Source organism: Vicia villosa, unplaced genomic scaffold (assembly GCF_029867415.1).
Source record: "Vicia villosa cultivar HV-30 ecotype Madison, WI unplaced genomic scaffold, Vvil1.0 ctg.000098F_1_1, whole genome shotgun sequence".
NCBI lineage: Eukaryota > Viridiplantae > Streptophyta > Magnoliopsida > Fabales > Fabaceae > Vicia > Vicia villosa.
Genome location: NW_026705010.1, coordinates 1,211,873 through 1,283,961, shown reverse-complemented (window position 1 = coordinate 1,283,961; position 72,089 = coordinate 1,211,873). Strand labels below are relative to the sequence as shown.

Below are 72,089 nucleotides of genomic sequence, written 5' to 3'. Positions count from 1 at the left end.
TTTTCTTTTGGGTTTCCTTTGGCTCTTGTTGTGACATGGGTATGTTTTGGGTTCTAGGATCTATGGGTCCATCGTAATTAGTTCCACTTCGTAGTGTTATCGCGTTCGCATGTCCTTTAGGATTAGGTTGTGGTTGAGCAGGAAACGTGCCAGCAGGGGCAGCAGTAGGTGCTTGTTGTTGAGCTACTTGTGAGATTTGAGTTTCTAACATTTTGTTATGCGTAGCTAAAGCATCTAACATTTTGATTCAGGAAGTCTTTATTGGTTTGTTGTTGGGAAGCTATAAAGTTCTCCATCATGATTTCTAGGTTTGACTTCCTAGGGGTGTTTTGAGCAGCTACAGGCGCTTTTTGGTAGCCAGGTGGTACAGCAGGTGCTTGTCCAGGCGCGTACAACGCATTGTTGTTCTTATAAGAAAAGTTCGGGTGGTTTTTCCATCCAGGGTTGTACGTGTTAGAATAAGGGTTTCCTTGAGCGTAATTTACTTGATCAGATGGGACTCCAGTCAAGAGTTGGCATTCAGCAACTACATGCCCAGTCAATCCACAAATCTCGCAGTTAGGTGCTACAGCGGCAGCGGTGGCTGAAGGAGTGTTGGTCAAATTTTCGATCTTTTGAGTTAAAGCGTCTACTTTAGCGTTAACGCGGTCTATACCACTAATTTCGTACATTCCTCCTTTGGTTTGGGCTTTCTCTAGAGCGGCGCGTTCTCCTCCCCATTGGTAATGGTTTTGTGCCATGTTCTCTATGAGTTTGTATGCTTCATCATGGGGTTTGTCCATTAATGCTCCGCCAGCAGCGGCATCTATAGTCATTTTAGTGTTATATAAGAGACCACCATAAAAGGTATGGATGATCAGCCATGGTTCGAGTCCATGATGAGGGCATATTCTAAGCACGTCCTTGTAACGTTCCCAAGCTTCGAAGAGCGATTCGTTATCTTTCTGGGTAAATCCGTTGATTTGACCTCTAAGCATAGCAGTTTTGCTAGGCGGAAAGTATCTTGCTAAGAATACTCTCTTCAATTCGTCCCACGTAGTTATGGAATTGGAAGGCAGGGATTGAAGCCACGCTCTCGCTCTATCTCTCAAAGAGAAAGGGAAAAGGCGTAATCGAATAGCTTCGGAACTAACGTTGTTGGCTTTGATAGTGTCGGCGTATTGCACGAACACGGATAAATGGAGATTGGGGTCGTCTACAGGGCTTCCAGAGAATTGATTCTGTTGAACAGCTTGGACCAGTGAAGGTTTCAGTTCGAAATTGTTCGCTTCAATCGCAGGTGGTGCGATACTTGAATGCGGTTCAGCGCGTGAAGGAGCGGCATAGTCTCTAAGTGGACGAATAGCAGCCATCTCTAACTTCGGGGTGATTTGATTGATTTGATCAGTAAAAATCAATTCCTGATTAATCGGAATTTCTGCTACTTCGGGAAGGTTGCGAGCTCGACGTTTAACGTTAATGAAACGTTCGATCTCGTTAATTCGTTGTATTAAGTCTCCTCCTTGTGAACGAGTATTTGGCATACAATCGTTCAAAAAGAAAGGGAAGAATTATCCTAGTCTCTACGGTGTAACAGTGAGTTACGATATCGACTTAAATAGTCCCCGGCAACGGCGCCAAAAACTTGATCGCGACTTTACGTGTCTATAAATCTGATAACTGCAAGTGCACAGTCGTGTCGTGTAGTTTTAAAAGATATCGAATCCACAGGGACTATGAATCGATCTACCGTTATCTAAGGTTACTATGTAAAGCTAGGAGTACTAAAATTTCGATTGTTCCTAAGGGAAAGTGATTGTGAGAAAATAAAGAATAATAATAAAAGACAGGTATCAGTATGTATTTCGTTTAACTAAAGGTAATCCGAAGGTTCATTGGCTTTTGCATAATTAAATTAAAAATCTTTACTAATTCCAATTGATTAAAAATCCTCGTCTCAAACTTTCGCTCTGTTGATTCAGACTACTATCCTAATCCTAATGTACGCTTTCGCCATCCCATTAGATTTTAGAAGAGCTTTTTGGAAACAATGTAATTAATAAAATGCCTATTTTACGAGGTTGTTATCTATTTAAATCTCCTAATCTCAAACTTTCGCTCTGTTGACTCGGAGCAAGCTAATACCCCTAACGTACGCTTTCGCCATCCCGCTCGAGTGTAAAAACAATTTTTGAAAATAAATAAGTTCCAATTAGTTTTAATACGCTTTCGCCATCCTTAAAACTAATGTCCTATGTCTACTATCCAGTTAAAGATCTCAAACTTTCGCTCTATTGATTTTAACCTTTGACCGTCCTAATCCCTCAAACTTTCGCTCTATTGGTTTTAAGACTTACTAATTAAACTAGACATATAAACCAAAAATAAGTGATAGTTAATAAAACATAATTTAAGCCAATTTATTTCGGATCCCTACGGTTAACTTACTTTACATACCGACACCTTTAGTATTTTAGCCAGACATATTAATACGATTAAACATACATATATCGGTTCGGTTCATAATAATAAGCATATTAAATGGCATATAATATATCATGCAAATAAATAATATAAATAAGGCGGTAAATAAAAACCTGAATTAAAATAAATCTGAATTGAATTGAATCTTGAAGTACTCGAACTTCCACCACAGGTTGGCTGGATCGTTCTTCGGAATTTAAATGGCAGAAAATAAAAACAAGGAAATAAAGCGATAAATCTAACGTAAGGCTAGATCTATGAAAAGTTCACAACAATTTCCAGTGTAGAAATCGTTGTGAGAAAATAGACGGTAAAATGAAAACAGAATAAGGAAAAGCAGTTCGCGGTACAATTTCGGCAGCACTTCGTTGGCAGGAAATCGGACTCTTTGGAAGTGGGATAGCAGGTCCTATTTATAGGAGGAGGTTTGCAGTTGGAATCCGTGAATTGAGGAACTTTCTGCAGACTGGGCGTGGAGACGTGGGTCTCCGTTTCTTCAGGAAGACTTGAGACGTGCGTCTCAAGTGGAGAAAATCTAGGGCAGTTGGAGACGGGCGTCTCCTCTTGGTGACGTGGCTGAAGAGAACGTGGAGACGTGCGTCTCCACTTGCTTGCAGGTCTGGGCCACGCGCCTTTTGATTCATGGTGGGCTGAATATCTCTTTTGGGCCTTTTGGGTCCTAATTGCACCCTTCTTTCACTTCAGCACTCCCTTTTCATCTTTTAGGCATAAATATAGGTCATTTAAGCTCAATTTTCTTTCCTTTTCGCAAATAGTCGTAATTGAAGTGTAAAACCTGAAATAAGGCAAATACACGCGTAATATCATAATAAATTAACATAATAAACGGAAAATGCTATAAATATCTATGGATTTTAGGCTAAATATACGATATAAAATCGTGTTATCATGTGAAAGATCCTACACCCGGATCTAGTGTACCTTAGGTATGTGGCATGAGACCAGGGAGGCTGTACGACATGTATCGTTATGGTTGAACTGGTGGCCACCGTTAGTGTGACACTTTGGTTTGTCCTGATGGCCCTTGAATCTGATCGAGGAGACATTTGGCTACCGTGTGGTGTCATGAGCACTAGTTCGCCTTTAGAACCTTAGTTGAACTTGACTTTGACTTATAAGAAGTAGCGAGATGGCTGGCTTTGGATTCCTGACTGAAGCCGGTTGATACTCGATGCTACACTCATTGAGATTAGACTCTAGGGATGCTTTTGGCTGGCCGATTTAGCGCTATGTTGAGACAATGCCCGCGAGAAAGATCAGGGATATGAGCACCATAGAACCTGGTTACTTTTTAGGACAGGTTGAACCAACTAAACGAAAGGAAGGAGGGTATATACCTATGGACTTCATGCAAGCCTACCCTTAAGGCAATTGTGTGACTTGTTTGTGTTTATTATCTACTTGGCATCATGACATCATGACATCATGGCATATCATATCTACTAACGATTTCAAGGACCAAGAAATTTATCTTTGTACTGTTTTGTAGGACATGGCTTTTGTTACTAGGGATTATGTACGACTCAACTTCGTGGGGATACCTTTTGAGCTTAAGGAGCTTGTTTTAGAAGTTCCTGGAGATTCTAAGTTTGCTGAAAGACATGGTTATCTACTCCGAATGGTCACCTCTCGATTTGAAGAAGATATGATGAGAGTCTTATGCCAATTCTTTGATCCCGAGCATCATTGTTTCACGTTCCCAGATTACCAGTTGGTACCTACCTTGGAGGAGTTCTCGGATTTACTTGGTATACCCATCTCTGATCAGTTGTCCTTCACTAGTTTGGAGGATACTCCAAAACCCGAGACTATTGCTGCTGCGCTACAACTAAGGAGATCAGACATTGCTTCCAACTGGGACACCAAGAATGGGGTCGAAGGTCTCTCGGCCAAATTCTTATTTGGGAAAGCTCGACAATTCCTGAAAGCCATGAGTTACCATGCATTTGAAGATATTTTGGCTTTATTGATATATAGTTTGGTGTTGTTTCCTAATCCTAATCAGTTTATTGATGTGCATGCAATTAAGATCTTCTTGACTCACAATCCGGTACCTACATTACTTGGAGATATTCTACACTCTCTTCACCCCCGTATCATGAAGAAGCGAGGAACCCTTATGTGTTGCACGCCTCTCCTAGCTAGGTGGTTTATTTCGCACCTTCCTCGTTCAGTGTTAAGAAATTATCAAAAGATGCAATGGTCCCAAAGGATTATGTCACTTTCTCATTCAGATATCCGTTGGCACGTCATATCTCAGGAGTACGTCACTATTATTGATCATTGGGGGAAATTCCCTAATGTGCCACTCCTTGGCATTAGAGGGGGAATCACCTACAACCCTTCCTTAGCCCTACGACAGTTTTGTTATGCTCGCAGAGATGGTCCTCACCACATGATTATTGAAGGGGTTGTTTTCAGCTATGAAGAAGATGTTCAAAACCAACGCCGAGAGTTCATACGCGCTTGGAACAAAGTGTACAAGGTTGATAGCAAGAGTTGGGGTCAAAAGAACTCCCTTCCTTCAGAGCCTTATCTCAGATGGGTACGCACTCGCGCTCAGCGTTTTGTCATGCCATATCCCTATGTTAGACCTGTGATTGTTGAACCTGAGTGTGAAGAAAAGGTTCCTTTGGTTATTCTCCATCCGGACATGCCTACTGATTTAAAAGAGCTACAAAGGTCATGGGTTCAGTTGAAAGAAGAAAGAGATACTTTTGAAGCTCAATTCCGTGCGAAAGAAATGCAAGTGTTAGAGCTCACGAAACTACTTCATGCGGAGCAAGACATCAACAACTTCATCGGATCAAAGAGAAAGCGTCCATGGGAGACTTGAAGAAGTTTTACTTTTATTTTATTATTATTGTTTATTATTTAGTTGTTTTTTTTGTAAGCCTAAAAATGGCAAAGAACCATAATTACAATTTAATTATTACTAATAAAATTTGTTTCTTTTCTTTTGTTTAAACAAATTTAAATTTCAAGGTCCTTGAAAACATTGCATATGCATAATCATACCATTCATAAACATTACATCACATGTTTTATAAAATAAACACCTCATCTTTCCGCTGTTTATTTCAGTGAGAAAATGGATCTTGAACAATCTGTGAAAAATCTCCAAGCTCAGAATGCTGAATTTCAAGCTTTGATCCTGAACTTGTCCAAAGGGAAAGATGAGTTGAAATCCCTTTTGACTAAGAAGGAAAAGAAGACCAAGAAACCCAAAGGTGTTCTCAATCTGGGAAGAGGATTCAAAGGCCCTCTCAAAAAGCCTGAAGAAGCTGAAATTCCCAAGGAAGAAGAGGATGATGATGCTAGTATCAAGACCAATGCTGGGAGCAATGTAGGTTCCGCTAATCAAGATGATGATGAGGGAGACTATTTCCATGAAGAAGACTATGCTGATGAGAAGTACAGGCTACTAGAAGAGCGTCTGAGAAACATGGAAATTCATAAGGTACCTGGGTTGGATTTTGAGGAACTAGGACTCATTCCTGGAGTCGTTATTCCTCCAAAGTTCAAGACTCCAGTTTTTGCTAAATATGATGGAGTCGTTTCACTGATCTCATACTAACGGGAGAACGTGTGGAGAGTGGTATTCGAAGTGGGAAGATTCAAGTAGGCACATCTTCTGGTACTACAAAAAAGTCCCATCATGGAAGAAATGAGTCTAATGTTGTTCATAGTTTAAGTGCCTTCAGAACCAATCTATTGGAGTTGTTCTCATCTCTACACCAACACCTCAACAAGCTCCTAGACAAGGGTATCAGCGTAGGCCAGACAAACCTAAAAGGAAATTCACTAAAATCAACATGCCTTTATCTCAAGCTCTGCAACATCTGTTGAAGGCCAATCTGATCACCATAAGAGATCCTCCAAAGAACGTCACTACTACGTCTCCAAACTATGATCCTAATGCAAAATGCGTGTACCACTCTAATTGCCCTGGACACACTGCTGATAACTGCTGGGCGTTGAAAAATAAGATCCAAGACATGATAGATGATGGAGAAATCGAGTTTGATCCGCTAGAGACTCCTAATGTCATCACTGCTCCTATGCCAAAACACGACAAGACTGTTAATGCTATCATGGATACAATCCATGTCTATGATGTGAGAGATCTGTCAACTCCTCTCCTTGATATCAAGAGAAAGCTGCTGCAAGCTGGTTTATTTCCAGGTTGCGACCCAGGCTGTTATTACTGTGCATCCTAACCCAATGGTTGTGAGAATCTAAAAAGAGGCATTCAAGGCTGGATGGATTGTGGTACTATCAGATTTGAGAAGATTCCTTCTATCAAGGATTTGTGCGAAGGTTTCTCCCGTGGCTTGAAGATTGAAGACGTATCCGTAATTTCCAAAGCTCCACTGAAGATCCCTACTAAGGCTCCTTTCAAGATTTCTGCTGAGCCCCGCGTGGCTCCTATTATCATCACTAAGCCCGGTCCAGTTCCGTATTCTTCAGACAAGGCTATCCCGTGGAACTATGGTGCCGAGGTCTATATTCAAGGAGTTAAGCAAGAACTCATAACTGACAAAGTTTCCGAGGACGTTAATCCTGATGTGGGGAACATTGCCGGAACTAGTAAAGCGACAAGAAGTGGAAGAGTGTTTTCTCCAGAGATCTCTCCAAACACTGCTTCACCTACTGCTACAAATACTCCTAATGCTGATACTCGAGGTAAAGAACCTGTCCAGACACCAGTTGAGACTATTGCCAAAAATCCATCTCCTGAAGAAACAAATGAGTTCTTGAAGATCATCAGCAAGAGTGATTATGACATTGTTGAACAAATGGGGCATACTCCTTCCAAGATTTCTATGCTGTCACTCCTAAGTTGCTCCAAGACTCACACCAAAGCCATGATGAAGTTTCTAGATGCTGCTCATGTGCCACAAGATATTTCTGTCACTCAACTCGAGAACTGTATTGCAAACCTGACAACAGACAATTACCTTGGGTTTTCTGATGCTGATCTGAGTCCTAGCGGAAAGAATCATAATAAGGCGCTACACATCTCCATTGAATGTGGGGGAACTACTCTGGCCCATGTACTGGTTGACAATGGCTCGTCTCTGAATGTACTACCCAAGTTGGTGTTGGACAAACTCAACCCTGATGGAATTGTGCTGAAATCCAGTGATGTGATAGTAAAGGCTTTCGATGGTACAATGAGTACTGTATATGGCGAAGTGGAGCTCTCGATCAGAGTAGGTTCCCAGACTTTCAATACTGTGTTCTATGTGATGGACATTCATCTTGCCTATTCCTGTCTACTTGGACGTCCTTGGATACATGGGGCAAATGCTGTGACTTCAACTCTCCATAAGAAACTGAAATATCCAGCAAAAGGCAAGATTGTAACTGTGTATGGTGAAGAGGAGTATGTACTGAGCTTCATAGATGAGACCAAGTATGTTGAGTTCACTGGAGAAGCTTTTGAATCTCCCCGTCAAGCGCTTGAATTAGTCCCTCAAGTGGTTCCTGAGACTAAACCCATCAAGGTTGTTCCTAAAGTTTCTAGAGTTCCTCCTACAATGGCTTCTCTGAAAGACGCTGGGGCTGTGGTAAAAGAAGGTGGCTGCACTATCTGGTGGCAATTACCTGACATTCCGTACAAATCCAACAAATGGGGTTTAGGCTGCACTGCTAAAGATCAGAGGGGAGAATATCATCCTCGTCCAGAAGGTTTGAAGTATCATTTCATCAGCAAAGGAGTCAATGCCATTGGAGAAGATGAAGATTATGACAACCTAGACAAGTGGATCTTTCGTACACCTGACAAAGGGCTGGGCAACTGGAAGACCAAAGACATTGTCTCTATCTCCTATAGTCAGGAGTAATTGTCGTTTCTAGTTTTGTTTTCTTTTATGTTTTCAATTTTAAATTTCTGTACTTCAATAAACAATAAACTTTAAAGCCGTGTGTCTTGCCCGGGGCACGACGGTCCATTGTTAGGTCTTGTCATTTCATAAGCATATTTTCATTCAATAAAAAATTGGACGTTTCCTATTCAAAATTATGTGTTCGCTTTTATTTGTCTTTTACTTTTCTATAGCTATGTGTTCTTACACACCCACATAATGCACTGCAGATCCATATCCACTCTAGATCCTATTGATAACGATTTTTTTATTGCTAAATATGATTTTGAAAATATGATCTACCAAGCTGAGGATGAAGGTGAGGAAGACTGTGAAGTGCCTAGAGAACTTGCCATATTACTAGAGCAAGAAGAAAAGACTATACAGCCGCACGAAGAGCCAATTGAGGTCGTGAATATAGGCACTAACGAAGAAAGGAAAGAAATCAAGATAGGGGCCGAATTAGAGGATGTTGTCAAGCAAAGGTTAATTCAGATGTTACGAGACAATGTTGAGATATTTGCCTGGTCCTACGAAGATATGCCTGGGCTCGATTCTGATATTGTGGTTCATCGTCTACCTATCAAAGAAAACAGTCCTCCGGTTAAACAGAAGTTATGAAGAAGCAGACTTGACATGGCTCAGAAAATCAAAGAGGAGGTTGAGAAACAGTTCAATGCCGGTTTCCTGAAAGTTGTGAGTTATCCACCATGGATCGCCAATATAGTGCCGGTACCTAAAAAAGACGGAAAGGTCAGAATGTGTGTAGACTATAGAGATTTGAATCGAGCTAGTCCTAAAGATGATTTTCCCTACCACATATTGATATTCTAGTTAACAGTACTGCGCAATGCAAAGTGTTTTCATTCATGGATGGTTTCTCAGGTTACAATCAGATTAAGATGACATCCAAAGACATGGAAAAGACAACTTTTACTACTCCTTGGGGCACTTTTTGTTACAAATTCATGCCATTTGGGTTGAAGAATGCAGGGGCAACGTATCGGCGTGTGATGGTAGCTCTGTTCCATGATATGATTCACAAAGAGATAGAAGTTTATGTCGATGATATGATTGCAAAATCCAACACTGAAGAAGAACATCTGGTCCACCTGCAGAAATTGTTTGATAGGTTGAAGAAATATAAACTGAGACTGAATCCAAATAAATGTACTTTTGGTGTGAGGTCTGGTAAGTTACTAGGTTTCGTTGTTAGCCGCAAAGGTATTGAAGTTGATCCTGCGAAAGTAAAAGCCATACAAGAAATGCCGGTTCCAAGGAATGAGAAAGAAGTTAGAGGATTCTTAGGACGTTTGAATTACATTGCTAGGTTTATTTCCCATCTGACCGCTACTTGTGAGCCAATCTTCAAACTATTGAGGAAAGATCAAGCAGTAAAATGGAATGACCAATGTCAAGAAGCTTTTGACAAAATCAAGAAGTACCTTCAAGAGCCTCCGATCATGATACCACCAGTTGAAGGAAGACCTCTAATTATGTATTTAACAGTGTTAGAGAACTCAATGGGGTGCGTACTGGGGCAACATGACGAGTCTGGTCGAAAAGAGCATGCAATATACTACCCTAGCAAAAAGTTTACCGACTGTGAAACAAGATACTCACAGCTCGAGAAAACTTGTTGTGCTTTGGCATGGGCTGCTCGCCGACTAAGACAGTATATGTCGAACCATACCACTTTATTGATTTCTAGAATGGATCCTATCAAGTACGTGTTCGAGAAACCCGCTCTCTCGGGACGAATAGCAAGATGGCAGATGATATTAATAGAGTACGACATCCAGTATACAACACAGAAAGCAATCAAAGGAAGTGTGTTAGCAGATCATTTGGCCCAGCAAGCTGTAGACGACTATCAATCTATGAGTTTTGAATTTCTAGATGAAGATGTTATGCTTGTTACTAATTATAAACAACCCCGTCTGGATGAAGGACCTGAGCCAGGATCCCGATGGACCGTGGTTTTTGATGGAGCTTCGAATGCACTTGGTAATAGTATTGGCGCTGTGATTATCTCTCCTGCAGGTGGACACACCCCGTTCACAGCAAGACTCTGTTTCAATTGTACCAATAATATGGCTGAGTATGAAGTGTGTATATTGGGTCTCAGAGCTGCTATCGACCTAAGAATCAAATTCTTGGAAGTATATGGGGATTCAGCCCTAGTAATTAGTCAGATCAAAGGAGAATGGGACACGAAACATCCTAATCTCATGCCTTACAAAGATTTGGTGCTATCCTTGATTCCACACTTCGAAGAGATCACGTTTGAACATATTCCCCGAGAAAAGAATCAACTGGCAGACGCATTAGCTACTATGTCATCCATGTTCAAGGTCATATGGGATAATGAGGCTCCTATAATTATTATCAAAAGACATGACGAACCGGCATACTGCTACGAGATAACTATTGACGAGGTCGAAGAAAAGCCATGGTTTCATGAAGTAAAAAGATACCTCGAAGCTCAGGAATACCCTGAAGGGGCATCTATCAATGATAAGAAGTTCTTAAGGAGGTTTGCTTCCAAGTTCTTCCTAAGCAATGGTACTCTATACAAGCGCAATCATGATTCAACTTTGCTTCGTTGTGTGAACAAGAAGGAAGCAGAAGAGATTATGGAAGACATGCATGACGGTACCTTTGGAACTCATTCCAGAAGACATACTATGGCTAAAAAGATTCTGAGAGCGGGTTACTACTGGTCCACTATGGAAACTGACTGCCATCAACATTCCAGAACTTGTCACAAGTGTCAGATCTATGTCGACAAAGTACACATACCTCCAGTTCCACTGAATGTTCTGACTGCTCCTTGGCCTTTTGCAATGTGGAGCATTGATATGATCGGGGAAATCAAACCTACTGCTTCCAATGGACATCGTTTCATCCTTGTGGCCATTGATTACTTCACCAAATGGGTAGAAGCCGCTTCATTCGCCTCCGTCACTAAGAATGTGGTGGCTCGATTCATTAAGCACAACCTTATTTGTCGATATGGCATCCCCGAAAGGATTATCATAGACAACGGTACCAACCTGAACAACAAGATGATTACTGAGCTCTGCACACAGTTTAAGATCAAACACCACAATTCTTCTCCCTATAGACCAAAGATGAACGGCGCAGTGGAGGCCGCCAACAATAACATAAAGAAGATTGTACAGAAGATGACTGTTACTTACAAAGATTGGCATGAGATGTTACCATTTGTTCTTCATGGTTACCGTACCTCGGCACGTACCTCAAGTGGGGAAACTCCATTCTCACTAGTCTACGGCATGGAAGTTGTGTTACCGATTGAAGTTTAGATTCCGTCTCTGAGGATCATGAAAGATGCAGAGTTAGACGAAGACGAATGGATTCAGACTCGACTAGATTAGATAAACTTGATCGACGAGAAGAGGCTTGCGGCTGTTTTTCATGGACAATTATATCAGAAGCGTATGATCAAGGCGTTCAACAAGAGAGTCTAGCAACAAGCATACCAGACTGGTGACTTGGTTATAAAAAGAATTATTCTACCACAACGTGATCCTAGGGGCAAATGGACTCCCACCTATGAGGGACCATTTGTAATCAAGAAAATCTTCTCTGGAGGAGCAATGATACTCACTACTATGGACGGAGAAGACTTTCCACAACCTGTGAATGCAGACATAGTAAAAAAATACTATGCATAAATACGACCCGCTAGGTCGACGTACCTAGGCAAAAGTAAGGGCATCCCGGCGAACCAAAAGGGTTCGGGCAGAAGTTAGGGATATATATACACCCGGTAAGTTGAAAACCCGAAAGGGCGACTTGGGCAAAAAAGGGTATCCTGGTAGGATGAAAACCTGAAAAGGCGGCCTAGGCAAAAGTTAAGGATTAAAGCGTACGACTATGTCTCGTTCAGATCATCCATCATTCAATTCCATCAACAATATCAAGTTCAAAGGGCACAGACTAGTTCAACCACATTTCTCCAACAAGCAATGGATGATATGCTCGAAGACATATTGTTGCACCCCAAAATTTGCCCATCTATTTTTATTTCTAACTGACTTATTGCTTTATAATCATTCGCATATTAGGTCATCTAACATCATGCATCATCAATTAATGAACACAGCTTGGGATCAAAGATCAACAAAAGTGAGACTTCTACTTCATCCAAGCTTGATTCACTTAGTTCTTCTTTGAGTATTGAACCATGGAAGTAGGGTTTTGAAGTATGGGCACAATCTATTTCTTCTCTACTAAGCTACATGGGTGTTCTTTATCCAAACTCATCAAGAACAAGAATTAGGGTTTATTTCCCTACAAGGTCAAATATTAGGTCCCTTATTATTAAGTCATTACAAGAAAAAGAGGATCCCAAATGTTCATACATTACAACAAGAAGAATTCCAAATAATAAAGAAGCTTCATTCAAGGGTCCATGTCAAAAATCCAATACATATCTATTACAAAAGAATTATTATATCCATACCAATACGGTACAAAATAACTTCATTATTACAAGGGTCCATTACATCATAAAGGTTCAATCTCATGCTATTATAGCTTCATAAAAGAAACAGTGCCTCATTACAATTTCACATTAAAGATCTCCATGAATCCCCTCGAGTTGTTCATCACATCCTCATCACACCATTCCTTCTGCTGTTCAAACCCTGCAAATTAAACCAAAAGGAACAAGATGTTGCATCAGTATGTTTTCAAAACAGTGCTGAATCCTCACCCAAACAGTTCCAAAATTCAACACAAAATCTTGCCCATGGAGCCTAACATGTAATAGCCGGCAGCCATATTTAGTTCAAAACAGAATTGGGCAGCAAGTTATCAACAAGAAATCCGAAGAAAGAAATTCCTTAAGTTCTAGCTGCAGCCCTGTATAAAATTCAGAATGCACAACCGTACACATACGCTAAACCAGTTCCAAAAATATGCCTTCATACAGCCTTGCATACATAAACCTCACCACATCTTAACTCTCAATATCTATACCATTCATAATAACCTCATCAACCTCTAACCAAATAACTCCTAACAGAAAAACTAACTTCAACCGTTATAACAGAATTACTAACTAACTTCATAACAGACTATAACAGAAATAAGAGTGTAACTAACCTCAGATTCAATCACCTCTACTTCTATAAAATCGAAACCTGCTTCATCAGTGAGCTTTCGCCATCATTTTCCTCAACAGAACCATTTTCTCCACGATCTCTCCACTCATCAATCTTCACTTCCATTCTTCACTTCTTCACATCTTCAATACTCTTCAACTCTCTCGCTTTTGAACCCCACGGATCACCTTCCTCATTCATCTTCATCTCTCTTCGCTCATCATCAACAATCACCTTCAATCTTTACAATTCGTCTACATCATCCCTGCAACATTCAGTTCATCCGCAATTCTGCTCAACGACGACAACATTTCTGCTCAGCAAGAATCCAAAGAAAATATCAAAACAAAGAAAAGAGTAGAAGAAGCAGAAGATACGGAAAAGCGAAATCTAAATTACCTGAAGAAAATCCCTGCGTGTTGCGTTTATTTCGCTCAAGCCGACATCACCGTGAAAAGGCCATGGCTTTAATCCATTCATCACCGTTCCCCTTCATTCAATCTCCGATCAGTAGCGCCACCACATCTTGAATCGAGTCGGAAAGCTCCGATTGGAGGAGAGTTGGAATACCGGCACCGTTCGTATTCGTGAGAAGAAGGAGAAGTCCCTCTGAGCCGTTCGCAAGCAAAGGATAAAGAGAACGGGAAGGACCTCGAGACCGGAGAGAAGAGTTTGATAAGAGCGTCGCCGTCGCAATGACCGGAGAAGGATGATCTTCATCTACCGCGCGCCGTTTGCCCGTGAAGAAGAAGAGGAGCCCAAAGGTCACAACTCTCTTGACCTAATCCCTTTTTTATCTCCTGCTTTGATTAATAGGTTAATTGAGATTAATGTGAATTAAGTGTATATTAAATGTGGATTTAATTGGAATTAGCATGTAGTTTAGAGTGAATTTGGTTCTAAATTAGAGTCTGAAAATTCTGAATAATGATAATCTGAACAATCTTGGGCCCTGGTATACGTATTGCTATCACACACCCCACTGAGGCCCATGGCGCCATTTTTGGCCAACAAAAGCTCTGAAACAAAAACGCCCTTTGGGGCCTGCTGAGACTTGGGCCTGCGCCCTATTGCTATTCACCCCATGGTATTCAGCATGCACCCCCTTCAATTCATATCATTTTAGAATTTGAATCTTAATTAGTTTTTTCTATTTTCTTTTTAGTAACTAAACTAATTTTTCCTTGTCATTTTAGACTTTAATCCACAATTTTTGTCACATAAGAAATAATCAATAAAAAATGATAGTTTTTTTAGGCTTTTATTTTAATTCATTTGCTTGACTAATCTCTTGCTTTTTGTCATAAAAAATCAACAAAAATAATAGTATTTTAATTCGATTTTCGTACTATATTTTGTACCATTTGCTTTTATGTCTTGTACCATATTTTCAAGTGTTTATGTTATCCATTTTACATTAATTTGGTATCATTTGTTTACTTGTATTCTTACTTGTAATTTAGATATCCGCTTATGCTCATATTTTCACGCTGCTTTTTGCTCCTAACCATTAGGTAGAAACCATGACAACATTAAGACTTAGAAGTTCCCTTCATCATATTAAGCTAGTTATTCATTTTAGGCTAGTTTTCTTCTTCTTTTTCTTTTCAATTTTTAAAACATCTAATAAAGGAAGAGACGAATCACACTTCATTAAAAGTGGGAGAGAAACGAGTGGGATTTATTCCCTAATCTGTTTCTCAATCACTTAATGTAGAGAAATGAGTGGGATTCATTCCCTAATCTGTTTCTCAATTACTTAGTGACATAGAAATGAGTGGGATTCATTCCCTAATCTGTTTCTCGGTCACTACTTAATGGGAGAGAAATGAGTGGGATTCATTCCCTAATCTGTTTCTCGAACATTACATAATGGGATAGAAGTGAGTGGGATTCATTCCCTAATCTGCTTCTCCATCATTATACATTTTTATGTGATTCGAATCGCAAAGTAAATTCCCTTAAAAAACACTCAACCAAAAACATCTAAAACACTTAATAAAGGCTCGGACCTAAACAAAGTAATGAAGTGGTGCGAAACCTTGTATTGGGTTTTGTTCATCATGAAGTTACATAAAAAACACAAACCAATTTTTCTCTTCTCTTTCTTGCCTCCGAGGCATTCTTTCTCTTGCCTTCAGGGCATTCTTTCTCCTAATCGGACACGTTATTTCCGCTCCATTCCCAGCTTAAGACTCCAGAGGTCGAGCAGCGGAGTGCGAATGTAACTGTTCAACTAAAAAACACAAAAACAAACAAAAAACTAAAACATGTGAGCCGAACTACGGCGCTCTGATTCCTGAAAAGGATACGTAGGCATTAGGTCGCGGGGCCTAAGCGAGCACAACTATTTATAAATCTTATTTTCCCCGTGTTTCTTTTTCTTTCATTTGCATGCATTCCATTAGTAATTAAGCTTTAGATTTATACACCCTTAGAATAGAACAGACATAAGTGGATCCTGTGGAGTACCACAGACGTGAGGGGTGCTAATACCTTCCCCTCGCGTAACCGACTCCCGTACCCTATCTCTGGTCGAAAGACCTCGTTCTTACTCATCTTAGGTTTTCTGATATTCCTTTCCCTCTTTGGGATAAATATATTGGTGGCGACTCTGTTCATCATTTCGCGAGCGTGCGACAGCTGGCGACTCTGCTGGGGAACTAGCTTAGTCGATCCTAGCTTGTGTTTGCTTTCTTTTCTTTGGGTGTTCATTTATTGATTTATTACTTTATTGCTTTATTGCTTTACTGCTTTATTTCTTTATGCCTTGCATATCATGACTATTTATTGCTCGCATATCATGTTTATTTTCTCGCATTCTGGACTATATTATGGGTCCCCGTGGGGGCCACATATTTTCTCTGTTTGCAGGTTGGGTGGGATTTCTATGAGGTAAAAGGCCCAATACCCAGGCCAGAGTGATACTTAGGCTACCTAGGACAGAGTGGGTAGTCATGACGCCAACAGAATGTCAGGTTCTGTTGATTGCGATCATGAGACCCACGACCAGTTGAGGTTCAAATGGGATACCATTGTTGGCATGTATTTGCAACAATGATGGTGTTTCAGGAGAACTGTTAACGCTGGAGACCTTTTGACCTACCTTGTACTAGATCACACCTGTGAGATGGGTTGGGAAACTTTGTTTTGCAGGAAAACATACCTCCATCCCACCCTATGCCCATTCATACTATCTATCATAATCAACGTCGAACCTCTGAATCTGGAAGGTTCGACCTTATTTGACTTATGCAAAGGTTATCTATCCTGAATCAACGTCGAACCTCTGAATCTGGAGGATTCGACCATCTTTGACTTATACAGAAGTTCTACATCAGTTATCTATCAGAATCAATCAACGTCGAACCTCTGAATCTGGAGGGTTCGACCATCTTTGACTTATGCACCGCCTAGTTATCAAGAATGCAACGTCGAACCTCTGAATCTAGAGGATTCGACCATATCTTATTGACCATGAGAAGTTATTATCACAAGAGGCCTTGATCCATGATCCTGATTCCTACTGCATTTGCATCATCATTAACATTTTTGCATTCATGCATATGCATCCATGGTTACCAAGACTCCTACATTCTTCCTCTCCATCAGATCAGACAAGACAATTCCTCCACACCGATATCTGACAAGAGCTCACCGACAAAAAATCATGGGGAATTACAAAAAAATCAAGCTACTATCTAAGGACCCCACGCCTCCTCATGAGGGTACCTTCCACCAAAGGAGCCTAAAGACTTTGTGTTTGTCAGAGAACATTTCATTTGCATCAGAATAAGGCCAAGCTTGCCATTGTATAGATTCTCTAGTATTTTCAATTGTATTACTTTTGTTGTTATCAAGTACTATTCATTGTAAGAAACTCATTCTGTTTGAATAAATAAAAATAATGCAATATACATGTTTTTCTCAAATCATTTCATCTTTGTCGTTATGTTCATTGATATTCAACTCATTTGTCTTAAGCAACTAAAAAAGGAGAATGATGAAAAATCAAAAAACACATGAATCACTAGTTGTATGCTTTTGGAACAAGATCCTGCTGAGGATGTACAGGCATTGTTTCAATTCCCAAACACCGGAGTTATAAGGGAGTGAAACCTTCGTCAACCCCTTTGAGCCTAAGGAGTAGTAGTTTCTTTTCAAAAAATACAACGAAACCCTCAATCTTAACCAGGGGCAGGGTAGTCTTCAGTTAGTGCGACCAAGCGCTCAACTTTCAGGTAACTCCTCAGAGGATCAATCATATCTCATATCTCACAACAAAGAAGAAGAGCACAATCTACAATGGATGTCTCTCATTCACTAAAAAAGGGCAGTCACAACCTTTTCATCAAGTCAATCGCAAAAGTCATGCAACTTGTTCCCAAACGAGACAAAAAAGAATGAAAAGAAAGTTATGATAAAAAAAAGAGAAAGAAACAATAGCCCGCTAAGTCAAAAAGAAAAGCTTTGAAGCAAATGACTTAGGCAAAAATTAGGGCATATCCCACTGGACAACGAAAACCAAAATCAAAAGAAACTTTTGTCCAGGCAAAAGTTAGGGAAAGCAAAAGAAAAGAACAAGAACAAAAATCCTCCAAGGGACAAGTTGTTATAATCATCAATGAAAGCACGAAAGGGTGGCTGCCACCTCCATCAAAGCTATAAAGGATCCTCATCCATCACAACCCTTCCTGAAAGACGAACACTCGTGTCAAACTAAGCTGAACATAGGACTGGAGGACATCACGAAGAAGGGGTGGGTTAAGTAGAACTTGAGCCTTTATCCTTTGTTTCTTAAACCGTGAACCCGGCCACGTTACAACCCTCAAAAGTCCTAATTGAAGCAGGGTTCGTTCTGAAAGCATACAAACTGTGAAATCATGTCAAAACTGACTCCTAATGTTGCTGCGTCACTTGTGTTAGTATCAATACAACATTTTGACAAATAAAACTTTTCTTTGAGATTAACATGTACATTGCATTCTCATTATCCTTTTCAAAACAGAATTGTCTCCAACTTGAAAATAAGTACTTGATACCAAGGAAAGTTCAACATTGAAATTCCATCGAGCAATCTTACAAAGGCAAAGGTTGGTCATCCACAAAGCAAATATCTGAAGAATCCATTGTGTGGAGGAATTCCTTTCAATCTGGGGCAATCATTCCATGATCAACACTGGGACAGACCATTTCAAATCTCCATGATTCAAGCTTCATCAAAGTTCTATCTCAAAAGATCATACAAGCTGGGGCAAGATAGAAACAACTCATTTCTTCATCCTCAGTCAAGTGCCAGATATCGAGACAAGTGTCGAGGAGTCAAGTCAAACACCTCACATTCACAAGTTCTATCCTTCAAGCAACAACCTTTCCACAAGGGCATCCTCCATCCACTCCTTATGCCTTGGAAGCAATCATTCCATTCATAATCATACAATCATCACGCATATCATTGCATCCTCATTATCATTTTTCCCACATGATCCGATCATCAATAAAGCGGGGGCATCCACCCTATCTTGAATCAAGCAAAGTCCATGACTCCACCTGATTTATTCCACATCGAAGCAGAAACCCTGAAAAATCAATCAGTACACTGCATATAGAATTCATTTCATTGCATCTTCAGAAGTGCATAAAATAAATCAAACATTTGCATTTGAAGCATAAGCCAAGTTACTCATCAGATGAGGTCCCTACAAGTACAAATTGATATTCTACTGGATCACTCAGAGTTACCATTGTGGTGTCATCTCCCAAAGTCAATCATGTTCATCTTTCTTCAACCCAGAGTTGATGTTTTTGTGTTCAACCCAGAGTTGACTCTCCTTTCATCTTTTAACCCCGAGTTAATTATCTCTTCCCACTCAACTCAGAGTTGACGGTTATGTCTTATTGATTTCTTTTTCCCACTCAACCCAGAGTTGACGGTTATGCCTTATTGTTTTCTTTTTCCCACTCAACCCAGAGTTGACGGTTGTCCTTTGTTCAATCCAGAATTGATTCTTTTTTCCTCAACCCAGAGTTGATGGTTACCTTTTATTCAATCCAGAATTGATTAGTTCCTTTTTCCCACTCAACCCAGAGTTGACGGTTGTCCTTTGTCCAATCCAGAATTGATTCTTTTTTCCTCAACCCAGAGTTGATGGTTACCTTTTATTCAATCCAGAGTTGATTAGTTCCTTTTTCCCACTCAACCCAGAGTTGACGGTTGTCCTTTGTTCAATCCAGAATTGATTCTTTTTTCCTCAACCCAGAGTTGATGGTTACCTTTTATTCAATCCAGAATTGATTAGTTCCTTTTTGCCATTCAACCCAGAGTTGATGGTTATCCTTTGTTCAATCCAGAATTGATTATCATTTCCAATCAACCCAGAGTTGACGGTTATCTTTTATTCAACCCAGAGTTGACGGTTACCTTTTATTCAATCCAGAATTGATTATTCTCTTTTCCCACTCAACCCAGAGTTGACGGTCACCTTTTGTCTCTTCCCACTTAACCCAGAGTTGACGGTCATCCTTTATCCTTTTCCCACTCAACCCAGAGTTGATCTTCTTTCTTTCTCAACCCAGAGTTGACTTCCCTTTATTCTTCGACCCAGAGTTGGCCCACTTTTCTTTTTCAACCCAGGGTTGATGTTTATTTCTTTTCTAACCCAGAGTTAATTTGTTCAATCCAGAGTCAGTATTCCTCATTGGAGTTGACACCATTTCTTCCCCAGTGGATCTTATCTATCCCTTAGGCAAATTTTCAGGTTCACTTGGTATTTAATCTTCTTCTACCTCGAATGATAGAAAGGCTAGCGCCAATCTTACATTCAAGTTTAAGACGATTAAATAGGGGCAGCTGTTGCACCCCAAAATTTGCCCATCTATTTTTATTTCTAACTGACTTATTGCTTTATAATCATTCGCATATTAGGTCATCTAACATCATGCATCATCAATTAATGAACACAGCTTGGGATCAAAGATCAACAAAAGTGAGACTTCTACTTCATCCAAGCTTGATTCACTTAGTTCTTCTTTGAGTATTGAACCATGGAAGTAGGGTTTTGAAGTATGGGCACGATCTATTTCTTCTCTACTAAGCTACATGGGTGTTCTTTATCCAAACTCATCAAGAACAAGAATTAGGGTTTATTTCCCTACAAGGTCAAATATTAGGTCCCTTATTATTAAGTCATTACAAGAAAAAGAGGATCCCAAATGTTCATACATTACAACAAGAAGAATTCCAAATAATAAAGAAGCTTCATTCAAGGGTCCATGTCAAAAATCCAATACATATCTATTACAAAAGAATTATTATATCCATACCAATACGGTACAAAATAACTTCATTATTACAAGGGTCCATTACATCATAAAGGTTCAATCTCATGCTATTATAGCTTCATAAAAGAAACAGTGCCTCATTACAATTTCACATTAAAGATCTCCATGAATCCCCTCGAGTTGTTCATCACATCCTCATCACACCATTCCTTCTGCTGTTCAAACCCTGCAAATTAAACCAAAAGGAACAAGATGTTGCATCAGTATGTTTTCAAAACAGTGCTGAATCCTCACCCAAACAGTTCCAAAATTCAACACAAAATCTTGCCCATGGAGCCTAACATGTAATAGCCGGCAGCCATATTTAGTTCAAAACAGAATTGGGCAGCAAGTTATCAACAAGAAATCCGAAGAAAGAAATTCCTTAAGTTCTAGCTGCAGCCCTGTATAAAATTCAGAATGCACAACCGTACACATACGCTAAACCAGTTCCACAAATATGCCTTCATACAGCCTTGCATACATAAACCTCACCACATCTTAACTCTCAATATCTATACCATTCATAATAACCTCATCAACCTCTAACCAAATAACTCCTAACAGAAAAACTAACTTCAACCGTTATAACAGAATTACTAACTAACTTCATAACAGACTATAACAGAAATAAGAGTGTAACTAACCTCAGATTCAATCACCTCTACTTCTATAAAATCGAAACCTGCTTCATCAGTGAGCTTTCGCCATCATTTTCCTCAACAGAACCATTTTCTCCACGATCTCTCCACTCATCAATCTTCACTTCCATTCTTCACTTCTTCACATCTTCAATACTCTTCAACTCTCTCGCTTTTGAACCCCACGGATCACCTTCCTCATTCATCTTCATCTCTCTTCGCTCTTCATCAACAATCACCTTCAATCTTTACAATTCGTCTACATCATCCCTGCAACATTCAGTTCATCCGCAATTCTGCTCAACGACGACAACATTTCTGCTCAGCAAGAATCCAAAGAAAATATCAAAACAAAGAAAAGAGTAGAAGAAGCAGAAGATACGGAAAAGCGAAATCTAAATTACCTGAAGAAAATCCCTGCGTGTTGCGTTTATTTCGCTCAAGCCGACATCACCGTGAAAAGGCCATGGCTTTAATCCATTCATCACCGTTCCCCTTCATTCAATCTCCGATCAGTAGCGCCACCACATCTTGAATCGAGTCGGAAAGCTCCGATTGGAGGAGAGTTGGAATACCGGCACCGTTCGTATTCGTGAGAAGAAGGAGAAGTCCCTCTGAGCCGTTCGCAAGCAAAGGATAAAGAGAACGGGAAGGACCTCGAGACCGGAGAGAAGAGTTTGATAAGAGCGTCGCCGTCGCAATGACCGGAGAAGGATGATCTTCATCTACCGCGCGCCGTTTGCCCGTGAAGAAGAAGAGGAGCCCAAAGGTCACAACTCTCTTGACCTAATCCCTTTTTTATCTCCTGCTTTGATTAATAGGTTAATTGAGATTAATGTGAATTAAGTGTATATTAAATGTGGATTTAATTGGAATTAGCATGTAGTTTAGAGTGAATTTGGTTCTAAATTAGAGTCTGAAAATTCTGAATAATGATAATCTGAACAATCTTGGGCCCTGGTATACGTATTGCTATCACACACCCCACTGAGGCCCATGGCGCCATTTTTGGCCAACAAAAGCTCTGAAACAAAAACGCCCTTTGGGGCCTGCTGAGACTTGGGCCTGCGCCCTATTGCTATTCACCCCATGGTATTCAGCATGCACCCCCTTCAATTCATATCATTTTAGAATTTGAATCTTAATTAGTTTTTTCTATTTTCTTTTTAGTAACTAAACTAATTTTTCCTTGTCATTTTAGACTTTAATCCACAATTTTTGTCACATAAGAAATAATCAATAAAAAATGATAGTTTTTTTAGGCTTTTATTTTAATTCATTTGCTTGACTAATCTCTTGCTTTTTGTCATAAAAAATCAACAAAAATAATAGTATTTTAATTCGATTTTCGTACTATATTTTGTACCATTTGCTTTTATGTCTTGTACCATATTTTCAAGTGTTTATGTTATCCATTTTACATTAATTTGGTATCATTTGTTTACTTGTATTCTTACTTGTAATTTAGATATCCGCTTATGCTCATATTTTCACGCTGCTTTTTGCTCCTAACCATTAGGTAGAAACCATGACAACATTAAGACTTAGAAGTTCCCTTCATCATATTAAGCTAGTTATTCATTTTAGGCTAGTTTTCTTCTTCTTTTTCTTTTCAATTTTTAAAACATCTAATAAAGGAAGAGACGAATCACACTTCATTAAAAGTGGGAGAGAAACGAGTGGGATTTATTCCCTAATCTGTTTCTCAATCACTTAATGTAGAGAAATGAGTGGGATTCATTCCCTAATCTGTTTCTCAATCACTTAGTGACATAGAAATGAGTGGGATTCATTCCCTAATCTGTTTCTCGGTCACTACTTAATGGGAGAGAAATGAGTGGGATTCATTCCCTAATCTGTTTCTCGAACATTACATAATGGGATAGAAGTGAGTGGGATTCATTCCCTAATCTGCTTCTCCATCATTATACATTTTTATGTGATTCGAATCGCAAAGTAAATTCCCTTAAAAAACACTCAACCAAAAACATCTAAAACACTTAATAAAGGCTCGGACCTAAACAAAGTAATGAAGTGGTGCGAAACCTTGTATTGGGTTTTGTTCATCATGAAGTTACATAAAAAACACAAACCAATTTTTCTCTTCTCTTTCTTGCCTCCGAGGCATTCTTTCTCTTGCCTTCAGGGCATTCTTTCTCCTAATCGGACACGTTATTTCCGCTCCATTCCCAGCTTAAGACTCCAGAGGTCGAGCAGCGGAGTGCGAATGTAACTGTTCAACTAAAAAACACAAAAACAAACAAAAAACTAAAACATGTGAGCCGAACTACGGCGCTCTGATTCCTGAAAAGGATACGTAGGCATTAGGTCGCGGGGCCTAAGCGAGCACAACTATTTATAAATCTTATTTTCCCCGTGTTTCTTTTTCTTTCATTTGCATGCATTCCATTAGTAATTAAGCTTTAGATTTATACACCCTTAGAATAGAACAGACATAAGTGGATCCTGTGGAGTACCACAGACGTGAGGGGTGCTAATACCTTCCCCTCGCGTAACCGACTCCCGTACCCTATCTCTGGTCGAAAGACCTCGTTCTTACTCATCTTAGGTTTTCTGATATTCCTTTCCCTCTTTGGGATAAATATATTGGTGGCGACTCTGTTCATCATTTCGCGAGCGTGCGACACATATTAGCAATAGCAGAATTGAAACTCAATAGGATTATTTCTACATAGCTATTTTTCTTTTGTTTTACTTTTGTACCTTTCTAAAGACACACAAATGTTCTCTTATTATTTTGCCTATTCACGACTTTTTCTTAATACAAGTTATCTTTCTTTCTATTTTTTTTTCCTGAGTTTTTCTCTTTCTCGAATACGCAGACGTCCAATGATAATTTTGAATGAGCATATTCATATGAACATGATTATCATTTATCTTCCCTTTTGCAAAATATCCTATGATTAGTAAAAAGATAGGACAGGCCAATAGACAATGTCTAAAGTAGTCCAGAAGTCCTCCCTCGGAGTCAATAATTTGGAGGAATCCCCACAGAGTAATCATTAAGAAGATATTTTCAAACACTCCCAACAAAAGACATACCTCCCCAATAGAGTTTACATCTTCAACACTGCCGGTTCTCCGACACCTGGCTCTCCTCCAACACGGTTTATCAATATCTCTCATTCCCAGTCAGATTACATCAAGATCAATCATTCAAATGGTCATCCCCAAGCGGAAATCATAAATCCCCAACTGAATATCTTTTAGACAAGATAAAGACATCAGGGTCCCGATCAGGATACTTCACAAGATATGAATCAAGATCATACATCGCATACATATCCATACATTTGCACATAGTATCTCATGATAAACTCATGCATAACATACAAAGTTTCTCATACATGCATCATGACATTGCATAAAATTGCTATACCTATTGCAGAATACAGGTACATGAATGAAATCTCCAACTTTCCAAGATCTAATTCAGTTACTACGAATGGTACTGACACGGTCAATGCTCGAAGATCTAATTCATCGACCACGAACAGTGATGACACGATCATTATCAAAGATCTAATTCAGTTACTACGAATGGTACTGTCACGGTCGATTCTCTGAGATCTAATTCCATCATCACGAACGGTGTGGACACGATCAATTATCTCATAAAGTCTAATTCCGATACTAGGAATGGTGATGACACGACAAGAGATCTAATTCTATCATCACGAACGATGTGGACACGATCATCTTTCTAAGATCTAATTCAGTTGCTACGAACAGTACTGACACGATCAACCTTTAAAGGTCTAATTCTATCACCACGAACGGTGTAGACACGATCATCTTTCCAAGATCTAATTCAGGTATTTCGAACGGTACTGACACGATCAACTTCCATGATATAACTCCATCATCACGAACGGTGTGGACACGATCAACTATTTCCTACGTCTAATTCAGTCATTACAAACGGTGTTGACACAACCAACTCTCAAAGATATAATTCATCTACTACGAACAATAATGACACGATCAACATACAAACAAACTACTTCTCAAACAGTTCGGACATAGTCTAAGGCATGACTTATCTTAATACTCATCTGGATGGCATCTCTAAGCCCATCCCCCGATGGTACAAACTTTTGGGTACTCTAGTGTTCAATCATCTTCCACCTTCAGATACCGACTAGCATACAAACCACTCTACACCCTCAGGTGTAAGAAGATTGAACAGGGGAAGCTGTCATACCCCAAAATTTTCCCACCTTATTTCTCTTAAAACAAACTCAAATCAAGGTACAAAGCTCAAAGACACCTCTCTTAAACAAAGGCTCAAGAAACTAGGGTTTGTGTTGTTCTGAAGAAAATCAATGGATCAAGAGCTCCAAGGCATCTCATATGGTCTATAATATTTCAAACTACCTCCATGACAAAATTCAGAGCCCAATTCAAAAGATTGATCATCCAATTGCTTAGAAAGTCAACAGTCGACTGATTTGACCTAAGAGTCAACTGTGGTCAAAGTACAGTCAAAACTTCTGATTTTTTGTCATCAAGGAAAGATCAAGAATCAACAATTTCAAAAGTTTCTAAATTAGGGTTTTCATAGGAGAAAGTCAACTGAACTTTGACCAGCCATAACTTCCACATGGAACATCAGAAATTTCCCATCCAAAGCTCATTTTGAAGGAAATTGAGTTCTCTACAACTTTCTCTCTCATATGCCAAGTATAAAAATGCTTCATTTGAGAGATATGGATCAAAACATTATAGGTTCTTTTCAAAAGTCAACCAAAAGACATCTTTTTCAAAAGAGCACACAAGGAGCATGGAAAATTATTTTGACATGGGACCAAAAACATTGATTAGAGGACTCTTAAAGGTTTCTAAAAAGTCCTAGAACTCCTCAATACCTAAGGGAGATATGCCTTGTCAAAGTTGGACGATTTTGAAAGGAAAAATGTGAAGAAAAAGGCTCCAAAATGGATTTCTTTGCAAATAGGCCCAAGCTTTTTTGATCCAATATTGCTACACAGGTCATCTAGAAGCTTCAATCTTAAAGCCACGAAAATATTATGAATATGTGATTTTATTTGATTTTTTTATTCATTTAAATCATATATTTAATCAATATTTGAAGAAAATTGAAAAGATTGGATTTTCCTTTAATTTCAATCATATCCAATCATAAATTAGGCAATATATTTTATTCAATTTCATGGAAAGAAGATTGAAAAAGATTGGATTGAAATTGGCCTATTTTAGAATGTTTTACAAATCAAATTTTTCAAAACCTCAATTAAAGATTTAAAGAGATTCACCTCAAATTTGTTGACCTATTTCACACTAATATAAGTAGTGAGCAAGGGCAGATCACAAGGTGACGCTTTTGCAGCCTCAAGATAACCAAAACCGAGTCCAAAAATCCAAGAAATCTCAAAGTTGAATTCTGAGTTAGAGGCGAATTCGTGGTGTTCCATTGATCCCATCACGTTCCTTAAAGATCACTGAAGTTATCTGGATCATCACCAGGTCTCCAAGCACACAGAATCGCTCGCGATTGCTCACGGTTTGCTCAATTTTCCTTTCCTTCGATTATGACTTTTTATGTATCATACATGCATTTAAATGCCATATTTATGTTTATCATGATGCTATGCGTAATTCTGGAAGTTTAATTGTGTTTACATGCTTGTATGGGGAATCTACCATTATTAGGGTTTGAGGTTTCAATTTAGGGTTTTATGATTGGGTCAAAATTAGGCGAAACCATGGCCATAATCATACTCAGGAACACTGGACGATCTTAATGGCATAGTCGCGCCAAATTTTTGTTGTGGTTTTGGGCCTCTTTCAATTTTGTAGGTGTAATAGAGGGGGACTTTTTATAGCGCATCTGCAACAAGCGCTGTAAAAGGTGTGTTGCAGGATTTGTGAGGAAGATGATTATGTGGAGACATCCCATTGGTTTGTTTGAAATAAAAAAAGCGCGCGTTGGCTTTTTGGGTGTTGAAAGATCCGGTGTTCCAACGGTCCATGCACGTACGATGCAGCCACGCTCCTCTACCTTTAGATCTCATCTGTTTTAGATCTAACGTTCCTGAAGTTTGCGACCATATCATGCGCCCTCAGCCATGCCACATGAGATCACACACTAAGTTTTTATTTTTATTTTTTTATTTTTTTTACATAACTTGTTTTTTGTATATTATTTATCAAAAATTTTTTAGAAAACAAATTTGTTTTTTTTAACTTATTTTTTTTAAATACACAATAAAAGAATATATTTATTTTATTTTTTAAATTTTATTATTATTATTATTATCATTAAATAATTTAATTTTAAGTGTTTAAAATCAATTTAATTTATTTAAATCATTTGTTTAATTTGTTAATTAATTTTTATCAATTGATTAAAATATATATTAGGGTTAGGTAATTTACTCGAAACCTGATTTTCACCGATTTAATTAATTGGGTCGAAAACCAACAATTAATTTGTTTTATTCTATTAATTATGGCTAACTTGTGCCCTAATTACGGTTTACGAAGATCGTGCGTACACTAATAAATTTCGTTTTCTTTGTGCAGTTTCAGGGTTAGCATCAGGATTTTCTCCGACTACGAACCATATCAAATCAAAGCTAAGTCCCTGATCTGAAGGATAGAAAAACACTTAGAAAGGGGGGGTTTGAATAAGTGTAGTCTAAAAACATGGACGATAAAAATAAATTGCACAGTTATTTTTATCCTGGTTCGTTGTTAACTAAACTACTCCAGTCCACCCCTACGGAGTGATTTACCTCACCTGAGGATTTAATCCACTAATCGCAACAGATTACAATGGTTTTCCACTTAGCCCACGACTAAGTCTTCTAGAGTATCCTAATCACAACCTGATCACTCTAGGAACAAATGCTTAGACACAAGCTAAGACTTTCTTAGAGTATCCTGACCACCACGTGATCACTCTAAATACAACTGCTTAGACACAGGCTAAGACTTCCTAGAGTATCCTGATCACACTTGATCACTCTAGTTACTTACAAATTAATGTAATCAATTCTAAGAGTATTACAAATGCTTATGAAAAGCTATAATCACAACAGTGATATTTCTCTTAAAGTTTAAGCTTAATCTCACTAATATATTACAACAGCAATGTAGTGAGCTTTGATGAAGATGAAGTTTCTGAGCTTTGAGTTGAACAGCGTTTCAGCAAGTTAATATTCACAGAATTGGTTCAGAGTTGTTAACCTTGCTTCTTATCAGAACTTCATACTTATAGGCGTTTGAGAAGATGACCGTTGGGAGCATTTAATGCTTTGCGTGTTCCGTACAGCATTGCATTTAATGTTTCACGCTTTTGTCAACCACCTCGAGCCTTGTTCACGCTGTGTCTACTAGCGTTGCCTTTAATAGCTTCCAACGTTCCTTTTGTCAGTCAGCGTAGCCTGCCACCTGTACTTTCTTCTGATCTGATGTTTGAGTATACAACGTTTGAATATCAATCAGAGTCAAACAGCTTGGTGCATAGCATCTTCTTGTCTTCTGACCTTGAAGTGCTTCTGAGCGTGATACCATGAGAACCTCAGTGCTTCTGCTTCTGATCTCAAGTTCTTTTGATGCTTCCATAGACCCATGTTCTGATTCTGCCTTGACCATCTTCTGATGTCTTGCCAGACCATGTTCTGATGTTGCATGCTGAACCTTCTGAGACAAAGCTTCTGAGCGCTGATTTGTGCATACTCTTTATATATTTCCTGAAAAGGAAATTGCAATGTATTAGAGTACCACATTATCTCACACAAAATTCATATCCTTGTTATCATCAAAACTAAGAATATTGATCAGAACAAATCTTGTTCTAACAATCTCCCCCTTTTTGATGATGACAAAAACATATATAAATGATATGAATTTGCGATCAGAAAGAGAAGACAGATAAAGACAATTACACAGCTATAACATAAGCATGTGAATATGTCTCCCCCTGAGATTAACAGTCTCCCCCTGAGATGAATAATCTCCCCCTGAAATTAATACTAGAAGAGTTTTAATAAATAAAAGACTTCCCTGAGTATTTCAGTAGAGACATTCACAGTGCTTGATCTTCAGAACATTCATGACTTCTGATTTCTGCTTCCATAGGACAGCTTCAGAACTTGAATTTCTTTGATCTTCAGAACATTCATAGCTTCTGATTTCTGCTTCCATCGGACAGCTTCAGAACTTGAATTTCTTTGATCCACAGAACATTCACAGCTTCTGACTTCTGCTTCCATCGGACAGCTTCAGAACTTGAATTTCTTTAGATCTTCAGAACATCCATAGCTTCTGATTCTTGCTTCCATCAGGACAGCTTCAGAGCTTGAATTTCTTCTTACATCATTTCATGCTAGATTGTATCAGAACATTGTTGAATGTACCAGAGCATCATCAGAGCATCTCTACATCCTGAAATGTTACAGAACAAAGCTAAACGACAACAGTCAGCATGAATGATTCAGAAAATAGAATATGTTTCAGAACATATAGTATGTATCAGAGCCAAGAACACATAATATGTATCAGAGTCATATGGTATGTGTCAGAGCATATAAACAATGTTTCAGATCATATTCTATCATCAGAATATCTGAACATTCTTCCTTCTGATTCTGAAGCTTCATAACATTCAGCTTGCTTCAAGAATCCAAGAGCTTGATTCATCTTGTTGCTTCTTATGTTGATCTTGCGTTCCTGCAACAACACAACTAAAAACATAGAACTTTGCAAGTTCTGTTAGTAAAGCAACTGATTAAATCAAATCATTTATCACATATTTCTCCCCCTTTTTGTCATAACATCAAAAACATAAAAGATTCAGATGAAAAACAAAAAGAAACACATGGAAGAAAAGGATAATTTTCCTTTAAGCTCAACAAGCCAGAAGTACAGAAGTACAAGGAGAGAAGGAAGGAAAGATGCATAAAAAAAACTGATGCAGCAAAGCAAGAACAAAACAACTAAGACTCAATCTAAGATGGCCCTAGTCTTGACAAGATCTTGGCCAGCATCTCTTGAACCCCATTGTTGTATCCATCTTGCCTCTCCATGAAAGCTCTAAACTCAGCATTGACTGAGCTTTGCTCATCCTGTTTCTTCTGAATATCTTCCAGAGTCCTTGCAAGACGGGAAGGTTCATCAGAAGAAGCTTCACAGCTTCTGTCCACAGGGATGGCATTGTGATCCGCAGCTTCCATTGATAAGTCATTTGCCAGATTTTCCTCAACAGGAACTGTTTCAGCAACATGATCTTCTGCATCTACTTCTTGCATAGAAGCATCTCCATAATCTGCAGCCGGAATCTCAGAGTCTCCATTCTCAAGTGCCTGAAGAATGGCAGCTAGATTCCTAGGGGCAGAAGGACCTTCAACTTCTGGTGGGTCAACAACTTCTGGAATGACCAAGCTTGGGTCTTCCTTAGAAGGGTTTTCCCTCAGAAAGTTAAAGAGGGTCTTGAAATCCCCGAGCAGAACTGAATATTGAGGTCTCCAGACCACAATCTCCCTACAAGGATTGGCTTCTAATGCAGCAGCCAATCTTGCTTCTTCCAATTCATCCACAAAGGGCTTCTCCTCAACAGCAACACAGTTTCTGAGAGAATGGTAGTATATACCATTATCATCCTCCAGAAGGTATCCAGGGGAACCAGGGGCAGCAGCCACTAATCTCTTCTGTACTCCCATTGCTTCTACTTGAAAATCCTTGCGAAATCTTTTCCAAAGATTTCTTGTAGAAACATCATCCAGACCATTCAGAAAAGCATCATTCAGAAGGTCTAGACTATTAATCACCTCATGTCTGAACAGTTCCAAGCAGGCATAGGGTTCAGGTTCAGGCGGATTGAAGGTGAATTTGTAGTCAGGGTAGAGAAGACAGTAGGGTTTGGATTTTCTGGTAGGTAAGGGATGGTCTATAGAAGATGGAGGTGCGGTGGATAAGGAAGAAGGGATATCTGAGAGAGTGATTGATGAGGATGGAGTATTTGTAAAGGGAATAGGTGAGAAAGGTTTATCAGAAGGAGTTGGGGGAAGAATACTTAGAGGTGTGGGGTTTAGAATGGGAGAGGAAAGGGATGATGGAGAAGGATTTGGTAAAGTGAAGTTTACTTTTGGTTCAGAAGGAGGTGATTGGGGAGAAGGTTTAGGGACAGAAGGAGGTGGAGTAAAAACTTGCCTGGAGGAGTGTTCAGAAGAAGCATGTGAAGATCTGGTTTTGTGAAAGGAGTCCCTGATCCTTTTCATCCTTCGTTCAGAAGAGCCCACCTTATCAGGATCATAGGTGACCCTCAACTTCTTGGCTCTCTCAGCCTCATCTTCTTGGGCCTTTCTTTTTAGCCTAGTCCGTCGTTCCTTCTTATCTTTCTTCAGAATATCAGCTTTGGACGGGAGTACTCTGCCACGGATCCAAGCAGGATCAACATCTGATTGCTTCCTAACACAATCTTCCAGGTAAAGCTTGACAACTTGATCAAGTTCTTTATGAAAAAGAGAGACAAATCCTTCAACAGCAACTCTTCTTGACAGAATGTCAGGAAAACTTGTGCACACAAAAGGTACATTCTTAATGAGTTCCAGTCTGAACAAATCAACACCATTGAAGATGGGACCTTGAACTTGTAACACCCCATATTTTTCTAATTTTAATTTAATCGGAAATTAAATTATTATTTAGAATTATTGGTGGTTTGTGGAAAATAAATTGGAAAAGAATGGTTTGTGGTACTGGGCCAGGTGTGATGTTAGTAAGAAGGAGGTGTTAAGTTAGTAAAGCCCATTACTAAATTAATGTTATTTTTATAAAATAATAAGGAAATTGGGAAAAGAGAAAGTTAGAGGAAAAAGAGTCAGAACGTGAAAATGAGAAGTTGAAGAGAAGAGCTGAGGAACGTAAAGAGGAACCAAAGAGGAAGAGGACCAAGATGAAGAATTTGACTAAGGTAAGGGGTGATTACTCTAATTATATGGTATTATGATTTTGATGATGATAGGATTGAATTAAGGAATTAGAATCTCTATTTGGGATGTTAGGTTTTGTGAAATACCAACACTGACATGTATGATTTGATGAATTGACTGCAATTGATGATGAAGTAATGTTACATGGTGTTATGGTATGTTGTTTGTGCATTAGAATCATGTATTTGGAGTATTTTGATGTTATTGATGATCAACTTCGAAATGGTATGAGTTGGTATGTGTTTGGGATGCATAAAAGTCTTAAAAATCACTTTTTCTAGCTACTGGGTTCGTGGGAACCGGTTCCCATGTGGGAGGAACCGGGTTCCACTGAGTTAGAACGTTAAAAATGGCATTTTTGGGTCCAGGAACCGGTTCCCATGTGGGACGAACCGGGTTCCAGTACAAATTTCCAGCAGCACGTTTTGAAAACTATTCTCACTTCAAACAGCTCTAATTTTCAAACCGTAAGTCTGTTTTAGACGCCGTTTTGGACGTTGTTTCTTAAATTAAATACTCTATGATATAAAGTAAAGAAAACAACAATAAATTGATTTTATTTTGAAAATCTTGATTTATTTCGTTTATGGCGTGGTTCGTACATTGTGTGCATGATTTGGTTAATGTGACAATATGGTGATGTTGTAATGATATAACTGTGATTTGACGTTATATGTGGTGTGAATTATATATGATGAATAGGTGATATGGACGTAAGGTCCGAGTTTTATATCGTATTTATAATATTTATTGGGTGATGTCTTACATGTACGCGTGTGATATATTGTATGAATGATAAAACATATGCATGCTTATTGGTGATGAATTGGTGATGATAATGAGACGATGTGATACATCGGATTGGTGAGGTTGTAAGCATGTTATATGTTGCATTCATTCGCATACATTTTTGGTGATGGATCCCGGTGATGAAATGGATCAAAATGGTGGGCATAATTCCCATTGTGTGGAATTTGTGCTGGTTAAACTGTATCTCGGTGATGAAAAAGATCAGTTGGATGGGTGTATCCCATGTATGGTACCACATGCATAAGAGTCTGCATGGTCTTTGTATAAATTGTGACATGTCAGGATGAATTCTGGTGTTATGATTGTGTTGTGTTATTGGTGCATACTTTCGACTTGTGTTTGTGATTGGTATGAATTGATAAATCTGAATATGCTAAGTAGGGTGGATAATTGCTTATGAATTCTATATCGGACGATTTATAATGCTATTTAATTATGATGTAGTCTCACCCTTACTTTAATGATTTCAGATTGAAGTAGCGGCCTAAGCAATCAGTGAGGATGACTCGTAGAGTTTATCCGGTTATGTTGGGTCGTGTCGGTCATGCTCTGATCTTGTAACACTAGGGGACGATAGTCTTAGAGTTTACTTGTGATACACTATTTTGCCATTATTGTATAATGTACCGTTGATTTTATCGGAAATGTTTTATAACATTGTTGAACGAGTTTCCGCTGTGTTGAACATGTATTTTGATATTTTTGGATTATTCCTAATAAAGCATGACAAACGACATGGTATTCTATTTCTTTTATTAATTGTAGCATCCTTGCTGTGTATTTACTCTGATTTTTATTATATTTCTGCGGGGGTTTAGAAGGGTGTTACAATAGTGGTATCAGAGCAGGTCGGTCCGTCCGGCCAATTGTAGAGTCAGTTGAGTTGCACGACAGTTGAATACTGTCGGCATATTATCCCTTGGTACGCGACATGTGAGTGAATCATTGTCGGTACTTGGTTGTTTGTTGCGGAAGTTGGTTTGAAACAAGTGGGGGAGAAGCTTGGCTTCTCGATTATGTTTCAGTTGTAAGACGATTGATTCAGTAGGCTGTTGTTGGCAACCGTGCAAGCGTTGTTGGAGTTGTTGTTTTCCGAATCGAAGGTGACTTGAAATTAGGACTTGACTGGTAGTTAAGTTGGAACGTCTTGAAGGAAGATGATTAGAGGTAATTGATGAATATTTGTAGGAGAGGAAATTAGGAAGTTGAAATGTATCAGCTTTGCTGATGGGCTGCGAAGTTGTCAGTTGAGTAGCCGTGCGTCTCGGAAGAGGTTTAGCTGCAAGTTTGCAGAGAGGATTGCTGTCGTATGTTTCAGAAATCGCACTTCGGCAATGGGATGTGTTGCTTAAGTTATAAGAATGTTTGGAAGTGAAGAGATATGATAAGGGGCTGTTTGGAATGTGACCGAGTTGAAGAGAATGAGTTTTGGAGTGAAATTTTCGTAAGCAAAACGCATAAAATTGCTGAATAGCTACAGAACTTCGAAAATTCATAACTGGAGTTCTGGACATCCGATTTGAGTTCCGTTTGAAGCGTCGGAAAGCTAAAGAGATGAACTTTGTTATAAAAATGGTTGCAGCAGCTGTAACATATTTAATTGTGACAGGATGATGTTGGAAAGAGGTGAAGTTGCGGTCACGCGTGCTCTTAGAACTAGACTTGTTTGTTGGTACGGCACGGGATGTCAGTGTCAGAGTTGAACGAATTGAAGGAATAATTAAAAGGTTTGTTGAGAAGAAATTTTAAGAATTAAGTGTACCATTTGAGGAGTTTTGGAAATATCATTTAAGGTGTCGCTGCATGGCGTCAGTGTTGCAAATTCGGACAACGATTGGAAAATTCATGTCTTGAGATCCGAGTGTCTGATCTAAGTGCCGCTTGGGGTATTGCGAAGCTGACTTAATAACCATGATATATGTTGTTATTTGATGTTTAAGGCTTGTTTGAAATGTGTTCCCATTATAAAAACAGAGGCGTATGGATTCTGGGTTGCTGGGAACCGGTTCCAAGATAGAGACAACCCGGTTCCCCATAGTAAAAATCAGAGACGAGTCATGGGAAGTAGCCAGGAACCGGTTCCTGTGTGGGAGGAACCGGGTTCTACTGTGTGTTTTTGGAAAAAAAAAATTTACTTTTAAAAACCCATAACTTTTGATCCTATGAGGAGATATTCTGAAGTCGGTTAAGGAAGCGTAAAACTTATTGAATAGGAATGCCTACTACCACGATTGTTTGAAACAAAATTGAGTAGAATATGTTGTTAAGGAATAAGTGAATGAGATGTTCGGTAATAAAGATGATTTGAGTGCCAATGGATTTTAGTGAGGAATGAATTAGTAGGAGAGGTGGAACAAACTTTGGGAACAGTTGAAGTCGTAATTGTGATGTCAAAGTAACGACAGGTATAAAAGAAGAATTGTAGAGAATTTCTAACACCTATTGATGTGAGGAAGACTTTGTGGGAATTCCGAGTGGAATGACATTTGGACGTGAAAGATGTCATGGGATTTAGATTAAAACCTCGAGTTATGAATGTTGTCGCGGTCTTTTGCTAAGATGAGGATTTTAATTTGGAACGAGATGAATAGTAATGTACGAGTATACTAGTGATTATGAAGTTTGGAAGTACTTAACAAGTGTGTGATGCTAAGTGACTACGAAGCGGATTGTGTAAAATGTTTGGACGTTGGTGTCTCACCGACAAGAGCCAATGAGAGGGAAGTGTGCAAGTTGTAAAGACTCAAAGTGAATTATTAGACTATGGCGATGTTAATGAGTTTGGGTGCAAACTCGGAAAGGACACTATTATGTAGTAACGATGGTTTATGCTTAAATATGGTTGTCGTCTATCTATTGACAAATTGAGGACTTGATCACCCTTAATCTCTTGTTGATAGTAGACGGAATCATATAGATAGGATGAGCTTGTTTGTTACCTTAATGGTTTAGAATATGATGGATACTAAGCCGTGAGAATAATCATTCACCAGGTTGTGTGAACTTATGAAGAAATGAATATGAAAGAGTGCAACATATTGGACGGTGACTTAAGACGGGTAATCAAAGTCGCACAACGAAAGTGAGATGCGGAGTAGTGTGCGAGTACTACTCGTGGGCAGTGAGGAATTAATTTGCCGGGAGCCTACGTAGAGAACATGAATTGATCTATATGATAGATTTAGAATCTAGTGGATGAAAGGATGTCGTGCTAGAGAATTAGAACTCTTTTGAATAATTGACGAGATGATGAGTATGTTATTGTGGACGTACTTAGTTAACGAGTATGTATTCAGCGAAGTTAAGGCGATGAGTGTATACTATATGATGTTATAATAATTTTGTTTCATTGTTAAGGTGGTATCGTGGATTCCAGATATGAGGAGGAATTATACTCTATGAAAGACGAAGTTGATTTAATTCTTAAAGGAGAGTGGGATTCAGTTTGAGCTATTATGTAAGCAATGGTATATTGAGGCTGATGAGTGTGAATATGACTACTTGTGTGTACTCATTCTGATGGTTGGAATGTTTAAATAGATGAAGTAAATCAGGAAATTGTTTTGAGTGCGAGTAAGTATTGACGAGTGGTGGATTAGTACCATGGATGGTAAAGAATGATTCTTGAACGAATGAGTAAAGAGGTCCAGAGTTGGGTATAACTCAGGAGTCTAATTGGTAATGATGGTTGCAATGAGTAATCAGAATAGTGCAGCAAAAACAGAATGTAACGTGTTGGATATTGCTGGTATGACTTGAGAGGAGTCAGATGGTTGAAATTCAATGGTATAGGAATGTTATTATCGAGCTCTTGAAGGAAGCAGTTGGTGAAAAGTGTAAGTGTTATTTCATCGCTCAGATGGAAAAGTGTGTCTAAGGTTGGTATGTTCAGTAGATGGAATACTTTACAGCAGTGTTGATCGGGTGTGGTCATACCATGGATTGTGTAATTATATTATTTAGTTATTGGGTGTATTGTATGAGTCGCACCTCGATGTTTCATTGTCATTAACCTTTTGGAGACATAGCAAGTGGTACATCTGTGGTGTGGTCGAATGCGATGTAAGAGCTGAGATTGAATGCATGAGACATGCTTTCTGTTGATTATGTCAGATTAATTTTGAGGATCGACCAGGGGAATGTTACTTGGGAATTGGAGAGTCAGATGAAGGACTCCAATCCGGAACTTTCACTTGGAGTATGTTTTCGAGGACGAAAACTCTTTTAGTGGGGGAGAGTTGTAACACCCCATATTTTTCTAATTTTAATTTAATCGGAAATTAAATTATTATTTAGAATTATTGGTGGTTTGTGGAAAATAAATTGGAAAAGAATGGTTTGTGGTACTGGGCCAGGTGTGATGTTAGTAAGAAGGAGGTGTTAAGTTAGTAAAGCCCATTACTAAATTAATGTTATTTTTATAAAATAATAAGGAAATTGGGAAAAGAGAAAGTTAGAGGAAAAAGAGTCAGAACGTGAAAATGAGAAGTTGAAGAGAAGAGCTGAGGAACGTAAAGAGGAACCAAAGAGGAAGAGGACCAAGATGAAGAATTTGGCTAAGGTAAGGGGTGATTACTCTAATTATATGGTATTATGATTTTGATGATGATAGAATTGAATTAAGGAATTAGAATCTCTATTTGGGATGTTAGGTTTTGTGAAATACCAACACTGACATGTATGATTTGATGAATTGACTGCAATTGATGATGAAGTAATGTTACATGGTGTTGTGGTATGTTGTTTGTGCATTAGAATCATGTATTTGGAGTATTTTGATGTTATTGATGATCAACTTCGAAATGGTATGAGTTGGTATGTGTTTGGGATGCATAAAAGTCTTAAAAATCACTTTTTCTAGCTACTGGGTTCGTGGGAACCGGTTCCCATGTGGGAGGAACCGGGTTCCACTGAGTTAGAACGTTAAAAATGGCATTTTTGGGTCCAGGAACCGGTTCCCATGTGGGACGAACCGGGTTCCAGTACAAATTTCCAGCAGCACGTTTTGAAAACTATTCTCACTTCAAACAGCTCTAATTTTCAAACCGTAAGTCTGTTTTAGACGCCGTTTTGGACGTTGTTTCTTAAATTAAATACTCTATGATATAAAGTAAAGAAAACAACAATAAATTGATTTTATTTTGAAAATCTTGATTTATTTCGTTTATGGCGTGGTTCGTACATTGTGTGCATGATTTGGTTAATGTGACAATATGGTGATGTTGTAATGATATAACTGTGATTTGACGTTATATGTGGTGTGAATTATATATGATGAATAGGTGATATGGACGTAAGGTCCGAGTTTTATATCGTATTTATAATATTTATTGGGTGATGTCTTACATGTACGCGTGTGATATATTGTATGAATGATAAAACATATGCATGCTTATTGGTGATGAATTGGTGATGATAATGAGACGATGTGATACATTGGATTGGTGAGGTTGTAAGCATGTTATATGTTGCATTCATTCGCATACATTTTTGGTGATGGATCCCGGTGATGAAATGGATCAAAATGGTGGGCATAATTCCCATTGTGTGGAATTTGTGCTGGTTAAACTGTATCTCGGTGATGAAAAAGATCAGTTGGATGGGTGTATCCCATGTATGGTACCACATGCATAAGAGTCTGCATGGTCTTTGTATAAATTGTGACATGTCAGGATGAATTCTGGTGTTATGATTGTGTTGTGTTATTGGTGCATACTTTTGACTTGTGTTTGTGATTGGTATGAATTGATAAATCTGAATATGCTAAGTAGGGTGGATAATTGCTTATGAATTCTATATTGGACGATTTATAATGCTATTTAATTATGATGTAGTCTCACCCTTACTTTAATGATTTCAGATTGAAGTAGCGGCCTAAGCAATCGGTGAGGATGACTCGTAGAGTTTATCCGGTTATGTTGGGTCGTGTCGGTCATGCTCTGATCTTGTAACACTAGGGGACGATAGTCTTAGAGTTTACTTGTGATACACTATTTTGCCATTATTGTATAATGTACCGTTGATTTTATCGGAAATGTTTTATAACATTGTTGAACGAGTTTCCGCTGTGTTGAACATGTATTTTGATATTTTTGGATTATTCCTAATAAAGCATGACAAACGACATGGTATTCTATTTCTTTTATTAATTGTAGCATCCTTGCTGTGTATTTACTCTGATTTTTATTATATTTCTGCGGGGGTTTAGAAGGGTGTTACAGAACTACTCCAAGAAAATGAGATGCATTGAGTTTTCTGATGGAGTCCACCACTTTGCTTTCAATCAGAATGTCTGAAATCATTCTTCCGAACGGAATGGTTGTTCTTGAAATATGAGGGCACTTCGCCCTTTCATCTTCTCTTGACTCAAAGATAGAAGTTTTCAGATTCTCAAACAGAATATGAGAGATGTTGATCTCTGTCTTTTTGCCAATGCAGAAAAGAGTATACTTGTGAGCCGGACTGATGCAGGAGGAGGAGATCATCCTCTTTCTATGATGAAGGGAACCCAGAATAATCTCAGCCCATGCTTTATAAAAAGGCCTTAAGGTGCCCGTGTTATGAGAATCAATTCCAGTAGCCAGAGAGATTAGTTTTTCAACTGGAGTCCAGTCAACTGTTGCGGGTTGAAGACCAGACCAACCTTCTTCATCATTAAGATTGTACAGCTTCCTGATGAGTTTTTCAGTGATAACTACTTCATGCCCTAGCACGAAGGAAATAATGGCAGTTGGAGTAACCGTTGCATGTACCCAGAAATCCTTCACAAGTTCAGGATAAATTGGTCCAGCCAATCTATTAAGGTATCTAGACCATCCTTGCTCAAAGATTATTGCATCACACTTGAAGCCATTTGCTTTAAGATTGTTGATGTCCACAGCAGATTCACATAGAACTTCCAGTTCTTCCGTGGGTATTAAGCATGTTTTCAATGGAGCGTACTGATACTTACGAAGCAGAATCTGTGAAGAGGTGAGTCTTTCTGCAGGGTTTGATGAGCTTGAAGAAGAGTTCATGATGATTATGCTTTGAGATCAAATCAAAAACTAGGGTTTGAAAACAGATGCAACGAAAGAGATGTGCAAACGAGTGAGAGAAAGGAAATGAATATGAAGCGGGTTGTTTAAACAATTTGAAAAGAAAGAGAGATAAAAGAAACTGTTAAAAAAAATATCATTATGCATTAAATGAGAAATGACGTTAGGAGAGAGAGAACGTGGTAAATGAAATGATTTAACACAGTTACCTAGGTCGGCGTCTTTTCAACTGCACGCTTTGTACCAACCGTACAGACACGTGTTCATCATCATAAAGTAGATGACAACTGTATCTTTCTGAAAGACTTTACGCCTTCAGATTCTGATCACTGCTTCTGATTGTCATTCTTAAGAAATGATCTGGTTCTGATAGGATCATCTTTCTTCCCAAGGATCACATCTTCTGAATGAGCTGAAGCAAGTCTAGGTGATCTTCTGACTGTTGGTTCTTCAGAAATCCTGAGATTCTCTAAAGATGCAGCAACTTGATCTGATGATTCATTTCTTCTGAGACTGCCAGCTTCTGCAGCTTTGCTTCTTGGTTCTACTGCTTCTGATATATCAATATCAAAATCTGCAAAATTCTCAAACTGCTTTGGTTGTTCAAGACCAAGCTTATCATCAAACCTGATATTGATTGATTCTTCTACAATCAATGTTTCAGTATTGTATACTCTGTAGCCTTTAGAGCGTTCAGAATATCCAAGAAGGAAACACTTTTGTGCTTTAGAATCAAACTTACCAAGATGATCTTTAGTATTCAGAATAAAACATACACATCCAAAAGGATGGAAATATGAAATGTTGGGCTTTCTGTTCTTCCACAATTCAATAGGTCTGATAGAGATTCTATTCTGAATATAACACGCAGTGTTTATTGCTTCTGCCCAGAAATGCTTAGCCATATTGGTTTCATTGATCATGGTTCTGGCCATTTCTTGTAGAGTCCTATTCTTTCGCTCTACAACTCCATTTTGTTGTGGAGTTCTAGGACAAGAGAAATCATGGGCAATACCATTTTCTTTGAAGAATTCCTCAAAGAATCTGTTCTCAAATTCGCCACCATGATCACTTCTAACCTTTATGATTTTACACTCTTTCTCAGATTGAATCTGAGTGCAGAATTCAAAGAACACTGAATGAGACTCATCCTTGTGTTTTAAGAACTTTACCCATGTCCAGCGACTATAATCATCAACGATGACTAATCCATATTTCTTCCCTCTGACCGATGCTGTTTTGACAGGGCCAAACAGATCAATGTGCAAGAGTTCTAACGGCCTTGAGGAGGAAACAACATTCTTAGACTTGAATGCAGGTCTGGAGAACTTGCCCTTCTGACATGCTTCACAAAGAGCATCTGATTTGTATTTCAGATTTGGGAGTCCTCTGACCAAATTTAGTTTGTTAATCTGAGAAATCTTTCTCAAACTAGCATGTCCTAATCTTCTGTGCCAGACCCATTGCTCTTCAGAAACAGACATAAGACAAGTCACCTTCTGATTCTTAAGATCTTGAAAATCTGTCTTATAAACGTTGTTCTTTCTCTTGCCTGTAAATAGGATTGAGCCATCCTTCTGACTTACAGCCTTGCAAGACTTTTGATTGAAGATTATATCATAACCATTGTCACTTAATTGACTTATGGACAATAAGTTATGCGTTAATCCTTCTACAAGAAGTACATTAGTTATGGAAGGAGAGTTACCAAACTTTATAGTTCCAGAGCCAATGATTTTGCCCTTCTGATCTCCTCCAAACTTGACTTCTCCACCTGGTTTAAGCACCAGGTCTTGGAATGTAGACCTTCTTCCCATCATGTGTCGCGAGCACCCAGAGTCCAGGTACCATGACATTTTTCTTTTTGTCTTCTTTGCCGCCAAGGATATCTGCAACAGAAATTATCTTCTCCTTAGGTACCCACAATTTCTTGGGTCCTTTCTTGTTAGTCTTCCTCAAGTTCTGATTGAACTTGGGTTTAGCAAAATATTTAACAGGAGGAACAACATGATATTCTTTAGGTTTGTCAGCATGATATTTCTTAGGATGTGTCACATGCTTCTTGGTGTGAACAGTGTTAAACTTCTGTGCATGTGAAGTGAGCCTAATATCATGAGCATGGCCATATTTGAACTGATCATACAACGGCTTGTATGTGATCTTCAGATCATCAACAGGTTCAAATTTATGTGAGGTATCACCCTCATAGCCAAAACCAAACCCTCTGTTTCCAGAAACACCATATATCATAGAAGCAAGATGACTTCTGCCAATACTTCTAGATAAGAACTTTCTGAAGCTCGAGTCATATTCTTTCAGAATATGGTTCATGCTAGGAATGGATTTTTCTGTTTCAGAAGGAGATCCACTATCTTTGGATAGATTTAAAAATTTTTCCTTCAGTTCAGAATTTTCCACTTCCAGCTTCTTAGTTTCAAATTCAAACTACTTCTTCAGCTTTTTGTATTTGATACTCAGATGAGCCTTGAGTTCCAGAAGTTATGTTAAACTGGAAACTAACTCTTCTCTAGATAGTTCAGAAAATACCTCTTCAGAATCTGATTCTGATGTAGATTCTGATCCATCATCTTCTGTAGCCATCAGCGCAAAGTTGGCTTGTTCTCCTTCAGAGTCTGATTCTGATTCTGATTCAGAATCATCCCATGTTGCCATAAGACCTTTCTTCTTATGAAACTTCTTTTTGGGATTCTCCTTCTGACGTTTTGGACACTCGTTCTTGTAATGTCCAGGCTCATTGCACTCATAGCAGACAGCCTTCTTCTTGTCAGATCTTCTGTCACCAGAAGATTCTCCACGTTCAAATCTCTTTGAACTTCTGAAGCCTCTGAACTTCCTTTGCTTGCTCTTCCAGAGTTGGTTAACCCTTCTGGAGATCATGGACAGTTCATCTTCTTCTTCTTCAGATTCTGATTCTTCAGGATCTTCTTCTCTAGCCTGAAAAGCGTTAGTGCATTTTTTAACATTAGATTTTAATGCAATAGACTTACCTTTCTTCTGAGGCTCGTGTGCATCCAGCTCTATTTCATGGCTTCTCAAGGCACTGATAAGCTCTTCCAAAGACACTTCATTCAGATTCATCGCAATCTTGAATGCAGTCACCATTGGACCCCATCTTCTGGGTAAGCTTCTGATAATCTTCTTTACATGATCAGCCTTGGTGTAGCCTTTATCCAGAACTCTCAATCCAGCAGTTAGAGATTGAAATCTTGAGAACATCTTCTCAATATCTTCATCATCCTCCATCTTGAAGGCTTCATATTTCTGGATTAGAGCAAGAGCTTTAGTCTCTTTGACTTGAGCATTTCCCTCATGGGTCATTTTCAATGACTCATATATATCATAGGCAGTTTCCCTGTTAGATATCTTCTCATACTCAGCATGAGAGATAGCATTCAGCAAAACAGTCCTACATTTATGATGATTCTTGAAAAGATTCTTCTGATCATCATCCATTTCTTGCCTCGTAAGCTTTACGCCATTAGCTTTCATTGGATGTTTGTAACCATCCATCAGAAGATCCCATAGTTCACCATCTAGACCAAGAAAGTAACTTTCCAGTTTATCTTTCCAGTATTCAAAGTTTTCACCATCAAATACTGGTGGTCTAGTATAACCATTGTTACCATTATATTGCTCAGCAGAGCCAGATGTAGATGCAGATGTTTGAGTTTCACCAGCCATCTTATACTGAAGCGTTTTTCTCTTCCTGAATCTTTTCTAAACACGGTTAAGTGCTTGCACCATAGAACCGGCGCTCTGATGCCAATTGAAGGATAGAAAAACACTTAGAAAGGGGGGGTTTGAATAAGTGTAGTCTAAAAACTTGGACGATAAAAATAAATTGCATAGATATTTTTATCCTGGTTCGTTGTTAACTAAACTACTCCAGTCCACCCCCACGGAGTGATTTACCTCACCTGAGGATTTAATCCACTAATCGCAACAGATTACAATGGTTTTCCACTTAGCCCACGACTAAGTCTTCTAGAGTATCCTGATCACAACCTGATCACTCTAGGAACAAATGCTTAGACACAAGCTAAGACTTTCTTAGAGTATCCTGACCACCACGTGATCACTCTAAATACAACTGCTTAGACACAGGCTAAGACTTCCTAGAGTATCCTGATCACACTTGATCACTCTAGTTACTTACAAATTAATGTAATCAATTCTAAGAGTATTACAAATGCTTCTGAAAAGCTATAATCACAACAGTGATATTTCTCTTAAAGTTTAAGCTTAATCTCACTACTATATTACAACGGCAATGTAGTGAGCTTTGATGAAGATGAAGTTTCTGAGCTTTAAGTTGAACAGCGTTTCAGCAAGTTAATATTCACAGAATTGGTTCAGAGTTGTTAACCTTGCTTCTTATCAGAACTTCATACTTATAGGCGTTTGAGAAGATGACCGTTGGGAGCATTTAATGCTTTGCGTGTTCCGTACAACATTGCATTGCATTTAATGTTTCACGCTTTTGTCAACTACCTCGAGCCTTGTTCACGCTGTGTCTACTGACGTTGCCTTTAATAGCTTCCAACGTTCCTTTTGTCAGTCAGCGTAGCCTGCCACCTGTACTTTCTTCTGATCTGATGTTTGAGTATACAACGTTTGAATATCATTAGAGTCAAACAGCTTAGTGCATAGCATCTTCTTGTCTTCTGACCTTGAAGTGCTTCTGAGCGTGATACCATGAGAACCTCAGTGCTTCTGCTTCTGATCTCAAGTTCTTCTGATGCTTCCATAGACCCATGTTCTGATTCTGCCTTGACCATGTTCTGATGTCTTGCCAGACCATGTTCTGATGTTGCATGCTGAACCTTCTGAGACAAAGCTTCTGAGCGCTGATTTGTGCACACTCTTTATATATTTCCTGAAAAGGAAATTGCAATGTATTAGAGTACCACATTATCTCACACAAAATTCATATCCTTGTTATCATCAAAACTAAGAATATTGATCAGAACAAATCTTGTTCTAACATGATCCATTCTTATTTATTTATTTTTGCCTTAATTTAATCATTTTATTTTTGCCTTTTTTATTTAAAATTAGGGTTTAGCTTCAATATCAATGAACTCTGCCTACACTCACTCTTTTCTGTATATTTCTTCCTTTTCCAATTTTCAGGGTTAACTAGTCGGTCAAAGCTCGATTAGTCGGTACCCCTAGAAACTCATCCTTTAAATTCTTTATTATTATTACTTATGCCAAACCCTATTGCGTTATTGGGGTTTAAGTTTATTATTTTTTTTCTTTTCCCCATCCCCATGGTTTATTTTGTATCTGCTTCGAGGTTGTATTGTGTGGCCTTGAAGACACTTAAACTGTGATATATTATATTATTACTGCGTGGTTAGTAACTTAGGGAGTGGTAACCCTGAATTAAATTAGAATCACTTAATTACAAGATAAATTATTTTGAATCTGATCACGTGATTGTTGCACCCACACACCTTTTATGGTACCCCTCTTGTTGTCTGTTTCCTGTTGCCTTATGTTTTAATGCAAAATAGCCAAGTCCCTCGAATACGAGGATACCTCAACAATGTTGCCCTCGGTTCATTCAGATCATAAGTCCCTAATGATGCTGCCTTCGATTCGCTAATATGATCTCGTCCCTCGATGTTGCCTACAAAATGCTGAGGTATTCTCCGGTTGCCTAAAAAGTAAATGGCTATTCTGATCCTTCCCTTAGACTACCTGCCTCCTCTATGGCTAGGGACAGTCTTGTGCCAAACGATAAATCGACGACCCTTCAACCTCCAAATAAAAGGACTTCCTTACCCTCCAATGGTATGGATAGCCCTGAAAGGCTAAAAGAACATTTTTCATCTAACCAGGTAATTTGCCCCTAATTTCTTTGCTTTGTTTTAAAAAATCTTTTTCTTACACTTTTTCATAAACCTTCAAAAAGGCTACGCTCATTTACGAGCTAAAGCTCTTGTTTCTTCTTCTTCTTCTTCTACATTTCTTTCAAAGAGCAAAGCAATTAAGAGCCCATGGATAACCATGGATGCAAAGGGTGCCTTACACCTTCCCTTTGCATAAATTACCCCCCGAACTCAGTTTTTATTTAAAAGGTTTTTCCTATTTTTTTAGCCTTTTTGATAATTTGGATAAAACAAAAGTCGGTGGCGACTCTTGCTATCCGCATATTTCTAAAAGTCAGTTCACCGTATTACATTTTCCTTATCCCATCAAGAGGTCAAAAGATGACGATGCCGCAATGGTTATCCCTCATCAATCAAAGAATGAGGGAGTCGTAATCTTTCAAACAAATCGAAGACAACGCAAGATCACACGACTTGTTCACAAAAAAAATGATGGCGAAAAAAACGAAAAGAAAAACGATGAAAGAAATGAAAGTGCAAAAAATAGAAAAGGATATTGAAAAGTGCCAAGCAAAAAACAAAGTCGTGTGATAATGAATCAAAAGAATAAGAAAGTGATTGACTGCCATGTCCGAAAAACCTCATTGATTCTTCAACCATTTCAAAATTCCTTGTGAGGGATGAACACTCATGTCGAGTTAACTGAACATAGGACTAGAGAACATCACGAAGGGGTTGGAACCAAATAATTTTGAGCCTAAAACTCCTTTGTTTCTAAAAACTGTGAACCCGACCATGCTACAACCCTCAAAAAGTCCTAATTGAAGCAGGGTTTATTTTGAAAGCACACTCCAATGAGATAGTGTTTAATTGATTCCTAATGAAGCGCAACACATATCTATGTTGGTTTCATATGCTTGCTTTATCTTTTATATGCGAAAATCGAGGTAATGTCAACTAGTGATCCATTCACAAGAGGTTGCAACCTTAATTCAATAAAAAGTTTCTTTAAACTTCAAGACTAACATACGCTTTGCATTTGAATTATCATTCTTAGAATTAACATTTTTCTGCATACCAAACACTTTCTTAAACATCTATGAAGTTTCCATGATGAGAATCAGTGAAAAGCTTAATCATGTCAAAGTAAAGCGCCTTGAGAACCCCGTCAAGTAAAAAGATAATCATTCCTCAGATATTGATTTGTTGCCTGAATACTCCAATGAGCATGTGTAGTTTGATGCCCTTGTTGATTGATTATCATGGGGCATGGCGCCTGAAGACTGTGTTAAGCATGAACAATTTGATGTTGTCCTTAATTGGTTACCCTGAGGGAAAAGGTTTGAAGACTCCATTGAGCAAATCAGCTGATACCTTCTGTGATTGACTACCCTGAGGGGAAAAGTCTAAATACTCTGTTGAGTAGATGCATTTTGATTGACTATCTTGAGGGAAAGATCTGAAAACTCCGTTGAGCGTGATAAAGTCGCTTCCATAGTTTGGTTGACTTCAAAGGAAGTAAACTTGAGGATTCTGATAACATGTACATAATTAGGGGCAATTAAATCGAGGTTTGACCTTTCAAATTCAATCAATATAGGTTAATCAAGTCGAGGAATCTCTCTCTTGAGTTCAACCAATCTTGGGCCGTCACGACGAGGAATCTCTCTCATGAGTTCAATCAATCTAAGTCAATCAAGTCGAGGAATCTCTCTCTTGATTTCGACCAATCTGAGGCAATCACGTCAATAAATATCTTCAATCTTTGATCAGTCTGGGGCAATCAAGTCGAGGAATCTCTCGTAAGTTCAACCAATCTGCGGAAGTTACGTCGAGATTCGACAAATCTCTCCAAGGATCCTTTGAGCAAGTTCCTTCGTAGGTCATAAAGCTTGGGGCACAATCTTGTGAGTTGTATTGTTGCTCCCCGATCATGGGAGTTTTATTTCTCCTGGAAATTTTGTCTCTCCTCGATCATAGGAGTTTATCTCTCTTGGAAATTTGGTCTCTTCCCAAAAGTTTATTTCTCCTGGGAGCTGCTCCACTTCCCCAACCTAGCCTCCTCATCTGGATTTCTCATCCCTGACATAGTGAATCAAGGGAATCTCCTCAAACTCACCATCCCTAAGCGGTTCAAGGTTTAGGGAAAGTCACACGAAGTCACCTCCTCCCCAACAAAGCTACATTTCAACCCTCAACGCAGCTGCCAACGATCTTTGGTACTGCAGGGTCCCCCAACATCAATCCATATTGGTATCTCAAGATAGCAAGCAATGGTCCCAATGATATCCCGTTTCTCTATCACACCAACGCCTTTATTTGGCTCCGTGCATATAGTATCCATTGCATATAACATTGCATCCTCAAAAGTGTAGCATATCCGTCAAAGCAGATCATTACTCCATAAAAAAATTCAAACATGCATACGAAGCATAAGCCAGATAATCCGAATCAGCGCTCAATTAAGACGATGATACATCCCCACAGAGAATGGCATCCTTACAAAACTCGATTGATATCTGTTATCACACTACAATCTTCTCAAGCCACGGTGCCAATACCTAGTATTCTCAATCCCCAACGAGTCCATCTGTCAAGCATCTCATTCTTTGCAGTTTTCCAAAACACTCGTCCGTGTTATTTTCCTTGATACTCGTCCGTATCTTCCTTCAATACTCACCTGCATTGACCCAAACACTCGTCCGTGTTATTCTTCTGATACTCGTCTGTATCTTCCTTCAATACTCGTCTGTATTAACCCAAACACTCATCCGTGTTATTCTTGATACTCGTCCGTATCTTCCTTCAATACTCGTCTATATTGACCCAAACATTCGTTTGTGTTATTCTTCTGATACTCGTTCGTATCTTCCTTCAATACTTGTCCGTATTGATCCAAACACACGCTCGTGTTATTTTTCTTGTTACTCATCTGTATCTTCATTCAATACTCGTCCTATTGATCCAAACGCCCGTCCGTGTTATTTTCCTTGATACTCGTCCCTATCTTCCTTCAATACTCATATGTATTGACCCAAACACTCGCACGTGTTATTTTCCTTGATACTTGTCCGTATCTTCCTTCAATACTCGTCTGTATTGACCCAAACACTCGTCTGTGTTATTGTCCTTGATACTCGTTTGTAGCTTCCTTCAATGCTCGTCTGTGTTATTCTTTCGATACTCGTCTGTATCCTCCTTCGACACTCGTTCGTGTTACCTTATCTCTCAATCAAACCTATATTTTTCAATCACTATCTCATAAAACAATCACCCCTTTGAGAACCTTGTCGTGGCACCGTTACCACGTTACAAGTTATAACCATTCAACCATTACTCACCATAATCTTCCCCATCAGAAGAAAAATTTTCTTTCCCCAACAGATATCAAAATAAAAATGAAAAATAAGGATAATACTCACACCACCATGTCAGGACAAATTTCAGGTCTTGATATTCAATCATTTTATCCTTGAATGTTCGAAAGGCTGACACCAATCTCACTTCTAGGTTTAGGACGATTAAATAGGGGCAGTTGTCGTACCCCAAATTTGTCTTACCTTATTTATCTGGCTTACAATTCATAAACTTACTTCATTTAGGTCATGACCTAATGCATGCATTCATATCATTGATACTGTTCAAAGGGATGGCAAGAAAGAGTTTTCAACTGAAGAGAATTCTTGATCAAAAGGAAAAGATCTGAGGTCTAATCATGTGGCATCATCCTTATTTGGAAGGTTTTCTCGGATTAAGGTTTCCTCATTGTTAACTCAAGGCATTGGTTGGAATGTACAAGCTTGGAATTCATCTGGCCTCCCTGGATTAGGGTTTTTGGCCAAAGTCAATATAGTTTGTTTTTTTGGTCAACACATTAATCAGGAGATGATTTTATAATGGGAGATTGCATGGAATGTATGTGGAAATATTCCATTGATTGCCATTGGTTAAAAGCTAATTAATCCGAAAATTCATCTTGGACTAAAAAAGTCAAACACTTGACTTTTGGGTATTTTGGTAAAAATCAGGCTAATTATTCAAATGTTGACTTTTGGTGGAAAATTGACCAAGAAAAGTCACAGAAATAAATAAAATCAGGAGGTTGACAAAAATTAATAAAAAATGGAAAGTGGTTGAAATGAGAAGTTTCCATAAATGGAAAATTTGACACTTAGAAAATATTTTGAGACTTTTGAAAAGGCTTGATCAGTCAACTTCATCATCGATTTACACGTGGCTAGAAGCAATTTTTGAGAAAAATTCCAACATCAAAGTTGTTCCTCTCATGGAGGAGAACAACCTTATAGTTGGACATTTTTCCATTTGAAGCCTAGTTGAAGAGATAAAAGGCTTGGAAGTTGGGGATTCAAAGTTGGATACAAGACTGGCTGCCCAGTCATTTTCTTTGCCAATGGATGCATTTTATCAAACAGTTGGTATGTGTAACACGGTGGGAGAACTGACTTTTAGAAAATGTTGTGGATAGCAAGAGTCGCCACTGACTTTTTTTATCCAATTAGAAAGGCTAAAAGAACAGAAAAAGACATTTTAAATGACTTTGAGTTCAGGGGTAAGTTATACAAAGGGAAGGTGTAAGCACCCTTTTTATCCATGGTTATCCATGGGCTCTTAATTGCTTAGCTCACTTTTATTTTCAAAATGTTTGAAGTGCAGTGTGTGAATAGGAAAATTTTGAATAAGGACTTTAGCTTGTAAAATAAGCGTAGCCTAAGTATTTTTGAATAAGGACTTTAGCTTGAAAAAAAGTGGGAAATGTATTCTTGATTTGAATTTGAAAAGAGCGAGCATTTAAGAGCACCTACCCTAAGTTTAAATTTTTCTTATTCTATAAGACTTATGTTTGAAAGGGCTATCCATACCATAAAGAGGGCAGGTAGTCCTTTCATTGGATTTGAAAAAGGGTCATCGAGGATTATCGTTCGCCATAAGACCGTCCCTACCATAAAGAGGGCAGATAGTCTCAGGGAGGGATATAATAGTCATTTTTAGGCAACCAGTGAGGATACCTTAGCATTCGAAAGGGGCTATCATCATTAATCATAGGCAACATCGAGGGGCAAGATCATATTTATCGTAGGCAACTCGAAGGGACTTATGATCTTTTTATGATGATAATGAATTGAGGGTAACATTGCTAAGGTATCCTCGTATTCGAGGGACTTGACTATTTTTAAATCGAAAGGCAACATGAAGCATAAGAAGGGTTACCATTAAAGGTGTGTGTGTGCCACAATCAAGTGATTCAGTTCGGATATTTTTATCTTGTAAAATTAGTGATCTAAATTAATTAACAATCTTATCACTCCCTAGGATTACTAACCATGCAGTTATATTGTACATAAATTAAAATGCGGAAAAGTAAATCCTAAATACTATTACATTTAAAATCTGGATAAGCGACCTATACACCTTCTAATATTTTAATAACAGAAATAAAATAAATAAATGGCATAATTAAAAAGGGAAAATTAAAATGAAGGAAAAAAATCAAAAATAAAGGTACATGCGACAATCACAGAGTATGAGGTGAGAAGAGAATCGCGTTTGAAGAAATTCAATGTTTGATTACAAAAAGGGTGAACCTAAATCTTAAAGGTTGTTACTAAATTATAAACCTAGAATTGAATTAAGGTTAAATTTAAAACTAAAAATTAAACTAAATATAAACCTAAAAATAGACAGTTAAAATTGAAATTAAAAACCTAAAAATAAAACCTAAACCTAAAATTAATCGATGTTAAGTTCGCCCAAAAATAGGGTTAAGGGTCATTGGGGATATAAAGTAAAAAATGTGATGATCCCTAAAAAACTTAAAATGTCAAAAACCTAATTAACTGAGTAAATTAATTTTACGACTAAATTAACCTAATTCTAATTTTTTATGATTTTATGGTTTTCTGTAAAAAATTAGGATTTATTGGCTAATATTTAAAAGAAATTAAAATAAGCTAAAAAGGGATTAAAAGTAAACAAAATAAATAATAAAGAAAACCAGGTGTTGAGATCTAGTGTAATGGTCCCTGAGTGTCCATGGTGGTCCTTCGTTCTTATAGGAGTCAGATCCAGGCCAGCTTTGATCCTATGGTGGATAACTGGAGGTGCATCGTAGCGCGCGTTGATGGGGATGCATGGGATCTGGAATAAATCATTAAGAAAATAAAATAAGTGTCACGGCTGGGAATAGAACCCACAACATCAACCTCAAACTTCCTCACTTTCTGGTGACCACCTGCGCTGGATGTTCATGTTGTTAACATTACCAATTCATAAATAAAAAAACTAAATAAATCATTAAATGATAATAAAATCAACGCATGGGCCCCTGGAGAATTTTGACCAGCCAACGACAGCTCGCCACGCACGTGGATAGAGAGAGAGAGAGAGAGAGAGAGAAAGCTTATTGACCAGCCAATAAGGAACGCGCCTGATGCCATGTAATCGGTCAAAGATTCCCCATGCACTATTCATCTTCTTCTTATTGCATACCTGCAGAATTACCCACGCAATCTGCTGCAACTTTTCCTGCGGATTTTCCGCAAATTCGTTCTCTCCATTGCCACGATTTGAAACCTGCAAAACCAACATTAACGAAGGAAGGAGCCTGCCCATATCAACTAATCTCAGCCTTGTGAATCCAATGAGCCTTGTTTCGTGACCTGAAATTGCTCGTAGAAGGGGTACCAGAACTATGCATGGTGAAGCCCTAACAATGGCATATCACCAATTCTACGTCTAAACTTCAAAGAAATAGTACTAAACGAATCCAAACACGGTTATGAACACGTATGTATCTATAAAACTCATCTAAACTGCATGGATTAATAGTTTTGAAATTTAAAAATGTGTACCAAACGTTGAAGATGAATGAGGTCGGCCTAGAGTGCTTTGCCCTTCAAGAATGATACTAACAGACTCCTGAGAACCTCCAGAGGATGAATGACTGTATTGAATTGATCGAAGCTTGCTAATAAGAGTTTTAGGTCGTGCCCTAGCTTGATGGATTTTTGAAAGCTTGGAAACCCTAGTGTTCTCCCTTTTTTGTGTCCTTTGAGGCTGAAGATATTATACTTAAATAGAGGAGAGAATTAGGGTTGTAAACTTGATCAAAATCCAAGTGATTGAGATATTGGAGATTTGATTCAAATTAAATGAAAAGTTTCTATTTTTTGCATTCAATCTTTCCCAACCAATTTCAACGAATTCCTCTTGATTTGATCTGAGTATATTGTGCAAAATTTGCTGGAAATATAAACTCAATCCAATCTTTGACTATTTCCATTATTTATTTAGTTTAAATTGAATTTTAAATGAACTAAAAATCAAATAAATAAAATAAACAAAACAAGGGCGTGATCTTGGGCTTTAGAGACTCTTATCCATGTTGGAAGCAAGTTTGAATTAAAGAAATATAGGCCCATTTGAAAAATTTCCCCGTTTGGTCATTATTTCCTTCATGCATTTCACCAAAAATTGACCAACTTTGACAAGACATATCTCCCTCAATTTTGATCACATGAAATTTCTCTAGGACTTTTTGGAAAGCCCAAGATGTCCTCTACAAGACACTTTGGAACCTTTTTTGCATTCGAGGATTTTATCTTGAAGATATGGCTCCTGAAAACAAATAGCTTTTTGCGATCTTCTAGAATGACCTATAATGTTTTGGCTCATATATCTCAAATGAAGCATTTTTGGCCTTGGCTTTAGAGAGACGAAGTTGTATAGAATTCAAATTCCTTCAAAATAGGCTTTGGTTGGGAAAATTCTGATGTTCCATGTGAAAGTTATGGCTGGTCAAAGTTTAGTTGACTTTTAGGTCAAAACCCCTAATTTAGAAACTTTGAGTTTTGTTGATTTTTGGACTTTCCTTGATGAATCATGATCAAACCTTGATCAAATTATGAATTTTACTTCAAAATAAGGATGTCGACCAGAAATCCAGAATTTTGACTGTATTTTGACCATAGTTGACTTTTAGGTCAAACTAGTCGATTGTTGACTTTATGAGCTTTTGACAGAGTAATCTTGGAAACTGAGGCTTGAAACTTTTCATGGGGATATTATGAGGCATATGAGAGGCCATGAAATCCACTTGAAGTATCAGAAGTTGATTTTACTTGGAGAGGAGCAAAACCCTAGTTAGGGGCTTATTGCTTAGGAGACAGGTAAGTGTGCCCAAATCTTGTATAATCTTGAGCAGTTGAAAATTATGTGAGCCAAAATATGTGGGAATTTTTTTGGGTATGACAGTATGCCAACTTTGAAGCTGGTTCTAGGGGCCTACAAATATTCATTAGGTTCAAGCTTGGTATCAACCTCTTCTCCTCCATGCCCTCTACACAACAAGCCAGAAATTGAGTAATTTGAATGAATATTGAATCAATTATGAAGCTCCAAAGTCTCACCCTCGCAATATTAAGATTATGCTTATGGATGGGTAGAAATCCAAGTCACGCGTGTGCATTTTTACAAACACCTGGCATGCCATTTTGAACACTCATTTTAGAGACCTACAAGCCTCCTCAAGAAATCAAGCTGGATATCAAACTACTCCTTGCCATGTCCTCTTTTCATTAAGCTATGGAGTGTGGTAATTGAACATGTATTGATCAAGATATGAAGACTCAAAGTCATGCCCTGACCAAGTCACGTTTTTGCCAAAGAATATAAGCCAAAGTCAGGTCACGCGCATAGGTTCTTTGTGTAACACCATGTAATTTCATAAATTAATTTAATTAAGTTAAATTAATTATTTAGAAATTATTTAATTATTTAGAAATTATTTAATTATTTAGTAATTAAAATTGGATTTTTGGAAGAATTATGGGAATTATTGTTATTGGGCCGTGACGTAGTTAGTAAAAGGGGAGGTGCCAATGGAGAGGCCTTACTCACTAATTATCCTATTTTTCATACTACATCTAAAATACTACATCCCAAAATAAAACCAAAATCGTAAAAATAGAGCTATTAAAACCTGAACCCTAAGCTAGCATTCTCCAGTGTTACAATTATCAGAGCATGACACCTAACGCTATACTAAACACACTGACTTATGAGCTAATCCTCACCAAGTCGAAAGCCGCTATCCTTAATCTGAAAGTGACAACATGTAAGGGTGAGTCTCATCACAATTAACAAATATTATTGCATCGTAAATAATAACACATCATATTTATATTATTCACCCAATTGTATCACACTCAGACAATTCAACAAATACACAAACAACACATCATCAATTCATAACACTGAAACACATTCAATCATGTTATGAAAATCATGCATATGAATAAACTGACACTATGCATGTGGTACCAAACATCATCAATGGGAATAACCCACCGACCGATCCAACATCTTCAAGATACGGCCCTGCCAGCACAAATTCCACACAATGGGAATTATGCCATTCGCTGAATCCTTAACATCATTCGGATTCAGCCCTCAAATGTATGATTATGGATGAATACAAACATATACAATATACTTATAACATCGTCGATCCGATGAACATCATCGTCTCATCTCTTACCATCATCATCATTATCAAGCATGTTTAAATATATATTACCATCCAATTGTCATCATCATACAACTCATAAATCATCACATGATTATTGCTTCAAACATAGCATGTATTAACACATCTCATCACATATAAGCACACTACATCATTCATCAAACTATAAACTCATGATTCTAATTTAATTGAAATTTACACCTCATTTAATCATTTAAACACATAGGTTATCTCATAAGGTTCATCTTACTCGAAACGGCATTAAAAACAGATATACGGGTTGAAAGTTATGACCTTCGGAAAAATTTGTTAAAAATTGAATGCTGTGAGTCGACTCACAACTTTTTCAGGTCTGAAAATTCTATTAACTCACGCTCGATGTCTTGCTGGATGTTATGACATCCACAATTACACAACATAGATATTAAAACAGAAACGCATAAAAACAATAAAGAACACACAAAATTGTTTACCCAGTTCAATTCAAACAACCTACTCTAGGGGCTACCAAGCCAGGGAGGGAATCCAATATAAGCATAATTAATTCGCAGTTAATCTCCCACATTTACAACTCCTCACTTAAGACCTACCTAATGTAATTCCAATCTATTCCTAGACCTGAGTATCTCCACTCACTCCCCCTCAATCACAGCAGTGATTACAAATAAACATTACATAAATTCAGAGAGAAGACACACTTCAAAAACACACCTTGATCTGCTTAAAAGCTTCAATCAAGAGACACACACTCGTGCTTAAAAGCTTAGAATGGCAATTAAGACAAATAACCTATTCCAACGCAATCATCAAAGACTATTGCTTGGAGTACAAGAGACAACTACAGAATTATGGTTCTTCACAATTAACAATTTACTCTCTTTGCGTTCCAAATTAGGATTGTAGACTTTTTATATGCAGCTCTTGGGCCTTGGGATTTTTTAGAAACAAATTAGGGTTAACCAAGTTAACCTAATTTACACACCATCTGGTTGTTACAGAATGTGTTGTCAGTAAAATCTTCAGGACGAAATATTCAGCATACAATAAAAGGTTTCCTAAATTGTAGATTGAGAGAAATCAGGAAAAACAATTAATAAAATATAACAGCTCCTGCTGTCACACAAGGATGTCATGACATCGATCATGAAATTCACTAAAGAACCTGTATTAGCTTAACACATATGCAGCTTGCATAACACAATATCAAACATATCATGACATCAGTCAAGACATTAAACACTCAGGTATGTTTTACCACAAATGCAGCCAACATGAAAACATCTTCAATCTCCCCCTTTGGCAAATTTTTGGCTAAAACAACCTGTCACACCATATAAGAGAAACACTTTCAACAGAAACAAAGTAACCAAAACACAATCAGAGCAATCAGAGCTAATACATTACAGACAGCATACACCACCAGTATGCACACAATGCTTAAACACATAAAAAACAACCACACCACAAGAGCAGCACAAGCACAAACAGATCAACACATTAATAATAAGTACTTCAAATTTGTTGATCACACAACCACCATACTTGTTGTTCTGGGGTGATATTATTACTACTTCTCCCCCTGTTTGGCCACAAAAGTTGCCAAAGAAAACTACTGTCTTCTCCCCAAAATTTAAATAAGTTCAAACAAAACTCAAACTGAACTAAATCAAATAAAATGCAAACAAAACTAAACGAAAGCGAGCAAAACAAAAAAAAACAAAAAACAAACAGATCTCCGGCTGCATTTACTAGCCCGGAGTCAGACCCACTCGAGGTGTCTGCATAACTTCCTTTCTCAGAGCCATCAGTAGGACTGGTACTCTCTTCTTCCACATCTTCTTCAAGTTCTACTTCCTTCTCTTGTTCATCTTCATCTTCCATCTTTACAGCATCTGTAAATTCCTCATTCTCATCCATTTCCAGAGTGCTTATCATCTTTTCAAGGGATATCTTCCTAGCTTCCAGCTTTTTGCAGGTCTCTTTTAACATTTCTATGACTTCTGCTTTGTTAGTTGGTGCTCCAGACTTGGATGTTTCAGCCGATGTCATGACAATGTCTGGAACATGTGTACCCTGAAACAATTTATAGTGGAAAGCCAATGGGCTTTCTCTTTTGTATACTACATCATGCGCATTTAGAATGTTGGGATACTAAGTCAGAATTGAGCCACACATGAGGGATGGAAAGGCAATTGGACTATTAACACTGAAGCTTCCAGCATGCTTCATAGTTTGGTCGAAAATATATGTTCCATAGTCAAACTTTGCCTTTGTTCCTACAACATACAGAAATCTGCCAAGAATAGTTGAAATAGTGGACTTGTGATTCGTTGGTACCCATTTAGCTGCTCCTATTTTGTGAAGCATTGCATATTTGATGCTCAGCTTACTTGCAGTTAGTTTCTCTTTCAGAGGCCAGTTGTTTACCTGCTTGGTTGTGATCACTTGACAAACTTTGTTGTCTGTCACTTCAAGCTCAGGTTGAGCTTCATCTGTTCTTCCTAATAATTTATAAATCACAGAAGGAGAGAATGATACACACTTACCTCTCACAAACACCTTTATGAAGTTCACACTCCTGTTGTTTCCACAATCTTCAGATAAGTTCACCACAAATTCCTTGACCAGCTTCTCATAAGCTTTGGAAGATTGCAAACAGTCTTCAATAGCCCATCTTCCTGAATTAGCTCTAAGACTTCCTTGTTCTCAAGGGAATTTAGAGCCAATTCCCTTTCAACAGCCAGTCTCTTTTGGAGCATATATTTCCACCTACTGGCACTGGAGGCATAGTGGAATGGCATATTATCAATAGGAGCTTCAGGAATACTTGCAGCAAGCTTGGTGGTTGTAGGCTTCTTCCTTGATGGAATATCAGGAACATCCACTTCAACATCAGACTCAGATTCAACAATTTCCCGCTCCTTTCTTTTCTTTGGGACAACCTTGCTCCAGGATTTTGATGGACCAACCCATGTACTCTTAGCCACAGCTCTGCTTTTGACAGGACCAGCAAAAGTACTCTTCTTCTTGATAGAGTCTTTGACAGGGCTTTTCACTTGTGCACTCCTTTTAGGGGAACTTTGGAAAACAACTTATCCTTTTCTTCTAGTCATTAGCCTGTTGGATACACTTGGATTTAGGGAGGCAAGCAACTCGTTGTCAGAATACTCATCTAAGTCTAGCACATTGGTACCTGTTTCAGTATTGACCTTAGTGTGCTCATTATCTTCGATGTCATTGACATCCTCAGTAACATTGGTATTCTCAGCAATTCCTTGTCCATCCTTGTTGATCTCCTCTTCAGCTGGATCACAACCAGAAGTGTGAGCAACTTCAGCCTTACTGGTGTTCTTGATGGGATCAGGCATTATGGTTTGAAGAGGGACAAATATCCCATGCACTTTATGATTTTCCTTTAGAATGCGTGTAACAATCCTGGTAATTGCTTTATCGACATATATGGTTCCTTCTTTAGTAAGTTCCTCTAAGGTATTGGATGAAGAGGGTTTGGCGCCCTTGTTACGAATACCCTCCTTGGGCCATTTTGCATGTGGTGTTTTAGACTTTGTGGACTTTACTTCGTCACTACTAATTGTGCTTAAAGGTACAACCTTAAGAATCCTATTAGGGTTAGAGGACTCTTCCGGTGTTGCTGAGTCAGATACGGGAGATGCATCACACGATTGCTAAGATATACTAGAACTCCTTGAGACAGAACTTGTGCCACGCTTGTTAAAAGAATCCGAGCAATTCAACCTTAATAAGTAGCGAGAAGAACCAACAGGTATGTTTGCTGTTTGTAGAAGAATAGGAGAGCGAGGGAGCTTTATATGCACACTGAGTGAGGGAAGTCTCAAATTGTGGATATTTAAAAAGCCCAAAAAGTATTCCCCCACATAGGTTAATTGTTATAATATGTTTAGGTTACAAATACCTAACATACCGTTTACCTTTACAATGTCTTCAGATGTTGTTAAAACATTCTCTGTGACATTACTTTCAGATAGACTTTTAGAATCATTGCTCATATTTGACTTATCTAGTTTTCTTTCCCGATATAAGGCTTACTCTTTCTTCTAGCAGGAATCTATTGATACTTTTGTACTCCCTTACTTTTGCACACAGTTTTTCATTCATTAGACATGTCTCATTAAAACCAGCAACTAGTTCACTTATGGTGAGTTCTCCAACATATGCTTCTTTATCAGATTCATCAGATTCTTGGCAGTTAACTTTTATTTCCTCTCTGATCATGGAGTAGTCGGAGGGGTGGTTTGGGGTGTTAGGCTTCCATAGGTAGCAATTATCTTTAGACCTAAATCCTTCATGACTTCTTAATTTGCTTCATTAGTGACAATACACTCTTCTTTAGTGAACCTGGCATAGAATTCTTCATCACATAGTTAGCTGATGCTTATAAGATTTGCAGCCAGTCCTTGTACAAGTAAAACATTATTTAGATTAGGAACACCCTGACCTTTTATCTTGTTAACACCTTTGACTTCTCTTATTTATCCATCACCAAGAGTCACATAGTTGGTTCCCTCAAGTTTGAGGTTTACTAGTGAGTTCTTTCTCCAAGTCATATGATTTGAGCAACCACTGTCAAGGTACCAATCTTCTTTGGCAGGCATTCTTAGAGAGATGTGTGCTACTAGAGCAACATTCTTAGCCACCCACCGTTGCTTTCTGTTAAAGGTATCATATTCAAGTTTGGCTTGATGAATTTGATCTGGATATCCAAATAGTCTAAAACATAATGGCTTTATGTGACCAAATCTTCCACAGTGATGACACCTCCATTTTTGGAATTTTTCTTTGAATGCCTCCTTCTTCTGTTTCCTTGATGTTGTGACATTGGAGCTGACATCTGGTTGATCACACAAGTTTCGGGCTTTGCTCTCTTGAACCCAGAGGTGAATTCCTCTTTAGCCATAAATCCTACCCATACATGTCTCCTGTTCTTTGTCCAGACTCCAGAATTTCTTCTAGAGTATCAGTTCCAGTGTTCAGCATTTTGAAGGACTTGGTCATTTGATCAAGTTTGTAGTTCAACATGCTTACTTTACTATTGAGAGAGTCTATGGTTGCAAGATGTTTATTCTTCTCAGTTTCTAACTCTCTTATGATTATCTCTTGCTTCTCCACTTGTTTGCAGACGTCAACATTCTTCATACACAACTTCTTGTATGAGGCAGCAAGTTCATCAAAGACTAGCTCATCATCACTGGAATCATCATCAGATTCATAGACTCTTGTTGGAACTGTGACATGTCTTGCAGTTTCTTCTTCAGAATCGGAGTCTTCATCAGACCAAGTGACAGATAGTCCTTTCTTTTGCTCCTTGTGGTAGGTAGGACATTCAGCTCTTATGTGTCCAAATCCTTCACATCCATGACACTGAACCCTTTTACCTTGATTGGGCTTCTCCTCAGCTTTGAGTCTTCTGCTTGAGTCATAGGTCTGGCTGATGTCATTGGAAGTGTTCCTGATATTGGTTCTGGACTTCTGATCAACCCTTTTAATAAGTTTGTTGAATTGTTTTCCAAGCATGGCTATGGCTTCTGATAGATTTTCATCACTTCCACCATTGCTATCTCTTGAACTATCATCTGTGTTGGAGACAAAAGCTATGCTTTTGTTCTTCTTTTCAACAGGCTCACAGATACTCAACTCAAAGGTTTGTAGAGAGCCAATGAGTTCGTCCTACTTCATGCTGCTGATGTCTTGGGCTTCCTCTATGGAAGTCACCTTCATATCAAATCGCTTAGGCAGTGATCTGAGGATCTTTCTTACCAATTTTTCCTCAGACATTTTTCTCCTAAGGCTCCTGAGTTATTTGAAATCTCAAGGATATTCATATAGAATTCATAAATGGTTTCATCCTCTTTCATCTTGAGATTTTCAAACTTAGTGGTAAGCATTTGAAGTCTCGACATCTTTACCTTGGATGTGCCTTCATGTGCTGTTTTGAGAATATCCCAAGCTTCTTTAGCTAGTTCACAGTGTTGCATAAGCCTGATTATGTTCTTGTCAATTCCATTGAACAAGGCACTTAGGGCCTTGGAATTGCCCAAAGCTAGCTCTTCTTCAGTTTTGTTCCATTGAGCTTCAGGAATTAGAACACTGGTTCCATCTTCCACAACCTTCTCAAGATGTTTCCATCCGCTTTCCACAGCTCTCCAGGCCTTGCTGTTCACAGACTTTATGACTGCTACCATACGAGGTTTCCAGTAGTCATAGTTAGAGCCATCCAGGATGGGTGGTCTATTCCCAAACACTAGCAGTTCCTTCTCTATAGTACCAGAATTTTGTTGTCCCTAGATCTCACCTAGATGTAAACAGGCAGGGTGTCTGGTCTGATGCCAATTGAAAATTTTAGTAACTCACGCTCGATGTCTTGCTAGATGTTATGACATCCATAATTACACAGCACAGATAATTAAAACAGAAACGCATAAAAATGATAAAGAACACACAAAATTGTTTACCAAGTTCGGTTCAAACAACCTACTCTGGCGGCTACCAAGCCAGGGAGGGAATCCAATATAAGTAGAATTAATTCGGAGTTAAACACCTCCATTTACAACTCCTCACTTAAAACCTACCTAATGTAATTCCAATCTATTCCTAGACCCGAGTATCTCCACTCACTCCCCCTCAATCACAGCAGTGATTACAAATAAACATTACATAAATTCAAAGAGAAGACACACTTCAAAAACACACCTTGATCTGCTTAAAAGCTTCAATCAAGAGACACACACTCGTGCTTAAAATCTTAGAGTGACAATTAACACAAACAACCTATTCCAACGCAATCATCAAAGACAATTGCTTGGAGTACAAGAGACAGCTACAGAACTATGGTTTTCCACAATTAACAATTTACTCTCGTTGTGTTCCAAATTAGGATTGCAGACTTTTTATATGCAGCTCTTAGGCCTTGGGCTTTTTTAGAAACAAATTAGGGTTAACCAAGTTAACCTAATTTACACGCCATCTGGTTGTTAACCTAATCAGTATTATCATCTAAAATACGATAACAGATGCTAATCGGAGAGTCCCCCCCTTACCTTAGTCAAGAATTCTTGGTTAGTCCTCTTCCTCTTCTGCTCCTCTTTCACGTATTCTCCTTTCTCCTCTTTTGCGACACAAACTGTCCAAAATGAAGAGTTTAGCAAAGAAAGTCTCCATATTAACGAAACCCTTAGGCAACTAAACAATGTGGTCGAGTCCCTTGTAACACCCCACTATTCCCATTTAAATAAAATTACGCAACAATTAGAAAATAATCAGAGTTTTTCACCATAAAGTGGAATGTCACATTAAAAACAAACCAAAACAAATTTTGTATTAATAAAACAAAACAGCGGAAAATTAATTATTTTATCTCAACTTGGCGATATGCCTAAACACCAAAACAATATCCACATTAATTCGTGGTTCAACAAATCTCCAATTAATAAATGATACGTAACCAATTGATCAAAGAAATAACAAATAACAAAAACTCCCAAAATCCCGTGTTACGTATCAGAGCGACTCCTAAGACTCGATCAGGCAACACGCACTCCGTGCACACTCAAGTACATGAATTATATGTGCTTCCAAGGAAGTACAGACGTAACAACCACAACAAAGGGGTGAGAACTACATTCAATAATATAACAGTGAAATAATCATGTTAAGAGTAGTAATCACACAAGCACACCAATCCAATTAAATAATAATAACGATGCAATGTGACTCAACAATGACACAATGCATGTGGTACCAATCACCAAGGTTCATTCAATCGAACCAGATAAATCACATACACCTCTCCTAGGCAATGATTTTACTACACCACTGGTCACATACACTCCTCCTGAGCAATGACCTATTTTCACCAATAACACCATGAATGTATGACAACAATATGTATATAATTCATACGTGTAAAACATGTTCACACCAATACGATCCTCCTGATCATCTGCATGTCTTATACTTACCGTAATACTCACTAGTATTACCACACCTGTCCAAAGAAACAAACACACATACATACATATGATTTACTAAGTGCATTACTAATTCTAAATTATTAACTACACAATTAATTCGCCAATAACTCCACCAATTTATTACTGTTATTTGAATCCACTAATTTAAGGTATATGTTCACTATAATTCGGTTGAACCACTTAATCCAGTCAAGTTCTATTATATCCTAAAGAAATATATACTACCTAGAGAATATATTTAATTCAATTGATCTAATTAATTTACTGACTATTAAGTTACCAAAATGAAGTCCTAGAGAAATTATTGTATGTGACACTATTATCCTACACCTAGGCGTACAGATGCCCCTCACACCAATCCAACACACAACACACACATGACAGATGTCATGTTCTTCCCCCTACCACATGTGTGTCGATCGACACACTTCCCTATGTGACGGTCGTTACATGCCCCTCCCCGCCGGTCGTCATCTTCTCCCCTGTTTCGCTAGTTTTGTACTACGCTCCTACTCTTATCGATTAACAGACCAATAATTTTAACACACAACAATGTTTAGTTACAATTTATCAATTAAATCACTGCAATTCCATCATACAATTGTAACAGCAACAACAACAACATAATTCTATGCATCATATCAGTATAATTCAATCATCAAACTTTTCATCACCAAATAATCATACGATTTCTGATTCACACACAAGCAGAAATTAATTTACGAATTCTATACGAGGGAAGGGCACCCTCACTACCCTCTCATGATAATACACCCATATTGAAATAGATTCTCCCCCCTTACCTTAGAATCGTTTGGAACTTCCTGCGAATTGGTTCTCTCCCGAATATCCCTAGCAGCCGTTCACCTTTAGTCCTTGTTCACCCTAAAATGTTATTCCGTGAAACTCTCCTCTTTTTATATCTACCAAGTCCACTTAACCTATTCTTCTCCTTATAATTCTCCACTAAGCCCATTACTCCTTAAAAACCTAATTTTAATTATTAGGAAATAATACTAATTATAACAATATTTCTAGTACTACTAATAATATAATAATATTGGTAATCATAATAATACTATTAATAATAATAATACTAATAGTAAAATAATAATAATAATAAAAATAATAATAATAATAATAATAATAATAATAATAATAATCTTATGCTATTATTATCAATTTCACTACTAATAACACATCATAACATATTCTCCAATGCTTTTAACTAAGGTTCTATCATGCAAGTACCCTAAACGCATTCTAAATCAAACAAAGATGTAATATGGTGAACTGACTTTTTTAATCGGAATGTCGCGGTAAGCAAGAGTCGCCACCGACTTTTATTTTATCCAAACAAGTTAGAAAGGCTAAAAGAAATAGGAAAAACCTTTTAAATAAAATAGGGTTCGGGGGGTAATTATGCAAAGGGAAGGTGTAAGGCACCCTTTGCATCCATGGTTTTCCATGGGATCTTAATTGCTTTGATCTTTGTTTTTTCAGAAGAGTAGATGAAAAAGATAGGGACTTTAGCTCGTAAATGATCGTAGCCCTTTTGAAGGATTATGAGAAAGAATATAAAATTTTAAAGCAAGGCAAAGCAATTAGGGGCAATTACCTTAAACTTAGATGATAGGTTTCTTCTAGCCTTTCAGGATGAAAGGATCTATCCTTGCCATAAGAGGGCAGGAAGCCTTTCGTTTGGAGGTTGAAGGGTCATCGCATTATCGTTCGCCATAAGACTGACCCATGCCATAGAGAGGCAGGTAGTCTAAGGGAAGGATCAGAATAGCCTTTCGTAGGCAGCCAGAGGATATCTTAGCCTTTTCGTAGGAAACTTTCGAGGGTCGAGATCATGTATATCGAAGGCAGCATCATTAGGGACCATGATCGTAATCGAGGCAACTGGCTAAGGTATCCTCGTATTCGAGGGACTGGCTATTCTGCAAAACAACACAAGGCAACAAGGCAACAGGCAACAGGAAACAGAGAGGTTTACCCAAAAGCGTGCGTGTGTGCATCAATCACGTGATCATATTCGGTTATTTTATCTTGTAAATTAATGATTCTAAGTTAATTACAATCTTGCACTCCCTACACTTACTAACCACAATATCAATATTAACAATAATAATAGGGGAAGGGGAATTGTAACCAGCGGAGGAGAGGGGAATTGAAACCAGCGGGATAATAGGTTTGACATAAATAATAATTTAGAGCGAAGTTTTAGGGTTACCGATGTTCGAAGTTTTGACAATTGGCGAACCCTGAAAAGGCGAAAAAACAAGAAGGCAAAATATAATGAGTGCATTATCGGTTCAAAGGTCAATTAGGGTTAACCCTAATTTAACAAATAAAATAAAACTAAATAAACAAGTATTTAGAATAGGAAGAATACTTATCTTTTGATTTGATCTGATATGGTTGGCATTCGGAGGGACCCTCAGGGTTAACCCTGAAAAATGGTAAAGGCAGAAAAGTAGATGAAGGCAAGACAAACCCTGATTTTAAAAGGAAACAAAATAGACTTTGAATAAATAGAATACTTAGCTTCGTTTTTGACGTAGCGCGTAATCGGAAGGCACTTGAAGGATAACCCTGAAAAGAAAGCACAGAAAGGAAATATATTAAGTGCATGGCAAACCCTAATCAGGATTCAAATCGAGTGTAATGATGAATTAATTTAATTAATTATTGGTCTCGCGACCTATTAATTAAATCGGGATAAGAAAATAAAGTCAAGCACGAAAATATTTTTTTGGGATTTTTTGGAATAAAAATAAGATATATATGAATTTTTTGAATAAAAATACATAATAAATATAATTTAAATAAAATAAGTATTAATTATAAATAAATATATAAGAGTAAAAGAAAATATATATATGAAAAATAATTTAAACAATATAAATAAAATAAATATATTAAAAGAAATATTAATATATTAAAGAAAATAATAAAAATAAAATAATCATTATTATAAAAAGAAAGTTTTTAGAAAAAAGATATATAATAGTTATTGTATAATAGAAAAAAAAACAATCAAAAACAATATATATATTAATATATAAAAAAAATAGTTTTATGTAATTAAAAAGAAAAAAAAATTAGAAAACTTAGCGTGGGATCCAGTGTGGCACAGCGCTGAGGGAGCATGGTGGTCCTGCACGTCCAGATGCGTTAGATCGAGAGAGAGAGAGAGAGAGATGCATCTTGTGGCTGAGAGGCGAGGGTGCGTGGCATGTGCGTACGTCTTAATCCACACGATCCATCTGCTCCAGAATTTGAAAACGCGCGTGCATGGCCTCCAATGAGAGAGCGACGTGTCATCGTCTCCTTCCCCAAAACCTGTAAAAACATCTTTTACAGCGCCTTTTGGCTGATGCGCTATAAAATCTCTTACATACCACACCTGAAAAATAGCGAATAGGACCAGAACACCATAGAAATTTGGCGCACCCCTACCAATATGTTCGTCCGGTTCTTGCGAACATGGCTATGGCATTGATTAGCCCTAATTGTACCTGTGCTAAAAAACCCCAAATCGAGCCAAGAACCCTAATAATGGCATCATGCTCATATCGGCCTTAAATTGTTCCAAACTTTCCAGAATCGGTTAATATAAGATGCTAAACATAAATATGCAATTGAATATGACTAATAATGCTTGTATGATGCAAATCGAGCCAAGTTTAGTGACGACAAACCGTGAGTTATTAGGGCGAATTGGCAATGTGTCTGGGCTCGATAATGATTGGGAATTCTTCAGAGAAGTATCAGGAACGTGTTCTGATCCTTAGAACCTCTTGGATCAAGCTGCAACCACCAAACCGATTTTGAAAATTTTCTTGAATTTTTGCACTTTGTTAGAGCTCTTGAACTGCAGAAATTCGTCCCCCTTGTACCTTGGACTTGTTATGTACTTATAGGAGAGTGATTAGGGTTAATAAAATTCAACCAAATCCTTTTGAATCTTGAATTGAAAGTTATGGAGATTTGATTGAAATATGGCTCATAATCTTTCTAAATTTGTCCAAAATTTGATTTAATTGTTCCAAATAGCAAGTGCACGAAAATTGATTGACTTTTGGAGTAAATGTAGATTGGATTTGATGCCAAACAAATTTTCTTATAAATCTTTTGATTTTCCTTAATTTTAATGAATTTTAATTGAATAAAAATTCTTATAAAATTAATTAAAATCAAATAAATTCGTGGCAAATGGTTTATGGGCTCTCAATATCATAAGGAACAAGTTTGGATCTTGAAAATATAGGCCCATTAGTAAGAAATTCAAAACTCTTTCACATTTCTCCCTCCAAAATAGTCCAACTTTGACAAGGCCTATCTCTCTCAATTTTTGAGGTATGGAAGTGTTCTAAGACTTTTTAGAAACCTTAGAGAGTCCTCTAACCAGTTCCTTTGGTCTCATATCAAAATTATTTTCCATGCTCCTTGTGTGTCCTTTTGAAAAAAGTGACTTTTAGTTAACTTTTGCAAAGGACCTATAATGTTTTGGTCCATATCTCTCAAATGAAGCATTTTTAGATTTGGCATGTGAGAGACAAAGTTGTAGAGAATCAAATTTCCTTAAAAATGAGCTTTGGATGGAAAATTTTGGATGTTCCATGTGAAAGTTATGGCTGGTCAAAGTTCAGTTGACTTTTCCTATACAAAACCCTAATTTAGAAACTTTTTGATTTGTTGATTTTTTATCTTTCCTTGATGAACCATGGTCAATTCTTGATCAAATGGTGAATGATACTTCGATATGAGGATCTTGACAAAAAATCAGGAATTTTGACTTTACTTTGACCATAGTTGACTTTTAGGTTAACTTAGTCGACTGTTGACTTTCTGAACAATTAAGTGACCATTCCGTTGAATTGAGACTTGAAACTTGTCATAGAGATAGTGTGAGATATATTGAGCCACATGAGATGCCTTGGGGCCATTGATTCACTGATTTTCCTTTGGGTAAACCAAACCCTAGTTTTTGAGCTTTGTATAGGAGAATGTGTCTTGGAGCTTTGTGTATTGATTTGAATTTGAGTAGGAGAAATAGTATGGGAAAATTTTGGGGTATGACAGCTGCCCCTGTTCAATTATCTTAAACCTGAAGATGTAGAATGGTATGTATGCCAGTCGGAATCTGAGGGTAGAAGATGATTGAACACTAGAATGCCCAGAAATTTGCCCTTGTTGAAGTAGGGAATTTTGTCGGAGATGGGCTTGAAGATGCCATCTAGGTGTATGATGTATTAGACTATGTGTGCAGTGTTTGAGAAGTAGTTGTTTGAATGTTGATCGTGTCATTACTGTTCGTGGTAGATGAATTAGATCTTTGAGAGTTGGTAGTGTCAGCACCGTTCGTAGTAACTGAAATAAACTTTAGGGAATAGTTGATTGCATCCACACCGTTCGTGATGATGGAATTATATCCTTGAAAGTTGATCGTGTCAGTACCGTTCGTAATACCTGAATCAGATCTTGGAAAGATATTCGTGTCTACACCGTTCGTGATGATATCATTAGATTCTTTAAAGGTCGATCGTGTCAGCACCGCTCGTAGTAACCGAATTAGATCTTGGAGAGATAATTGTGTCTACATCGTTAGTGATGATAGAATTAGATTCTCTTGTCGTGTCAGCACTGTTCGTAGTAACTGAATTAGACTGGGAAGGTCAGTGATCGTGTCCACACCGTTCGTGATGATAGAATTAGATCTCTGAGAGTTGACCGTGTCAGTACCGTTCGTGATAACTGAATTAGATCTTTTGTCGTGTTAGTACCGTTCGTAGTAGCTGAATTAGACTTAGTTGGTCATTGATCGTGTCTACACCGTTCGTGATGATAGAATTAGATCTCTGAGTGTTGACCGTGTCAGTACCGTTCGTAGTACCTGAATTAGATCTTTGAAAATGATCGTGTCTTTACCGTTCGTGGTAAATGAATTAGATCTTCGAGCGTTGACCGTGTCAGTACTATTCGTAGTAGCTGAATTAGATCCTGGAAAGTTGGAGATTTCATTCGTTTGTCTGTACCTGTATTCTGAAAAAGGTAAAGTTAATCTTTATGCAATGTCATGATGCATGTATTATGTGATAAGTTTCTCAAAATAAATGAGAAACTTTGTATGTTATGGATGAGTTCACTACGAGGTAATGTATGCAATGTATGAATATGTTTATGACATATGATATGTGAATATGATTTATGTTGTCTTGATTGAGAAAATAAATCTATTCGTCTTTGATGTCTGATCTTATTTGAAGATGCTCAGCTGGGAATTTATGATTCTTGCTTGGGGATGATCATTAACTTGATGGACCCTGATAGGGGACAAAAGTATTAGTAACCCATGTTGGAGAAGAGGTAGTGTTGAAGATGTAAACTCTGTTGGGGAGCCATGTCTTTGTCGGGACGGGAGCATTTGAAGGTATCTTCTTAATGATTGCTCTGTGGGGATATGATCTTGTGGACCGGGGTCGGTGGGGAGACATGGGTGTCTTGAAAGTTGCCCCCAGTATTATAGTACTTGCAATTCCTGGATTTGATTGATTAGGCCACACCACCGAGTATTGATCAAGATGTATGACTGGACTTGCATAAATTTGCCCCTACTAGAAAGAACTTTAGAAGGATTCGCCTCGCGAGGACTTTATGAGGTGTGCACTATGGGCGACATGCCCCTAGTACTTAGCATAATTCCCCTGATTGTTGATGCTTCTGAGAGTTTTTTGAAGTTTGACCTAATTGCCCCCAGATTGATTGGATAAACCATGTCGTCCCCCTTGAATACATAAGAGACATTGCTTCTGAAGTGATTTTGTCTGTCGGGATAACTTTTAGTCATTAGTTGTACCCTGTGCAAATTCTTTCTGTTGCTAACATTTGAAATTATGTAGCAGAATCTGTTTAATAATGTATTCATGAGATGCAATGCATACGTTTGTCTTGAGTTTTTTGAAAAACCTTAAAACAAGAGATCTAAAGGCGTTATATTTGTAAAAACATGCTATTTTTGTAACAAAAACGTGATATCAACTTAGCATTTCGGTAACCTTAAGGAGTCGGGATACCTTTTTGATGACAGTATGCTTTCGAACTAACCATGCTTCAATTAGGATTTTCAAGGGTTGAAACGTGGCTTGGTTCACGGTTTAAGAAACAAAGGATAAAGGCTCAAAATTTGATTGTACCCACCCCTCTTCGTGATGATCTTCAGTCTTAAGCTCAGTTAATTCAACTTATGCATTCAGGTTCCAAGAGACTTTTGGATTTACACCTTTATTAATGACGATGGTTCATAAGCAAAGAGAACTTTTGAGATGGCAGTCACTTCTTCCTTTTGGTAGTCACAACATTGTGTTGTTCAGGAATTTATTGACTTCTCTTCTTTCATCCTTTTGATATCCTTAACTTTTGCCTGAACTGTCTATTTTGAGCTTACAGTCAGCGGGATGCCTTGATTTTTGCCTAAGTCTTCTTTTTGGATTTTTGACTTAGCAGGCTTTTCTTTGTATATATGTTTTTTCATTCATTCATTTTTTTGAAAGATATTGACTGCCTTGCATAATGATTGATAAACCATTTGTTGGCTTTTGATTGACGTCTCCAACATTTCTTTGATGTGTGCGGATGGACGCTTGTGATTGAAGCCTTTGTTGAAAGGTGTACTGAATGATTCTCTTAAAATAGAGTGCACAGCCAAATTAACTGAGAACTACCCTGCCCCAGGTTATGATCAAGGGTTTTAATTAGTACAAGAAAGAAACTTATACTTCTTAGGCTCAAAGGGGTTGACGAGGGATTATCATCCTTATATCTCCACTGTTTAGGAATTGAAACAATGCCTGTACATCGTCAGCATAGTCCGCTCAAAAGCATATTGTATGAGGTTGCGGTATCGTTTTCGTCATCCTCCCTTAAAAGGCTTACAGCTTAGCAGGAGTTGAATATCACAGAACACATGCAACGTAAATACATAATTTAAAATGAGTGATAGCGAAATAATTTATTCAAGACAAACATATGCAATGCACTGATGATGATTATTAAAACAGATAATGTCTATCATAATTCGAATGTTTAAACAAACAGGAAAAGAAATTGCAAATGAAAGTAAACCTAATGATCTAAAAAGTTCATCCTTCTAAACATTAATCAATCTTGTCGTGACTAGGAATGGGAGCGGTGATCACTACAGGAGTCTTGGGATGATTGAATTCAATTTCACCAGCATCGATCATGTCTTGAATCTTGTTCTTCAATGGCCAACAATCATTTGTATCATGTCCAGGGCTATTGGAATGATATGCGCACCTCGCATTAGGCTTATAGCTAGGAGCGGAAGTGTTGGGATTTACAGGAGGATCCCTCACATTAATCAAGTTTGCTTT

General features: G+C 38.0%; 1 protein-coding gene and 1 non-coding gene across 2 annotated transcripts; one reads left to right on the top strand and one right to left on the bottom strand.

Moving 5' to 3' along the window:
• The first annotated feature begins 870 nt into the window (after positions 1–870).
• On the top strand, positions 871–977 carry LOC131624037 (small nucleolar RNA R71). The gene has a single exon (XR_009290431.1). It is a non-coding gene; the product is annotated as a small nucleolar RNA R71 (small nucleolar RNA).
• Positions 978–56,989: 56,012 nt separating this feature from the next.
• On the bottom strand, positions 56,990–59,706 carry LOC131624022 (uncharacterized). The gene is made up of 8 exons (XM_058895020.1): positions 59,622–59,706; positions 58,847–59,330; positions 58,452–58,744; positions 58,225–58,377; positions 58,069–58,179; positions 57,884–57,954; positions 57,408–57,751; positions 56,990–56,999 (listed from the first exon to the last, which is right to left on the bottom strand). Exons 1-8 carry the CDS (start codon positions 59,704–59,706, stop codon positions 56,990–56,992), a joined length of 1,551 nt encoding a protein of 516 aa, XP_058751003.1.
• Positions 59,707–72,089: the final 12,383 nt, after the last annotated feature.

What these genes read in the sequence shown, in the direction of transcription:
- LOC131624022 (XM_058895020.1), bottom strand. Translation starts at nt 59,706, where the DNA reads ATGAGCAATGATTCTAAAAGTCTATCTGAAAGTAATGTCACAGAGAAT. An exon ending in AATGTGCTAGACTTAGATGA is followed by an intron (nt 58,745 to 58,846) that starts GTATTCTGACAA and finishes TTCCCCTAAAAG; the next exon opens with GAGTGCACAAGTGAAAAGCC. An exon ending in AGCATGCTGGAAGCTTCAGT is followed by an intron (nt 57,752 to 57,883) that starts GTTAATAGTCCA and finishes AAATTGTTTCAG; the next exon opens with GGTACACATGTTCCAGACAT.